Genomic DNA, 56042 nt, shown 5'->3' on the forward strand with positions numbered 1-56042 from the left:
ATTTTGATGTTCCGAAAGCTGATTTTAATTTAGAAATGCTGAAAGTGGTTATACATACACGTTATTTCTAAATCCATATGACCCTCTTATGGATGCACGTAGCTCCATCCTTGTCATATGACCGCATCACAATTTAGCAAACCACAATTTTGGTCTTGGTAGATGCAGCCTGTACAGCAGGGGGCAGGATTACCTCCTTCTGGAAGCCAAAGCTCAGGAATCCCCTTCCAACGTTAAGCAGAGAGAATGGTTTTCAAGTTGAACACAAGGATAACTAAATGAAAAAGTTTCCTCTCAATCCAGAGATAAAGTAAATTCCCAGAGGATGTGGTGCTGAGGAAACATCTTAAATAAGAAATACTGTAGATATTCTGATTGCAAGAGCAATCACACTTGGTTTAAAAGCGGGGGGGGGGGGGGGGGGGGGGGGCTTCCTGGGGGGGGGGGGGGGGGGGGGGTGCCTGCCAATGCGGGGGAGGGGGGTTCGTGCCCCGGTCCGGAAGGATCCCGTATGCCGCGGAGCGGCTGGGCCCGTGAGCCATGGCCGCTGGGCCTGCGAAGCCACAACAGTGAGAGGCCCGCGTACCAGGGAAAAAAAAAACAGCGGGGCAGGAGTATTAAGAGTGCTTAGGAGAGAGGGTGGGTGGCCTGAGGGAGGAGTGCTTAGAGTCGGATAAAGAGCTGTGAGCTGCCAGAGAAGGGTGGAATCCTGTTCAGCAGGTCATTTCATGAAAGAAACCGAAACGCAGGAGGAAAGCCTCCATGGCGAGCGGAGTCCAGCGAGGAACGAGAGCAAATCTCAGACACTAACTCAGGAAGTTTGGGAGGCGGTGCTGGAGCCGGTTTTTCCATATACTGGAACAACGCTAAACATGGGCACGAACTCGGAAACCAAGCCTCCTCCGCCAGCCTCCCTGCAGCCGGGGAAACACCAGCGAAATACAACGAACGCCCCAGCAGGTGACTCTGGAGACGTCACGTGTATCGCCTGCCGTCCGTGCCTCCGCCGCTGGAAGTAGTCCCCGGCTGCGCCAGCTCCGAAGGGAGCTAGGCGGTGGAGCCCGGACGCCCTCGGGGCGTGAGTCCCGAGCGGAGGGTGCGCAGCCAATCCCTGGAAAGAGGGCGTGGCTAGCTCGGCCCCGAGGATCCCTCCGCCCGTGCTCACTGTGCTGAGGGCTTGTTAGTCGCCATTTTGGATGCTAAGCCTTCTTCCCCAAGTCTGTGTCTTCCGTTTTCAGGTCCGGATTCGGTCAGGTGAGTGTGGCTTCTTCAGCGTCAAGCATCTTTGTTTTCCTCCTCACACTGCGCTCCGGATTTAGAAGTCCCTAGCCCAGGATTCAGAGGACCTTGAGGTGGCAGGTGAGGAGAAAGAGAAGGATCCTGGATGTGAGGGTCGGGCTGGAGGTCGGGCCGGAAAGGCTGTGGCACGGAAGGCCGCCCAAGGCCGGGCCCGGGGGCGTGGCAGGGCCGCAGGCAACTTGGACACCGTTGGTCCCGAATACTTGACGCCGCCAAACTTTGTTGTCCTCCCTGCTCCGAGGCGTCACTTCCCCGGGGCGGAAACGCCGCGGCCTGGGCTTCGGCACCCGACAGGGACAGGGCCGGGCCGGCGCTCTCGGGGACTCCCTTACCCGGTCCCTTTTGGCCCAGGGAGACTTCGGTAAGGTTGTGTCCCCGGTGCCTGCGGGAGTCTGTTCGCTTCCGAGCCCGGCAGCCTCCCCCCGGGCGGGGCGGCCTCCAGGGAAGGTACCTGGGGGCCCCGGAAGAAACTGCGTTTTTCTTTAGCGGAAGCAAAAAGCGACCTTTGGCCCCCTTTCGCAGACCCCTGCCTGTCTGATGAGCAATCTAGTGAGGAGCCTGTAGCCCTGTCCTTGCCCCCCTTCCTCTTTCTGTTCTCATCGCTCCTCTTCCGCGGTGCTGGAGGTGAGAGGACTTGAAACTCGACCTGCATAGTTTTACCGGGATCGGGACCGAAGAGTGTCCGGTTTAATGATTAGGTAATAGGAGAGGCAGCGACTTCCACTCTCTGACGTAGTAAGATTGAAATTAAGAGCTGGTCATAGTTTTTCTATTATGCTTGCGTATTCATTATTTTTTATTACGAACATTGCAAACAGACAAAGGTAAAGACTGTAATGAATTCCCTCCTAATCCATCTTCAACAACGATCAGTTCATGTCCAATCTTGTTTCGTTTATACCCCCGTTGTGTATTTATTTAATAAAGTAATAGTTGATATATATATATGTTTCCTCCCCCTCCCCCTCCCCCCCTTTGACTCCTTTACCTACGGAGAAATTTCCACGGGAAATTTTGTTTTTACAGCTTCTTCAGAACCTCATCTTCTGGGATAGGAGGACTTAGTAATATCCTTTTATTAGAGGATAAAAGATTGTTTTGAAACCTCAATGTTAGTGTTACATTTTAAAGCCACCCAGTTTCTCAAGTTTTCTCATTTTTAAAGTAGTGTTATTCTGTCCAAATTGTTTTCTTTCTTCCTCTACTCCTGTGCCTCTGGCTTCTCAATGATAGGAGCTCCAGAATCCCCAACTCTAGTCTACTTAGTTTAAGCTCTCATTCCTTTAAAATCAGAATCAATTCCCAATGATGTGTAGTCTCTTTTGATTTAAAAATAAAACTAGAAAAGAGTGTAGTCTAATGAAGTAATTTAAAATACGGGAAAAGTAGTATGCACATGAATACTAACTTCAGCATTATTTTATATAGCAAATATAAAAAGGTTGAGGAATTAAGTAAAAATGATTACTCAGTGTGGTATTAGGCAGCCGTTTAAAATAAGGTTCTATAGGCTGTAGCAGATATGCTGTTAAGTGATATAAGGATTCACTAGTGATCAGAGTCCATCATTAACAACTTTGTAAAAATATGCCTTAAGAGAAACTCTTGGTAAAAGTATACCCAAAGAATTTTTTTTTTTTTTTTGCGGTACGCGGGCCTCTCACTGCTGTGGCCTCTCCCGTTGCGGAGCACAGGCTCCGGACGCGCAGGCTCAGCGCCCATGGCTCACGGGCCCAGCCGCTCCGTGGCATGTGGGATCTTCCCGGACTGGGGCACGAACCCGTGTCCCCTGCATCGGCAGGCGGACTCTCAACCACTGCTCCACCAGGGAAGCCGTACCCAAAGAATTTTTTGTAATTTTTTTAATGTTACTTTTATTGAGAAACAAGATAAAGATCCTTTTATAATGCCTACACATTTCAGTATTTATAGCTCCTTCCAGAAAATCTTGATGGTCTCTGAATTCTGAAGCCTGTACTTTTGTTGTGAGTTATACATGATGCTACTGGTTTTGTGGTCCTTTATTTTATTAAATTTTCAATCTTGATTAGTTTGGTCACTGGAGATTTGATTATAGTGTGAAAATACAGTAAACATGGCATTCTGTAAATGAAATGGTTTTAATAATTGGGCTGTATTATCTTGGAAATGCTTTCTAGCTTGCTTGTACTTTTATGTCACATCTTCATGTCTGCAATACCTAAATCATACCTAAATCTGTTTACATCACTTATTTTATAAGAAAGAAGTATTCAGGATAAATAAAATAATACATTTCAAATACAGAAGTTTTCCTGTGTACTACAAAATTATCATTCTATCCACTATTGACTCTGTTGCCTCCCTTCCCAGCTTGGTTCTTTTGGAGCTACAAGACTCTAAAGTTGGTTTCTTAGGACATGAGGGTCTGTTTTGCTATTTCTAGCTAAGTTTTCAGGATTACTGCCTCTAGGCAGCTTCACTAATTTGGGTAGCTGTTCTGAGCTGCAGCAGTCTTTCCCTTCTCCCCCCAGGTAAAATGAGGAATGAGCCAGTCCATGGTTTTACATTTTCCCTTATTCAGGATGGAGAGATTATCCAGTTTTAAAAGGCTCCTGGAGCTGAGTGATAAAAGAGGGACTAGATCAGTTTGTTGCTCCAATGTTAAGGTCTGGGGTAAAGTGAGGGATCGGAAAGAGCCAAGAAGGGAACATGAGGTTGCTGCCCAGTGTGTGACATAATGGTGTTACACTAATAAAAATAGTAGTTAGAATACTGAGAAGTAGATTTGCAGTCACTAGTTCATAATCCTTTTATAAGGTTTATGTTATAGTTGTTTATGTATCTTATAGTTGTTTTTGTGTCACTTGTCCCCATTAGATTGTGAACTCCTTGAAACACCAGGGTCACATCTTACTTAAATGTCTCTTGTCTCTGTTGGCTTAGCACAGTACTTGATAGAATAGCACTCAACAGATGTTTGGTGAGTGGATGAATGACAGTAAAAATGTTGAGGCACAAAATGATCTCAGAATAACCTCTAAATCAGAAGAGAATTTTAAATTAGGTATTGGACAATATTAGTATGTGGTAATGTATATATGTTTGTTTTATGTGTATAAATGTTTGTATATGTATAAAACAGTAACTGTTTACCAGAACAGTTTATTAACTTTTAGGTTATTCCTAAAATTAATATTCCTAATCATGTAAGATACAAAGTTTATGGTAGTTAGCTTTGGAAACACAGGTTCAAATCCTGAAATGTGGGAATTCCCTGGAGGTCCAGTGGTTAGGACTTGGCACTTTCACTGCTGGGGCCCGGGTTCAATCCCTGGTCGGGGAACTAAGATCCCTGCAAGCTGTGCTGCATGCCGCCCCCCCCAAAAAAAATCCTGAAATGGTAATTAAATTGATCTTTTGTATTAGATAAGTTTTGAGTCTGATGATTTTTAAAATATATTGGTTATTATTTAGGACCTGTGCCCCCTGCATTGGAAGCACGGAGTCTTAACCACTGGGCAACCAGGGAAGTCCAGGAATCTAATTTCTGAAAGTTGAAAATCCTCAGAACTCAAGTTGACAAAGTGTTTTGGCAAATTATTTTCCTTTCCTTAAATCTAAAACAAAACTAGATTCTGTAAGTTTGTGAAATTCAAAAATCAATGTTATTATTATTTCATTAATTTTTATTATTTATTTTTGGCTGCATTGGGTCTCCGCTGAGGCACACGGGCTTCTCACTGCGATGGCGTCCCCCGCTGTGGAGCACGGGCTTCAGGCGCGCAGGCCCTGTTGCTCCACGGCATGCAGGATCCTCCCAGACCAGGGGTCGAACCCGTGTCCCCCGCATTGGCAGGCGAGCTCCCAACCACTGCGCCACCAGAGAAGCCCCTAAAAATCAATGTTATTTTTAGTTAAATTTCCACTAATTAACATGATGAATGAGTGACAGCTTTGTACTAAGTACTGTAAGGCAGTGTGAGAATAACAGTGGAACCTCAGAAATAGTGTTTGCCTTCAAGAAGAGCTATACTGATTATATACAGTTGAAATCCTCCAATGAGGTCAAAACAGTTAATCAAAAAAGTTAAAGCAGGGGAGAAAAGATACAAAGCATACCTTTAACATTTTATTTTAACCTAAGACACATACAAAATTCCATTTAATAATGGAGTGTAACCTTTAAAAATTGTGAATCACTGTATTGTATATCTGTAACATATAATACTGTACATCAACTATTCAGTTTTAAAATTTTATTTATCAGCTGATCTTTAGATTATTAGACGTTTTCTTTGAGTATCGGTCTTTTTTTTTTTTTTTTAATTTCTGGCTGCATTGGGTCTTTGTTGCTGCGTTCGGGCCTTCTCTAGTTGGCAGTGAGTGGGGGCCACTCCTCGTTGCGGTGTGCGGGCTTCTCATTGCGGTGGCTTCTCTTGTTGCGGAGCACCGGCTCTAGGCATGCAGGCTTCAGTAGTTGTAGCATGCAAGCTCAGTAGTGGTGGTTCGCAGGCTCTAGAGCGCAGGCTCAGTAGTTGTGGTGCACAGGCCCAGTTGCTCCGCAGCATGTGGGATCTTCCCGGACCAGGGCTCGAACCCGTGTCTCCTGCATTGGCAGGCGGATTCTTAACCTCTGTGTCACCAGAGAAGCCCAGAGTATGGGTCTGTTGACTAGAGTTTGTTTTATTTTACTTTATTTTATTTGTTTATTTTTTGGCCGCGCTTCTTGGCTTGCGGGATCTCAGTTCCCCAACCAGGCATCGAACCTGGGCCACAGCAGTGAAAGTCTGGAATCCTAACCTCTGGGCCACCAGGGAACTCCCTAGAGTTTATTTTAACAAACGTTTATATGGTGCTTATTGTGTACGTATGTTCTAGGCACTGTTCTAAATGCCACAATTTTTTTTTTTTTTTTTTGGTGGCCGTACCGCAAGGCTTGCGGGATATTAGTTCCCCAACCAGGGATTGATCCCAGGCCCTCGCCAGTGAAAACACAGAGTCCTAACCACTGGACAACCAGAGAATTCCGTAAACTCCACAGATTTTCATTTAATCCTCATACCAGCCTTTTGAGTTGTGAGAGTTCATGTAAATATTTGTGCTAATTTTCCTTAAATGTTTAACAGAGAAGCTATCTGGGCCTGGATTTTCTTCTGGAATGGTTCCTAATTTTATATTCAATTTTTGTAATGTTTAGGGGCAATTACCTTTTTGACTTCTTTGTGTCAGTTTTTGTTTTGTTTTTTTTAAATTGAAGTATAGTTGATTTACAGTGTTGTGTTAGCTTTGGGTGTACAGCAAAGTGATTAAGTTATACATGTATATCTTTTTTTTTTCAGATTCTTTTCCGTTATAGGTTATTATTACAAGATGTTGAATATAGTTTCACTTTGTGTCAATTTTGGTAAATTGCGTTTCTAACAGATTTGTTCATTTTGTCTCATGGTTGAATTTATAGGTGTAGATTAGTAATAATGTCCCCTTCTAATGTTTGTAGGATCTGTAATGATATCTGTCTCTTTCCATCCTGATACTGGTAATTTGTGTCTCCTCTCTCTCTCTCTCTCTTCCTCCCCCTCCTTCCTCTTTTCAAAAGAACCTGCATTTGGTTTCATTGATTTTCCTCTTTTCTGTTTCATTGGTTTTTGCCTTGTTTTTATTGTTTCCTTCTGCTTGCTTTGAGTTAATTTCGCTCTTTTTATCGTTACTTGTGGTGGAAGCTTAGATTACTAATTTGAGACCTACCTTCTTTTTTTAAATATAAATTTATTTATTTATTTATTTTTGGCTGCGTTGGGTCTTCGTCGCTGCGCTCGGACTTGCTCTAGTTGCGGTGAGCAGGGGCTACTCTTCGTTGCCATGCGCGGGCTTCTCATTGTGGTGGCTTCTCTTGTTGTGGAGCACGGGCTCTAGGTGTGCAGGCTTCAGTAGTCGTGGCATGCGGGCTCTAGAGTGCAGGTTCAGTAGTTGCTCCGCAGCATGTGGGATCTTCCTGGACCAGGGCTCGAACCCATGTCCCTTGCATTGGCAGGCGAATTCTTAATCACTGCACCTCCAGGGAAGTCCCGAGACTTTTCTTCTTTCCTAATGTAAGCATTTAGAGTTGTAAATTTTGCCCTAAGCACTGTTTTAGCTTCATCCACAAATTTTGGTGTTATATTTTAATTTTCATTTTCTTACAGTTTAAACCTTTAAAAATAATTTCCACTTGAAACTTCCTCTTTAACATGGATTATTTAGAAGTAATAGTGTTTAATTTCCAAGTGTTTGGAGATTTTCTGTTATCTTTCTTGTTACTGATTTCTGGTTAATTTCCATTGCAGTTGAAGAACATACTTTGAGTGACTTAAGTTCTGTTTAATTAGTTAAGGTTTGTTTTGTACTTCAGGATATGGTCTGTATTCATGAATGTTCCCTGTGCTTTGCTGTGTTGAGTGGAGTGTTCTATGTAAACGTCAGTAAGATACAGTTGGTGTTCAGTTCTTGTATATCCTGATATTCTGTCTACTAGTTGATGAATTACAGAGGGAAGTACAGTTGAAGTCTCCAACTACAATTAGGGATTTGTTTCTTTGTCCTGTCCTGTCTTTTCTTCTTGTATTTTGAAGCTCTGTTGTTCCCTGAATTCACTATTAGTATTGCTACATTTTCTTGGTGAATTCACCCTTTAATGATTATATAATGTTCCTTTGTATCCCTGGTTTTCCTTGCTGAAGTCTACTTTAACACTTCAGCCCCTTCAGCTTTTTTTTTTTAAGTTGAGATATAATTGATCTATAACATTTTATTAATTTCAGGTGTACAACATGATTTGATATTTGTATGTATTGGGAAATGATCACAACAGTAAGTCTAGTTAACATCTGTCACCATACAGAGTTACAATTCTTTCTCTTTTGATGAGAACTTTCAAGATTTATTCTCTTGGGAGTTCCCTTGCAGTCCAGTGATTAAGACTCCAAGCTTCCACTGCAGGAAGCGTGGGTTCAATCCCTGGTCAGGGAACTAAGATCCCACATCCCACATGCCATGCAGCACAGCCAGAAAATTAAAAAATAAAAAAGATTTTAAAAGATTTTAAAAAGTTCTTTTAGCAACTTTCGAATACACAGTACAGTATTAACCACAGTCACTACACCACATTGTACATTACATCCCAAGACTCATTTATTTTATAACTGGAAGTTTGTAACGAAATGGGTAGAGGGGGTCGAAAGGTACAACTTCCAGCTTTCTTTTGATTAGTGTTTGCGTGATCTAGTTTTTTTCATCCTTTACTTTTAACCTACCTACATTATTGTATTGACGTGAGTTTTTTCTTGGCAGTATATAGTTGGATCATTTTTTGAACCATTCTAGAAAGTCTAGTTAACATCTATCACCATACATAGTTACAATTCTCTGTGTTTTGTGTTTAGATCATTTCTATTTAATTATGTAATTATTAGTATATTTGACTTTAGTTCTACCATTTTATTATTTGTTTTGTTTTTCATTTCTGTTTCTGCTTTCCTGCTTTCTCTTGGGTTATTTGAACACTTCAGTATCAAATTTAAAATCTGTCGAGTTTTTTAGTCTATTTTTTTTTTTTTTTTTTTTGCGGTACGTGGGCTTCTCACTGTTGTGGCCTCTCCCGTTGCGGAGCACAGGCTCCGGATGCGAAGGCTCAGCGGCCATGGCTCACGGGCCCAGCCGCTCCGCGGCATGTGGGACCTTCCCGGACCGGGGCACAAACCCGTATCCCCTGCATGGGCAGGCGGACTCTCAACCACTGCGCCACCAGGGAAGCCCTAGTCTGTTTTTTGATATAGTATGTTTTATTGGTCACTCTAGGGATTACAGTGGATGTACTTAACTTTTCACAATTTACTTAGAATCAGTATTTTATCACTTATTGTGGAATACAGAAACATATAGGTCCCTTTGCCCTGCTCCCCTTAATACTATCATCTTGTGGTTATCTTATGTATTACATCTACATACTTTGAAAAAAAAACCCCATCAGACAATGTTATTAGTTTTGCTTTTAACTGTCAAATACAAATTTTTTTATTTTGGCCATGCCACTTGGCATGCAGGATCCCCAACCAGGGATCGAACCAACGCCCCCTGCAGTGGAAGCACGGAATCCCAGCCACTGGACCGCCAGGGAAGTGTCCCTCAAATACGTTTTAAGAGACTCAAGAGAAGAACCATCTATTATATTTACCCAGATATTTGCCATTTCTGTAATATAAGATATAAATACTTGCCATTTCTTCCTTTTTTTAGTTTTCCAAGTTTTCTTATTAATTTTCCCTCATCTGAGAATGACTTATTTCACCTTTATTTCTGAAGGATATCGTCTCTGGATATAGAATTCTGGTTGACAGTTCTTTTCTTTTGGCACTTCTTTTTGGCCTCCATTGTTTCTGATGTGAAATCTATTATTTGAATAGGTCATCTATTGGTAACATGTTTTTCTCTGACTGCTTTCAGTATTTAAAAAATTTGTCTTTAGTTTTCAATTTGATTAAGATGAGTCCAGGCATAAATTTCTTTGGAGCTCTCTGAGCTCTTTCAGTCTGTAGATTTATGTTTTTTGCTAAATTTGGGGAGTTTTCAAAAGTTTTTTGGTACCAAACTGGTTCTCCATCCTTCTGGGATTCTGACAGTGCAAACATTAGGTCCTTTGCTGTTTGTTCTACAGATATCTGAGGCTTTGATCACTTTTTTCCATGTTTTTTATCTCTGTTTTTCAGATTGGATACGTAGTATTGACCTATCTTGAAGTGCATTGGCTTTTTCTGCTGTCATTTGCTTTCTGCTATCCAGCTCACACAGTGAGTTTCTTACTTTTAATGTATTTTTCAGTTCTAAAGTTTGTTTCCTCTGGAATTTCCTGGTGGTCCAGTGGTTAGGACTCGGTGCTTTCACTGCCGGGGCTGGGTTCCATGCAGCCAAAAAAAAAAAGTTTGTTTCCTCTTTATGTCTTTTGTTTCTTTACTGAGACTTTCTGTTATTCATTTCAAGAGTATTTGGCCTTACCTGTTGCAACGTTTTTTTTTGTTTTTGTTTTTTTAATAAATTTATTTATTTATTTATTTTGGCTGCGTTGGGTCTGTGTTGCTGCGCCCGGGCTTTCTCTGGTTGTGGCGAGAGGGGGCTACTCTTTGTTGCGGTGCGTGGGCTTGTTGTGGTGGCTTCTCTTGTTGCAGAGCATGGGCTCTAGGCGCACGGGCTTCAGTAGTTGCGGCACGTGGGCTCAGTAGTTGTGGCTCGTGGGCTCTAGAGCGCAGGCTCAGTAGTTGTGGCGCACGGGCTTCATTGCTCCACGGCATGTGGGATCTTCCTGGACCAGGGCTCGAACCCGTGCTGGCTGCATTGGCAGGCAGATTCTTAACCACTGCACCACCAGGGAAGTCCCCTGTTGCAACGTTTTTTTAAATTTTTTTTTTTATTGAAATATAGTTGAATTGTTGCAACCTTTTTATAGTAGCTGCTTTTTTTTGCGGTACGTGGGCCTCTCACTGTTGAGGCCTCTCCCGTTGCAGAGCACAGGCTCCGGACGCGCAGGCTCAGCAGCCATGGCTCACGGGCCTAGCCGCTCCGCGGCATGTGGGATCTTCCCGGACCAGGGCACGAACCCGTGTCTCCTGCATCGGCAGGCGGACTCTCAACCACTGCACCACCAGGGAAGCCCTATAGTAGCTGCTTTAAAGTCTTTGTCAATTAATTCCAACATCTGTATAATCTCAGCATTGATGTATGTTGATTGTCTTTTCCATGAGTTGACTTTCCTGGTTTGGTGTATTTCACCCACTCTGTCCACACCAGGGGTCCCCTTTCTGGTTTCTCAAGGCAGGACTAGAGAGCTTCTCTTGATATTCTTCCTTTCTCTATCAGTGTTCACTTCTGGGTTTCAGGCTGCCTTGCATCTAGGCCAGGGAATATAAGAGGAAAAAAAGTGATAAACTCACTACCACGTTATTGGCATATCAAATTCTGGTCTCCATCCAGCTTCTATTATTTACTTTTCAGAATTCTCAAAGAGCTGCTCCATACGTGCTCTTCAGGATTTATAGCTTCATTCAGTGAAAGGAATGCTGAACCTAGAACCCTGTTCTTTCCTTCTGTTTTTTAAGGACTATTCATGTTTTTCTAAGAATAGCTAATTCATTAATTCTGATTTCTGGATAGTATTCTGTCATGTTTCTGTTACATTTTATCTGTCTTCTTGTAATGGACACTTAGCATTCCTCCACCTCCTTACTACCACAGAATCTGTATACATGTGTCTTCATGGTCTTCTGTACAGATTTCTTTCAGGGTAAATGTCCAGGAATGGGATTGCTGGATCCTAAGGTATATGCATACATTTACCATTAAGATATATATATTATTAAATACAGATAGACTAATACTCCTAGAATACTGATAGATGAATAGAGTATTATTTAACCTTCAATGGAAGGAAACTCATGTGCTACAACATAGACTATTGGAGTATACTAATATTAGTACTCTGTTGTGTGTGTATATATACACACATGTATATACATTTTGTTTATCCATTCATCTGTCAATGGACAGATTGTTTCCACCACTTGGCTATAGTGAATAATGCTGCTATGAACATGAGTGTGCAGATTACATTACTGTTTTGTTTTTTTTTTTGCGGTACGCGGGCCTCTCACTGCTGTGGCCTCTCCCGTTGCGGAGCACAGGCTCTGGACGCGCAAGCTCAGCGGCCATGGCTCACGGGCCTAGCCGCTCCGCGGCATGTGGGATCTTCCCAGACCGGGGCACGAACCCATGTTCCCTGCATCGGCAGGCGGACTCTCAACCACTGTGCCACCAGGAAAGCCCTACGTTACTTTTAAGAAATAAGATTTGCAAGAGATGTCTTGAGGATTAATCTCAATTGTCTATGCCTTTTTGCCTATTTCATATAATTCAGTACAATGGGATATTTAGTGTCCTGCAGAATCATAGGGTTGAAACAGACTTTAGAGATTATGTTGTAAGAACTTAAATTATATTCACTATACCGTACTTATTATTGTAGAAAGACCATTTAGCTTCAATTTTCTAGCTTGGTTAACTGAAGTCTTAGTACAGTGTAAATTTGAGGTTGCTTTGGTAGATGTAGGTTCTGGCTTCTTTGGTCTTGTGGAAAAATAATAGTCTTTGGGCTGGATGCCTTCTGTTTCCTCCTCCAGAGCCACATACCATCCTTTTCCCTCTGATCTACATCCCTGGAGGCTCATTCACGTGTACCGTGTCTGTGGGCCCCTTTGCTTTCTGGCTTCCAGTTGAAGGGTAGATGGATTGGCAGGAGGAATGAGGGCTAGGTATTTATTCCCCTGCTGCTTCCCTTCCAGGTTGCTGCAAGTGGTCTGCCTACCTCTACCAGTAATTCCTGTCTGGTGGCCCTTTCCATATAGCTACCCTCTCCAGGTTCTACTTCCTCATCTTGCCCCTTCAGGCCTAGATGTGTTAATGGTTCTGGGGCAATTCACTGTCCTTTGTTGGTTTCTCTAAGTCTTACCCACACCTTTGTAAGTAGTCTCTCTCTTTTTTTTTTTTATTCTTCTAAATGTCTTTATTGTACATCACAAATATTTCACATTATTTAATTGAGAGGCTTACAGAAATAGAGTATATTTCTATCATTGATCAGTAAAGTTCCTTCAAACCCGCATTGTCTTTATTTGTGCACAATATACTCGATATATCGATATATATACTCGATATATATAAAATATATCATTTTGTGGGTTTTTTTGACTCATTTAGAAGGGTTAAAAGCAGCAAGAACTTATGTTTCTTTTCATTACATGCAAAAATCAATTTTGACAGTGATAAACTGACTACCTTATGGATTCTAAATACCACTTTTAGATTCTGATCTCCCATATAGCTATCTATTCCCCTAACCAAATGAATAATCTGCATTTTATTTCATTTTTTTCCCTCACTAACATTACTTATATTATTTTAAAGATGGAATTTTGATAGGATTAGGGGCTAATAATGAGTATGTGGTACCTCACTTTTATTGTTTTTTTTTTAAATAACAAAGTGAATCAGTTATACATACACATATGTTCCCATATCTCTTCCCTCTTGCGTTTCCCTCCCTCCCACCCCTCCAGGCGGTCACAAAGCACCGAGCTGATCTCCCTGTGCTATGCGGCTGCTTCCCACTAGCTATCTACCTTACGTTTGGTAGTGTATATATGTCCATGCCTCTCTTTCGCTTTATCACAGCTTACCCTTCCCGCTCCCTATGTCCTCAAGTTTATTCTCCAGTAGTCTGTGTCTTTATTCCTGTCTTACCCCTAGGTTCTTCATGACATTTTTTCCCTTAAATTCCATATATATGTGTTAGCATACGGTATTTGTCTCTTTCTTTCTGACTTACTTCACTCTGTATGACAGACTCTAGGTCTATCCACCTCATTACAAATAGCCCAATTTCGTTTCTTTTTATGGCTGAGTAATATTCCATTGTATATATATATGTGCCACATCTTCTTTATCCATTCATCCGATGATGGACACTTAGGTTGTTTCCGGGCTATTGTAAATAGAGCTGCAATGAACATTTTGGTATATGACTCTTTGAATTATGGTTTTCTCAGGGTATATGCCCAGTAGTGGGATTGCTGGGTCATATGGTAGTTCTATTTGTAGTTTTTTAAGGAACCTCCATACTGTTCTCCATAGTGGCTGAACCAATTCACATTCCCACCAGCAGTGCAAGAGTGTTCCCTTTTCTCCACACCCTCTCCAGCATTTATTGTTTCTAGATTTTTTGGTGATGGCCATTCTGACTGGTGTGAGATGATATCTCATTGTAGTTTTGATTTGCATTTCTCTAATGATTAATGATGTTGAGCATTCTTTCATGTATTTGTTGGCAGTCTGTATATCTTCTTTGGAGAAATGTCTGTTTAGGTCTTCTGCCCATTTTTGGATTGGGTTGTTTGTTTTTTTGTTATTGAGCTGCATGAGTAGTCTCTCTTTTTAAAAATATTTATTTATTTATTTGGCTGCTCTGGGTCTTAGTTGTGGCATGTGGGATCTTTGTTGCGGTGCGTGGGATCTTTACTTGGGGCATGTGGACTCTTAGTTGCAGTATGCATGCGTGATCTAGTTCCCCAACCAGGGATTGAACCTGGGCCCCCTGCATTGGGAGCTTGGAGTCTTAACCCCTGGACTACCAGGGAGGTCCTGTAAGTAGTCTCTTTATTAAAGTTTCACATTACCCAGGTGTGGATACTATGTGTTTCCAGCTAGGACCCTGATTGTTAGACTCCTTTAAAGGGGCACTGTGATTTTACTTATTTTTGTAAATTTGAACAAATACTATTACTGAATCGTAAGATTAGTAATTTAGGTTTATTTTTATCTGCTTTCTACAGTAGGTTTACAGTAGTGTTTTTGGGGGAGAGAAACTCCCCCACACATTCCAAGCCAAAAGATTAACAGTGAAATACAGACCTCACTTCAGTGTTTTCAACTGCCTTCACAGAGTTCGATTTATATTTGCAGCATAAAATATTTTTAAGCTCCTCTTTCAGAGAATTTTAGCACTTTCTTCTTCAGAGTCCCTATTCTTATGATTGTTTGGGTTCCTTTCTTTTCCAAGCTGTTTCATTATGGTCCCAAACTAGCATTTGTGGATGCTGACCCATTTTAGGCAAATATGTGAAATAGAGATGTCTTTACACCCTCCAGAGTTTCTTCATGTTGCTAAAGCTACCCCCTAATTACCTGTCTCTTCCATTAACACTTTTGTGTCTTTCAGTGTCTAGACACTTTAGATACCTATTCTGATAAGTTGATCTTAATGTTTACTGATGAGTTAACATTTTGCTTTTCTAAGGAGGCAAATGAATTTATTTATATTATTCTTTGTCTTTTGATAGAAATTCCGAATTATATACTTTCTGAGGTAGATTTCGTTTTTAGTGTTAGCTTTAATGTTAGTTCAAATTCCTTGGATTTGAAAAGAGTTTTACATATAGGAAAAACTAAATCTGTTTTTGTTTGTTTTTTTAGTCTAGCCTTTGTCTTTACATATGTGCTTTTTTTAAAACTCAGAATTTGGAGTCATCCTGCATATATAGTCATGCTTTTTAAACTAATATCATTAATAAGTTAATAAATGCTTTTTATTTATTTATTTATTTGGCTGCATTGTGTCTTCGTTGCTGTGTGTGGGCTTTCTCTGTATGCGGTGAGCGGGGGTTCCTCTTCATTGTGGTGCGCAGGCTTCTCATTGCGGTGGCTTCTCTTGTTGCAGAGCATGGGCTCTAGGCTTGCGGGCTTCAGTAGTTGCAGCACGTGGGCTCAGTAGTTGCGGCACACAGGCCCTAGAGCGCGTGGGCTTCAGTAGTTGTGGTGCATGGGCTCAGTAGTTGCCGCGCGTGGGCTCTAGAGCATAGGCTCAGCAGTTGTGGTGCACAGCCTTAGTTGCTCCGTGGCATGTGGAATCTTCCTGGACCAGGGATTGAATCCATGTCCCCTGAATTGGCAGGCGGATTCTTAACCACTGTGCCAGCAGGGAAGTCCCAGTAAATGCTTTTTAAAAAATATTTTAGTGGCTACTTAAAATTCCATCGTAAATATATATAATTTGTTTAACTAGTAGGAACAATATTTCATTATTCATATGGTTCATTATTTCAATTTTTTGGTCTTAAAATGTGCTGATAAATATATATATATATATTTATTTTTTATTTATTTATTTTTTTTGCGTTACGCGGGCCTCTCACTGTTGTGGCCTCTCCCGTTGCGGAGCACAGGCTCCAGACGCACAGGCTCAGCGGCCATGGCTCACAGGCGCAGCCGCTCCGCGGCATGTGGGATCTTCCCGGACCGGGGCAGGAACCCGTGTCCCCTGCATTGGCAGGCGGACTCTCAACCACTGTGCCACCAGGGAAGCCCCATGATAAATATTTTTGTATAAAATTCTGTGCATGAAGCTCTGATTATTTCCTTAGGTTAAGTTTCTAGGAGTAGAATTACTAGGTCAAAATGTATATGTTTTTAAGGCTTCTGAAAATAAAGTACAGATATGACTAATATTTTGTTTGCAAGTATTGACGGCATCTGATGATTATAGACTACTTAAGAACCACCGAGAAATCTTGACGTTTTTCTGTCATAACTGTATCAGACCCCCAGTATTGTTATCTTTTATCTATGAGACGGTATCCACTGAAGAATTCAAATCCCATAATAATAAACTCCAGAGAACCATTATTTCTTTGTGGCCCTTACTGCAGTTGTTATTTTAGTTACTGATGTGATAAGTTTCTCTAACTAGACTATAAACTTCCATAAGGGCAGTAACCGTGTCTGTTTTTCCTTACCAATATTATCTCCAGGGCCTGTCACAGTATAGTAGGCATTCAATAAATATTTGTTGAAGGGGGTTAAAAATATATATTGTATCACAATTGTTAGTACCAAAAATGATGTAGCACTGTATGATTAGGATTGTTTAATTGGATTTTGAATTCAGATGCACTTAGGTTTTATCCTTAGCTCTACCACTTAGTTGCTGGCTGATCTTGGGCAAGTGCCTGGTAGAGTAAATGTTAGTGCTAGTTACTGTTTCCCAGGCTGTTTTTCTAATTCCCATCTATCTCTGGTTATGAATGCCTTCAGAACAGGAATACTGTATGGATCTAGTCAGCACCAGAACCTACTATAGCACCTGACATCATCTAAATAATTTTTGAATTGAAGTTTGTTTCTTTTTTTTTTTGCGGTACGCGGGCCTCTCACTGTTGTGGCCTCTCACGTTATGGAACACAGGCTCCAGACGCGCAGGCTCAGCGGCCATGGCTCACGGGCCCAGCCGCTCCGCGGCATGTGGGATCTTCCCGGACCGGGGCACGAACCCGTGTCCCCTGCATCGGCAGGCAGACTCTCAACCACTGCGCCACCAGGGAAGCCCTGAATTGAAGTTTTGAATTTAGGATTATGAGACATGTGGCATAAGCTGTAATTAATACCATGCTTCAGCTGTACTGAACTTGTGTTTCTCACAAAACTTCTTGTTCTTTCTAGTACCTGGATTTTACACACATCACTCCCTCTGCCCAGGATAGTCACACCCTCTTTTTACCTTACAAATATCTTGCTTGTCCTTCAGGACTTGGCTTAGGCTTTTCCTTCTCCTAGAAAGAATTCTGTAACATCCCTGAGCAGGTTGCATGTCTTTTCTCTAGAATAGGTTTTTTAATCTTGACACTATTGACATTTTGGGCTGGATTTTTTTTTGTTTGGGGCGGGGGTGTTGTCCTGTTCATTGTAGGATGTAGGCAGCATCCTTGTATGCCTACTATATATGCTAGTACCATCTCCTGAAATCACGACAAACCAAAATGTCTCCAGTCATTCCCAAATGTCCCCTCTAGGCAAAATCACTTCCAGTTGAGTACTACTCTAGAATTCTAGTTCTTAGCAAATAGTAATGTAGTTGCCAGGTATTCTTAGCTGTTTTTTTCCCAATAGAATTTAAGTTCTTTTGATCACAAGGACTGTGCCTTCTAAATTTTTTTATCTCCAGCATCTAGCCATTGTCTGTCATAGAGATAATCAGCAAATATTTGTTAAGTGGATTGAACATAATTTAGTATTATCATGGATCCCAGATATTTACCATTGTAAACTGGGACTTGGGTTAATTATTAAATGAAGTATAAAGGATTCTGCAGGCAGTTTTACAAAAGGAAAATACATCTGATGTTTTCTGTTAGTGGTTTATGCACAGGCAGACATACTATTCCTAGTGTTTGTCCTTACATTGGGTATGTTTTTTGGTTTGTCTGTCCTTCGGTTACTTTGTTAGGCCTAGCTTTTGTTTGGATATTACATGTTTTGAAGTTCAGGTCCATAATTAATAGAGAGAAATAGTGCTGTCTTGATACAGAGTGCACAGTGGTCAATGCACAGTGTTATACCCTTAAGTCTTATGGGTGGAGGGAGTGGTTTTGTTGACTTTAACTCTGCTGTTCAGTAAAAGTCTTAGTAAATAATAGCCTTCTGTTGTCGAATTTTATTTTATTTTGCTTTTTGTTCTTAAATTTTTTTTACTGAAGTATGGTTGTTTACAGTGTTGTGTTCATTCCTCCTGTAGAGCAATGTGATTCGGTTGTATATATGTATACATTCTTTTTTTTTTAATATTTTTTCCATTATGGTTTATCATAGTATATTGAATTTAGTTCTTTGGGCTATACAGTAGGACCTTGTTGTTTATCCCTGTTGTCGAATTTTATAGAGCAGTTTTTTTTTTTAACTTTTTTACCTCTTTGTATATTTCTTTGTAGGTGGGTAGATGTTAATGATATTTCTGTGATCTTGGGCAGTAGCTTGTTCCAAAGGCTAAGACTTAGTAGGAGGATTTGAGGAATTAAGGTGATAATATTTTTGAATTTAGTTCTAAATTTGATAATCTTTTCTTATTACTACCTCTTATCTTTTTGGGGGGAGAAGTAGGAGGACTTCCAGCTTCTTTGTTTTTATCACCCCACTCCTACACCAGTACAGAGATAGATAATCATTTTATCCATCACCAGGTTCTTGCATCTCTGTGCCCAAAACAGATCTCAAATCCAATCACTTCTACCATCACCACTGCTAACTATCCCAGTCTAAGCTATTTTCATTTTTTGTTTGGACTGTTGTAATAGCCTTGTTCTTGGTTCTCTTGCTTCCATTATTATCCTCCCCCAATCAGTTGTCCACCCAGCAGCCAAATGACCTTTAAAAACTGTGAGTCAGATCATGTTATTTACCTGTATTAGAAAACTACTCTGGTTTATAATGTCAAATAATCCACCCTCTAACTTGGTCTTAGTTCCTGAACTAATTTTAACTTGAAAGTAGTCACTGTGCTTCTTATCTTTTTCCAGGAGGAATAGCACAGCATGCTGGGCTCTGGATTTAAAGCTGAGCGTTTACGAGTCAATTTGAGATTAGTCATAAACCGTCTTAAACTATTGGAGAAAAAAAAAAGTGAGTTATGCATGATTGCATTATATTTTCTTTCCCAAAATACACCACTGAGTCCTAGCACCTCAATATTGGCTCTTTCAGGCTAGCACTATGAAGTCTTAAGGATCCCATATCCTTTAGGTTTTGGATACATTTCTGCTGTCCTTTGTGACTAGTTAGACTGAATCACTTTGTTGAAGGGAAAGGAACATACTCTTGCTGTGGAATAGGTAACGTGACTCCATAGGTGGAAATTTCTGGCTACACAAACAATATTCTCATCTAGACGAGGTAGCAAATTTTAGACTAGATGAGATGAGACTAAATTTGCTAAGGGAGGGTGAGCTAGGATATAGTAGAAACACCCACTTTTCTGTTTTGGGGTGGATGTCTGCCTGCAGGCCAGGGCCCAGTATACTACTACTTTGTGACTGGAGTGGGATTTGTGCTTTAGCGGAACTGGCCCAGAAAGCAAGGAAGGAGATTGCTGACTATCTGGCTGCTGGGAAAGATGAACGAGCTCGAATCCGAGTGGAGCACATTATTCGGGAAGACTACCTTGTGGAGGCCATGGAGATCCTGGAGCTGTACTGTGACCTGCTGCTGGCTCGGTTTGGCCTCATCCAGTCTATGAAGTAAGCTGGTTTGTCTTTTTTTTTTTTTTTAAGCTTCATTGAGGTATAGTTATTTAGGAGAAAACTTCACATATTTAATGTGTACAATTTGACGAGTTTGGACATAGGCATACACCTGTACACCATCATCACAATCAAGTTAGAAAACAGTTATCACCTCCAGAAATTTCCTTGTATCCCCCTTTTTTTGATAAGAACATTTAACATGAGATCTGCCTTAAGCATTTTAAAGCACTCAATACAGTATTGTTTAACTGTAGGCACAGTGTTGTTCAGCACACCTCTAGAACTTTTTCATCTTGTATAACTGTAATGAAGTAAGGTATTTTAATTTGAAGACCTAAGTCAAATCACCTCTGGAATTTGAGAAAGGAGTAGTAATACTGGTCTCTTCCTACACGTAGGGCGATAGCACTAAGGGACTACCACTTCACATACCCAACAACATTCTTCCTGCTATTCACTTGAAGGCTTGATCTCAATGTAAACAACTGGTGAAAAGAAAATTTGGAATCTGAAATCAAGAGGCCTAAGTTTGAGTCTTGGCTCAACCATTTTCTGACTTTGTGACCTTGGGCTTGTTACTTGTTTGTGTTTCCCCCTCCAAAATAGGATGACAGTGATGGCTTGAAGCCTAGAGTTATTGTGAGAATCCAGTGAGATTTGTGAAATTGCCTTAGAGGCTATCAAGTATGAGATACAGATGATGGGGTTTTGTTTGTTTGAAAGAATGTTAAATTTTATTTATTTTTTTTTACCTTAATTAGGGAGTTAGATTCTGGTCTGGCTGAATCTGTGTCTACACTGATTTGGGCTGCTCCTCGACTCCAGTCAGAAGTGGCTGAGTTGAAAATTGTGAGTACAACCAGTTTCAGTGATGCATGAAGTTTATCCTATTAGAAAGGTTGGTAAATAAGTCACTTCTGCTTTTTTGACCACATATTTTTGTACCCTTCTCATGCTGCCTTTGAAAAAGTCTTTGTAAACTTGTTTCTTCCTCCTTTTCAGGCCTTATATCATGGAACAGAACAGTGTTTTCCAAACTTGAGTAATTTTTCTAAGGGGCAAAGTTACAAATATCCCCCAGTTTTTTCTTAAATTATTTTTATTGTAACGTTATTTAAGTATGTAAAAATAGAAGAGTTTTTATACAACTGTAAACCAGTAAAGTTAAAATAACATTAATTTAAGGGAATGGATGTTTTGCTTCATTGATTCATTCCACAAATATTTATTGAGCAGATGTTGTGAGTTGGGTGGGTACTGAGAGCACAGTGGTGAGCAAAGTATGACACCAGCCCTACTCTTGTAGCTTAGAGTCTGGTAGAAGAGACAGAAAAATTCACTGAGAAATTGCCTGCCACATCGTGGATATGGTACTGACTGCTCAGGTACAAATTCAGTCGAGTTGTTTTCTCTCCTATTTTCTACATCTTTGCCAGTTATTCACTAGGAGATTGTCTCAGTCTTATCTCCCAACCTATCTTATGAGATTTCCTTGTCTTCTGTATGTTTTTATTTTATTTTTTATTTTTTTATTTTTTTGCGGTACACGGGCCTCTCACTGTTGTGGCCTCTCCCGTTGCGGAGCACAGGCTCCTAACGTGCAGGCTCAGCGGCCATTGCTTACTGGCCCAGCCGCTCCGCGGTATGTGGGATCCTCCCGGACCGGGGCACAAACCCATGTCCCCTGCATCGGCAGTCGGACTCTCAACCACTGCGTCACCAGGGAAGCCCTGTTTTAGTTTTTTAAGAGCTCTTTTTAAGTCTCTGAATATGTATTTTTTTAATAGTCTATTATTTTTGTTTCATGGCTACAATGTCTTCTAACTCTCTGAGAATATTATAGTCCCTTTTTAACTTTTCTTGTTTCTGTATTGTTTCCTTCTATCTATTTCTTAGATTTAAACTATTTTTATAATAGAGGCTTTTCTGAAAGGTTTCATGGCCCTTGGCTGTTCATATTTAAGAGTGAGGTACTAAAAAGTGGATTGGAACCTCTTGTGTGCTTGGGTGGGCTTATTGCCAGATGCCAATTCATTGTTTGTTTGTTTGTTTCTGTTTTTTCCTTCCAGTTTCATTGAGGTGTAATTGACATACAGCACTGTATAAGATGTACAGCATAATGACTTGACTTACATACATCATGAAATGATTATCACAGTAATTTTAGTGAACATCCATCACCTCATATAGATACAAAATTAAATAGAAAAATTTATTTTTGTAATGAGAACTCTTACTATTTACTCTCGGCAGTTTTCATATATAACATACAGCAGTGTTAATTATATTTATCATGTTGTGCATTACATCTCTAGTACTTACTTACCTTACAACTGGAAATTTGTAGTACCTTTTGAGTGCCTTCATCCAATTCCCCCTTCCCTCCCACTCCCTGCCTCTGGTAACCACAAATCTGATCTCTTTTTCTATGAGTTTGTTGCATGTTTGTTTTATTTTTGAAGTGTAATTGACCTACAACATTATGTTGTTCCTGTTACACAACATAGTGATTTTTTTTATACATTTCAAAATGATCACGATAAGTCTAGTTATGATATGTCACCATACAAACATATTACTTAGTTATTGAGTATATTCCCCACACTGTACATTTCATACTTGTGACTCATTTATTTTGCAGCTGGAACTTTGTACCTCTTAATCTCCCTCACCTATTTCCTCCTCCCACCCACCTCTTGCAACCACCTGATTGTTCTCTGTATCTATGATTCTGTTTCTGTTTTTGTTTGTTCATATGTTTTATTTTCTAGATTCCACATATAAGTGAGATCATATGATATTTTTCTTTCTCTGTCTGACTTATTTCACTTAGCATAATGCCCTCTAGGTCTGTCCATGTTGTTGCAAATGGCAAGATTTCATTCTTTTTTATGGGTAATATTCCATTGTGTATATGTACTGCATTTTCATTCATCTATTGATAGGCACTTGGGTTGCTTCCATATCTTGGTGGTTGTAAATAATGCTTCAGTGAGAATAGGTGTGCATATATATGTTTTTTCTAATTAGTGTTTTTGTTTTCTTTGGATAAATACCCAGGAGTGGAATTGCTGGATCAGATGTTAGTTCTGTTTTTAATCTTTTGAGGAATCTCCATACTGTTTTCCATAGTGGCTACGCCAATTTACATTGCCACTAACAGTACACTAGTGTTCCTTTTTCTCCACATCATCACCAACACTTGTTATTTGTGGTCTTTTTTTTTATGATAGCCATTCTGACAGGTGTGAGGGGATATCTCATTGTGGTTTTGATTTGCAGTTCCTTAATTAGTGATATTGAGCATCTTTTCATGTGCCTGTTGGCCATGTGTTTGTTGTCTTTGGAAAAATGTCTGTTCAGATCTTCTGCCAGTTTTCTAATTGGATTGTATTTTGGTGTTGAGTTGTATGAGTTTTTTGTATATTTTGGATATTGACCCCTTATCAGATATATTGTTTGCAAATATCTTCTCCCATTCAGTAGGTGGCCTTTTCATTTTGTTGATAGTTTCCTTCACTGTACAAAAGCTTTTTAGTTGGATGTAGTCTCATTTGTTTATTGTTGCTTTTGTTTCCCGTGCCTGAGACACACCCAAAAGAGTATTATATTACTAAGACCAGTGTCAAAGAGTGTACTGCCTGTATTTTTTCCTAGAAGTTTTATGATTTCAGATCTTACGTTTAAGTCTTTAATCTGTTTTGAATTTATTTTTGTGTATGTGTTGAGAGAGTAGTCCAATTTTCCCAGCGCCATTTATTGAAGAGACTATCTTTTACCCATTGTATATTCTTGCCTCCTTTGTTGTAGAATAATTGCCCATATAACTATGGGTTCATTTTTGGGCTCTCTGTTCTGTTTCATTGATTTGTCTGTTTTTATGCCAGTACCATACTGTTTTGATGACTGCAGCTTTTTTAGTATAGCTTGAAATCAGGGAGCATGATACCTCCAGCACCAGCTTATTGTTAAATGATCTGACTAAGCCCTTTCTTGAGGGAACTCTAGACTGTCAGGAACTAGTTTTCTTTCCTTGGAATGGTCATTTTCCTCAGAGAGAAGTTCTGTCTTCTACCTGGAAGGTATAAGCTGGCTGCATTTTTGAGAGCACAGGGAGAAGGAAGCCAAAGGTATCATTCCTCTCTTAGAGAAGATTTGCACATAATTCTCTTGTTGCCAGTATCTCTGCTCTCTGCTGTGCATGGAGCCCACAGTTCCTTTAGTTTAACCTCCCCAGAGAGTAAGCCTCCTGTATTCTGATAGGGTAGGGAGGGTGGTTATACAGTTTTGTGGGTAGGGGAATGGGAGAGTAGAGGCAACTACTTCTACTTTTAATGTAAATCTTGTTTATAGCCTCTCTTGTACTCCTCCTTTATATCAAGATTAATTCCAGATGAAACAAAGATTTACATGTTTTTTTAAAAAAATGAAACCTTAAAGAAACAAAGTTAGGCATTAAAAAAAATAATCTCATAGTGGAAAAGGCATAAACATGCCACAAAACCTAAAAGCCATAAACAAAGAGTGATAATATAAGTAAAAAAGATTTCTGCATAGTATAAAGCAGAACAAAAACCATCGTTAAAAGACAAATAACAAACTTATAAGTACCCAGTACCACTGAAAGTCTACCTAAAACTGAGTGCCCCCTCACTGAACTTCCAGGTATTGGGACCACTCTGGTCTAATAGCACTGTCATCTCCTGCCTGTACTAACTTCTTTTTTTTTTTTTGCGGTACGCGGGCCTCTCACTGTTATGGCCTCTCCCGTTGTGGAGCACAGGCTCCAGACGCGCAGGCTCAGCGGCCATGGCTCACGGGCCCAGCCGCTCCGCAGCATGTGAGATCTTCCCAGACTGGGGCATGAACCGGTGTCCCCTGCATCGGCAGGCGGACTCTCAACCACTGTGCCACCAGGGAAGCCCTGTAGTAACTTCTTGAACGTTTTTTCTACATCTACTTTGGCTTCCTTTAGTCTGTTCACCATTCCATCAGAACGACTAAGGGTTCTGTTCAAAACACTCATCTGATCCTGTCACTACCCCCTTGCTTTAAAGTCCTTTAGTAGTTTCCTGTTGTTCTTGTGATAGAAACAAAACTAATAAAGCCTACACGGCCCTGCACTGTCTGGCCCCCATCTGCCTTTCTTCATTTCCTACCACACTCTTCCTTTGGGCCTTGCACAAGAGGCTCACTGATTTTATTTTGGCTTGAGGATTGGCCCTGTTTTTCCAGCAGAGGCCTTTGCACATGCTGTTTTCTTTTCCTGGAATGTTCTTCCTTCCCTCCATGTTTAGTTAACTCCTGATCATCCTTTACATCTCAGTGAAGCATCACTTTATCTGACTTTTCTGATCAGGTCTGATTCTACTGTTGTAAGCAGATAGTTTAGTGTACTTTTCCTTTCCCTATCACAGCTGCATTTGTACCTTTATCTTTGTGATTATTTGAGTAATGATTGTTTTTACCCAGAGACTGTAAGATTTTATAAGAGTAGGTACAATGTCTGTTTTTCTTCATCATTTGTAGTGTATAACATAATGCTTATAATAGAGTTTGGCACATAGTTGCAGCTCAGTGGATGGCTGGATAAACAAATAACTAAATGAATTAATATGTACCCCTTAAGGCTTTACAGACCTAGTCTTTTGGAAATCCTGTTTACTGTTAATAGGAGGAAGCTTGAAGCCCTCTGTAGGAGTGGTTTCCATTTTTATTTACTGTTCTTTTTCTCTGTAGGTTGCTGATCAACTCTGTGCCAAGTATAGCAAGGAATATGGCAAGTTATGTAGGACCAACCAGATTGGAACTGTGAATGACCGGGTAATGAACATAATTGTTAAACATGAAGCAATGGGTGGGGTGGGGGCAGGTTATTTTTATTGCCTGCAGTGAGTCCAGTGGGTACCACTGTAATGTAGGGTTAATCTGGGATTGCACCTTTCATAGTAAGAGAGAGAAGACTGCTGTCTGGCAGTGCAGTCAGCTCCTTACCCCTGTCCTACACCTCTGATTGTGAAGCTTTCCATCATCCTGTGTCATTCCTGATTTTGTACCTTATCCTTTGTGCCACTTGTGATTTATGGAGGTAGAAGTGAGGTGGGGAGAAGGGTAGATGATCTCAAATGTGGAAGGCAGCAATATCAGTCTTTGAGGCATATGTAACCAGAGAATGTGAGAGATACACGGGTCTTGTGCTTTGTGATTGAAAAAAATAATTTAACTGGATGGAGCTTCTTTTTTTCCTCTCAATTTGAAATGTGAGGAACAAAGTTTAAAATTGATACAGGTTAGGCTTAAGCTGGTTGATGCAGGTGCATCTTAACCCTGGATCTTTTACTTACAGCTAATGCACAAACTGAGTGTGGAGGCCCCACCCAAAATCCTGGTGGAGAGATACCTGATTGAAATTGCCAAGAACTACAATGTGCCCTATGAGCCTGACTCTGTGGTCATGGTACGTTTAGAGTCTTTTAGAATACAAAGGAAAATGAGTCTCTCGATATCACTGTCTTTGAAAAATAACCATTTTCTTTGCACTCAAGTTTGCATATGGGAGTTTAAGCCTTTGTCCAGTTAATGCCTCTGGGGTAACAATAAATACGCCTGCATCTCTCAGAGTATTTAGGGATCAGATGAGATGAATGACTGAAAACACTTTGAAAAGGTACAAACTTTGATACAAATATAAAGTGGCATTATTGCTACTTTTCAGTGAAGTTCAAGGAATTGAGAGGCCCCTATGGGTAGCAAGAAAAGCCTCAAGACCCAGAACAGATCCTGAAAACATCTTTCGTGTGCCTGCCATGTGCTCCAGAAAGCTGAGAATACAGAAAATATATAAACAAGGTCCCTGTCCTAAAGAGGCTTACAGTGAAAGAAGGGCAGATATGCAAATAGTAAATCAGCAGTTCATGTTGACTGGGTATAGTATATGTTTTGGTGTGCTGCTCAGACAACCCTCCCCCTGCCTGAAGTACACATTTCAGGACAGAAACATTTATTCCGCCAGCTCTTTTTTTATTTTAAGTAAATTTATTTTTGGCTGCATTGGGTCTTCGTTGCGGTATGTGGGCTTCTCATTGTAGTGGCTTTTCTTGTTGCAGAGCATGGGCTCTAGGTGCACGGGCTTCAGTAGTTGTGGCGCGCGGGCTTAGTTGCTCCGCGGCATGTGGGATCTTCCTGGACCAGGGCTTGAACCCGTGTCCCCTGCGCTGGCAGGCAGATTCTTAACCGCTGCGCCACCAGGGAAGCCCCTCTCCCAGCTCTTGAGAGTATTGATGACTGGTGGCTCACGCAGCTGAGTGTCCCTCCAGGAATGGCCCTCAGAAGACAGCTTCCTTACCCAGGGTCTTTCCTGGGGGCAGCCTGTATTTGGTAACTGGTCATTGCAGGGGATTAAAGACTCTGCCCCTTTGTCCCCAGTTGGGAGCACCTGCTGTAGTCCCAGCCTAGCTCCAGAACTCCCTGGGGGAATTAGCTGACCCCTTTGTTGTGAATGCATGGCAGCCCACCTTCTTCCTTTGCCCAGCCCTGCTTCCTTCATGTCTCCACAGGTGTCTGTCCCAAGAGACCTCTCCAGTAAACTTCTGTCAACGCTAATCACCATCTCAGAGTCAGCTTCCTGGGGAACCTAGCTGGTGACAGGCCTAATGATACGGGTTTCTCTCTTTTTCTTAGGCAGAAGCTCCTCCTGGAGTAGATACAGATCTTATTGATGTTGGATTCACAGATGATGTGAAGAAAGGGGGCCCTGGAAGAGGAGGTGGGGGTGGATTCACAGCACCAGCTGGTGGACTTGATGGAACAGTGCCAATGCCCATGCCCATGCCTATGCCATCTCCAAACACTCCTTTCTCATACCCTCTTCCAAAGGGACCAGTAAGTACACATACAAATAAATATGGATATAAACTCTAGAAAATGTTACAGAAGATGACAAGTTGGCTCTGTGAATACACTCAGGAATTGTAGGTTATCAAGAGGATTTAGCAGTAAGAATATTTGGTATTAGTTTATTGATCATACTGTGGAAAAAATAGCACTGGGATTTGGAGAAAGTCTTTTGGTTCATCTGTAGGTAATGAAGTGGGAAAATCTAGAGAGATGGTACTAGAAAAACTCCTTTTCATGTAGGTTTCTTGAACCTTTGGGACTTGTAGGTATACTAGTAGCATTTTCCAAAAATGAATAACCAATACTTATTACCAGGTCTACCTCCTTTGTAGATAAGAAGATGAAAGTCATTGGTAGTAAGAAAGTCTGGGGACTTCCCTGGCAGTCCAGTGGTTAAGACTCCATGCTTCCACTGCATGGGGCGTGAGTTCGATCCCTGGTCAGGGGACTAAGATCCCACGTGTTGTGCAGTGCGGTCGTCTCCTCTCCCCCAAAAAAGAAAGTCTGGTAAGAAGCTTCCCTTGTAGACATGGAGGCAATTTAGTAATTTGAAGAATAGCCTTTGGGTACAGATCTTTAAAAATCTGGATTCTTCCTAATCACATGTGGTCCTTTTAGGCACTTTTTCTTTTATGGCTCTTGAATACATGTATTAAATATATATCTTGATTATATATATATGTATTCAATGTGAATATATACACATTGAGAAAATAGTTGTATACACACACATATTTATTTCTCCTTTCCTATTTACACACTTCAGAAATTGCAGATCGGGGCAATGTCTCTGATGTTGCCTTTCTCCTCTTGCAGTCGGATTTCAATGGATTGCCAATGGGAACTTATCAGACCTTTCCCAATATTCATCCACCTCAGATACCAGCAACTCCCCCATCATATGAATCTGTAAGTGCCTGAGCCTCTTTTATAAGCAGCAGGAGAGTGAATCCATGAAGAGAGAGCAAAATAATGGCCACAGGGAAGGCAAAGTTTTGATCAACTAGTACTGGCATTGCTCTATGCTTTGGATTCTTGTGTTGCTTTAATATTACCCTGGAAATGGGGAGTGGTGGTGGTGGCAGCATCGTTGGTGGCAATGCTTTGTCTGCAGTTAAGCCAGGAATCAGGAAGGAGCTGCAGATCCTGGAAAGTTGGGGTAGGGCACTTGATCAGACTTTTTTTTAGACTAGGCAGAGAATCATATTGAGCTGGTACAGTCTTGGTACTAGAAGATAATAATTGAAATACCAGTTTTATAAATTCTCAACACTGTGTAAAGGAATAAGAACCAGATTTTTGTCTTAAACAGATAAGTGTCTAGTAAACTTCAGCCTATAGCATTAATTTTATATTTTAGTCTTATAGTTAGAGCTTGCTGTTATTGCTAATATGGTAATGATGCCTTGAACTGTAGGTGGTTGTAACGGTTTTGGTTGAGAATTAGATGACTTTTCTGCCAGCCTTGTTTGCTCATCTAGGGAGATCGCCCTGTTCCTGAGCTTGCTTAGTGTTCTTTCCTTTGGTTTTTACATTGGGCCTGAATTTTTATGTTTTGGTTTTGCACGCATTGAAGCATTGCCCACAGCTGTTTCTAGGAACGAGGTAGAAGATCTTTGTTATTATTTGAGGACTTGGTTCTTGGAGATGAATGCGGTGGTTTAGAATGCTTTCTCTCTGCCTGGAAGGTGAAGGTAACAGATTAAAGAGAGATGTTATGGTGTGGTAAGAATTTTCTTTTCCTCTGCTTGGCAGTTATGAGTTCAACATGGTATCTGTCTGGTTGGAAGAAGATCAGGAAAGGAGTATAGGGGGCGGAGGGGCAGTTTCTTTGGAGCAGTTTCTGTTGCTTTTGCTGAGCAGCTTAGCTTTTGCAACACACATGGGCTTATACCATTACTTTCACCAGTGATGCCATTGCTTTCTCCTTTGGTCATGATCTTTGTGTTTCAGGTTGATGACATTAATGCTGATAAGAATGTCTCTTCTGCACAGATCATTGGTGAGTCAGAAACCCTCTTGAGAGTTTCTCAGTACTGAACCCTTTGCTGTTTTCTCATCTCTGTTCCTCCCTCAGATTGTTTTTATGCTCGTGGCATTCTACCTACATGCCACGTTCTCTCCCCAAATGCAGTATGGTGGAAATAGAACTCAGGATTTCCCACTTCCAAAAAGAAAAGATCTTTCGTGGCTCCAAAGAATCTCCCAAGTTTCTGTTTCTGGTAGTGGTATCATTATTCTTTTTCACCTTGCAGTTTTCAGTCATCCTCAAGTTCGGTATGTTCTTGCTGCTTCCATTTCCACTGTGCCTGGAAATACCAAAATTGTTTTTAAATTTGGGCATTAAAGAGGGGGAAACAGACATAACTCATAAGTGTATAGCTCAGTGACTTTTCACAAAGCAAGCATGCTCATGTAGCCATTCACTGAAAAATTAAAACACTACCAGCACTTCAGAAACCCAGAGGGGAATATTTTTTTAAATTGGGACAGTTTCATTGAGGTATAATTTACATACAAAAAATACACAGAAGTGTATATTGTGATGAGTTTTGATGTGTCTCCACACACATGCATTATGTAACCACCACCTCAGTAAAGATACAAAACATTTCTATCACCCCAGAAAGTTACCTTGTGTTCCTTTCTAGTCAGTTCCATCCCAGAGGCAAGCACTGTTCTTATTTCCTAAAACTATGGTTTAGGTTCCCTGTTCTAGAACTTAGATACAAATGGAAACATACAGTAGGTAGAGAGGGCGATGATTTTAACTTGTAAGATACAAAACGGAAGACTAGAAATACAGATCACATTCTGTTACATCAAACGGTATGGATGTTAACATTCCATATAAAATTTTTTTCCCATAAGCCTTAAAGAGTAGCTCATCCCAATAGAATTCTAGTACCATTTCTTGGACTTTCTTATGGGAGTAGACCTTTGTGAAAGGGGACAGTCCGTTGAAATGAATGCTGTGTACCTAAGCCCCATGCACCACACTTTGACTTTCCCTTAAACTTTTTTCTCACTGTAGGAAAGTAAAACATATTCAACCATAATTAGAAAACGTAGCTGTTAATTGTCTGAAAATTTTTATTGACCTTTAGAATTATTTTTTAAAAAACAATGTTTTCTCCAGTATTTTGATTATTTTATTGTTTCTGCCAGGGGGGATTGTGGGGTTTGAGGATCTGAGCCACTGGCATTTTTAACACTGTGCTCCTTACTGTAATTTAATTAGGTCCTGGACCCAAGCCAGAAGCTTCTGCAAAGCCCCCTTCCAGACCCGTGGATACCTATGACAACTTTGTACTGCCAGAATTGCCATCTGTGCCAGACACACTACCAACTGCATCTGCTGGTGCCAACACCTCAGCCTCTGAAGACATTGACTTTGATGATCTTTCCCGGAGATTTGAAGAGCTGAAAAAGAAAACATAGGCTTCCTAAACCAGGCAAGGTCCAAGTTCTGGGAAATGAGACTGAGCAATTTCTCCTCGTAACAAAGAATCTCCATGAAATTCTGCTTCATCTGTTAACCATCACTGAGTACACTCTTCCTCTGGGCTCTCTTCCTGCTCTGACACACTCTGCTGCTTTCCGGTTCTCCATTGCTCCTGAGAGACTAACAACTGGAGATTGTGAGGTTGGAGCAGCTGGCTCCTGGCAGCCTTGCTTGTCCATTTCCTGTCAGTGTGATCCCATTTCTCTCCTTCCTGTCCCACCATCTCTCCACAGGGGAGTGAGAAGGGGAGAGCTGTCAAAGATGGCCGGATGGTGGAGGAGAGTACTTCATGAAGTGTCTCAGCTCTGTGCTGAGGTTCTAGACTTAGAAACAAAGCCCTCCGTACAGAGGGATTGGTGGTGAGTGAGATTCAAGGCCAAGTTGTCTATTTTCTCGCTATAATTTGAATGGGAGAGAGAAAATGGCTCAGGAAGCCATTGTAACAGTTCTTAGAAGCTGGGTCTTCTCATTGACATACACACTACTCCTTGCTGCAGGGCACTGTTCCACCTGGATCCAGTTGCAAACTTTGGAAAGTTGAAGGCCTCTCTTAGTTCTACTGGATTCTCAGGGAGCCCTCTGTGGCCTTTTGCTTTATTTTGAGTGCTGTGTTTCCCTTTTAATAGAGGGCAGCACTGTATATAAATTCCTGTTTTTCCCCATGGCATGTTCTGTTGGATTGCATTGCTGGCCACATACTGGGCAAAAGTCACCATTCAAGGCTAAGGTGGGCTTCCAGTAGCCTTAATAGAAATATTCAAGTCTCTTGAGTAGTGAGCTGGAAAGCCTACAGGTGAAGAGGGGTTCCTGTTTTCATTTGAAAACGTTATGATCAAGAGAACCTTTAAAAACTGATCTCAGATAAATTTTTGGTGCCCATGTGGCTGTAGGTGTTTTGCTCCTTCCCTTGACGGATGAGACTCTTACTGTTTTGCCCCCTAGCTAAGGCCATCCTTCCCCACAAGGATGGATTTGGGACTGGAAGATACGACTTCGGCTTCTGTGTGGTGTATCTGTACACACTTGTTTCAAGCAACTTTAATGTTTTTGATTGATTTGTATGTCATGGCTCAGTAGCTGCTAATAAAATTAAAAATTCTGTGCCCCGCTTTCTCCATTGTTTTGGTCAAATGACGAGGGTCAGGATTTTAGTGGAGAGTATTTAAGCAAGTGACCCATACTGGGCACAAGCCAGACTTTATTGGCTCCCTGGGTAGGATGCCTGGGGAGTAAGGGGCCCATTTCGATCTCAGTATTTAAGCCCAGATTGTTACCTGTGAGTTGGCTTGGTTACTTCTCTGTACAGGGCTCCCCCTTAGCCAGATCTCATGCTTGTATCTTTAATTAAAGTTGCAGTGAGCTTACTTCTGACTCATGTTTCCCATAGTCATCCTGGAACATGAATGATGTTACTTGGTGTTTGTTTGGCAGCAGAGCTGGTTTATCCTGCACCACTCTTGCAGTGTTAACCCTCTGATAGTGCCAAGTTCCATAAACATAAGAATCTGCAGCTAAGGGGATTTTGATTCTTCACTAACAAAATTAACTAAGTATATTATAAACATCTATAATCTTCTAAAGTACACCATGCAAATAGCAGTATTAATATACTAATAAGTAATAAGCCAAGCGAAGAGGTAACAGGATTAATCTTTTGAAACTTCATTTGTCAGTGGCCATTGCTGTTACAGCTGTTTGCTTACTTACATGTGTTCTGGTGTTGCTGTATTCCTAACAAACTTGAGAGCTTCAGTAGCAGCATATCCATCAGTGCAGCTTCTTTCTGAGTCTGTTGGAAGACAGAAAGAGAAAAGCAAGGAAATCGAAATTGCTGCTAATGGTGGAGGAAAAAAGTACCAAAGATACATTTTTTAAAAAGTAGATATAAAGTGTAAAGATACTGTTTCCTTTAATGGTTTACTGTCAGGCCTTGGAGTGTTTCTGCTACTTAACAGTGGAGGGTCAGCTATTTATAGGACAGTGGATGTAGAACATAATGTACTTTTGGTAAATTGGATTTCCTAGGAAAATGGTTGGCAGAGCTGTGGAGACTAATAAAGGGAGTATGCTGATACTGTGCGTTATGTCAGTCTGTAATCTTAAGAGCAGCTAAAATTGAGCTTTTCCAGTGATAAAATCATGATACGGTTTATATTTCAATTACTGAGTCAGAGTTACTTACCTTAAAGGACTTTCTTTCTTTACCAAAGGTCATTAAAATGGCAGAAACAAAAAGGTTAATGATCACAAATACCATCAAAATGACACTGGTTAGGAGAATAAGAAAGGAGCCCAGGACTGGGTTTAAAGCAATAACCTGAAAAGACAATAGGACATTTCGAGTTTAAACACTGAGAGTTTAATATCTACTTTAAAAATGTAAGATATATGCTAACATTTGGGATATATTCACGTAAGGAAACACTTATGTCTGGTGGAAACTAGAAAAGCAAAAATATTAAAAAGGAAAATACTTTTGAGTGGACAGAAAAGCAAGAGTGACTGACTGTAAGAGTGTAAATAATTGTGCCTTCAGGGCTTTCACAAGAAGAAAACAGGTGAGTTGTAATGGAATTATAAGTGACTCAAAGCCCTTGTGAGTTGTTGGCAATTCTGGAAAATATTTCTAAACATGGAAGCTTCAAGGAATAGCAAAAGTGTGTTGGAAAAAATACATAGATACCAGCAGTGATAATGAAAACTGTCTCTGCCATTCCAAGCACTTTCTACTCTGAACATAGGAGCATTTCAATACAGTTTAAAAGGTTAGCCATAGAAAACTGGCTTTTACTGCTTTTTCTAGATTTTTTTTAATCGTTATCTTTAAAAGTATAATTACTGAGTTTTGCCATTCTTGCCTTTTCAGTACAAAGAGATCTTTCTCTTACTAGAATGGTTTCCAGTAAAATTTGGTTTCCAAATTCTTTAATTTAGGTGTTCCTTTTAAAAATGATTATTTTCCTTTGGTATTGGCTCATTCATTATTGCCACTGGGCACTGTTTAAAAAAAAAAAACACCCAACAACTTAGAGGATGAATACTTGCAATAAATACTATTGTGATGGAAATCTCTGTGACAGAGATATTATAATGGCTGCCAGCTTATATCTACCTATTTTAAAAGAGCTTAATCATAACTCCAGGTAAACCAAACAGTTTGGGCAAACGCTGAGTTTGTGATGCAAGACTATTCCCAGTAAGTATACTCCATTTTCCCTTTTAAGTCAAAAAGTAGGTGTCAGCAAAAGTTTATTATGATTGTTACTTCTTTAAGAGCTTTAGTATATAAAGTGTTCCAGGGGTGAGGACTTCATTCCCTAGTGATTGGGGCTGGAACCACAACAAAACAGTCCACCCAAAATAGCAATTATGTTAATCTTTCTTAGATTTTAGGAAGGTGGTGGTAACTTTCCACGTTAGAAACTATGTTAATTTACCCATTTTAATTAGTAACCTTTGATTTCTAGAGTATCAGAATGATGAGCTTTGATGAAAATCTTGCCAGTTTCACTAATTTGAATTGCAGTTTTTTTCTTATCAAATCTATATGTGCTAGTGTTTGGAACCCAAAACCTCACCTGGGTTTCCTACTTTATTTTTTATGTTGAGTAGAAAGGGATTTGTGTAGGTAGTTCCTGGGAGAAAATAACAGCCTCTCTGAAATTAGTATTTATAAACAGAAATAACTGCAGTTCTTTCTGGACTTGTACCTCCCTAATTTTTCTTTTTTAAGTCACTTCCAATTGTACCCTTCAAAGGGCCCTTGAGAAAGCAGTAGCAATCATGTTAATCTGGCCAGGTGTGAGAACACAAGTTCAGGCCCAGTGTCTTTGGCAGTAAGATTAAGGATAGAAGAAGTGAGAAAGGTGGGACTATGTGCTTAGGAAAGGAAGGATTTCTGAAGGTAACAGCCACTCAAAAGCTATACAGTATCTATAGGTAATACCATAAAATAATGGCAAAGGAACTAAGTTTCTCCCTTTTCCAGTATGCAGTGGTACAGTAGGGGCTGCTTTTATAAGCAATTCTCCCCTTGTTTGATATATTAAACCAAATAGAATTCTGCAGGGAAACCAGGAATAGGGTTTTTACCTCCTTGTGATGAGAGATTCCCATCAGGAGACCAACAACAGTCACTGCTGAACTGAGACAAGTTCGGTAGTCAGAGATGCTCCATCCAAACAGCAGGTTAAACTGAAAAAGAACTGTCAGATGGGGGTGGAGAGCAGTAGAGGGGACTGCACTTCTTTGGGTCCTGAGGTGCTTGATAATGGTGAGGTCAAGGTAGAAACAATGGAATAGAAATTAAGGAAGTTCCTTAGTGGCCATTCAAATTGCTATGCCTAAAAACTACATAGAATTCTTCTGTAATTACAGTGTTTTCATATAAATTTGACTTCCATATAGTTCATCCTGTGAACTAAATGTTATCCCCATTTTAGAGATGAAACAAATGTCTTGAGTTTATCATACTGCTAGTTAACTATGGGCCTGCACAACTAAAACCAGCTCCACTGTCTTCTCCAAAACTCATTGCCAACTTGAACTGATGGTTTTCCATTTAGTGACCTTTTCTAAGGGAAGCAATGTGATTCCAAGACTACAGAACTTAGGAAAAGACAGACGCTAGATGCAGCAAAAGCAGTTCTAAGAGGGAAGTTTATAGCAATAAATGCTTACATTAATAAAAATCTCAAATAAAAAACCTAGCTTTGCTGCACAAGGAACTAGTAACTGAGCCTAAAGTTACAAGAAGAAATGAAGTAATAAAGATTAGAGCAGAAATAGCGACTAGAAAGACAACAGAAAAAAAAGTTAGCTTTTTTGAACAACAAAAGTGACAAGCCTTTAGCTAGACTAACCAAGAAAAGAAAAAGGATTGTAATAAATAAAATTACATAAACGAAAGAGGAGACATTATAACTGATACCACAAAAATACAAAGGATCATAAGAGACTACTAGGAATAATTACACACCAACAAACTGGATAACCTAGAAAAAATGGATAAATTGCTACAAACATACAACTGAATAATGAATAAACAGAAAACCTGAACATATGAAGTATAAGTAAGGAGACTGAAGCAGTAATCAAAAACCTCTCAACAAAGAAAAGCCCAGGACCAGATAGCTTCATGGGTGAATTCTATCAAACATTTAAACTTTTAAATTCTCGGACTTCCCTGGTGGTCCAGTGGTTAGGACTCTGTATTTTCCACTGCAGGGGGTTGTGGGTTCGATCCCTGGTCAGGAAACTAAGATCCCATGTAAGTCAATAAATGTGATACACCATATTAAAAGAATGAAGGATTAAAAACATCTCCATTGTACATATATACAATGGAATATTACTCAGCCATAAAACAAAACGAAATTGAGTTATTTGTAGTGAGGTAGATGGACCTAGAGTCTGTCATACAGAGTGAAGTAAGTCAGAAAGAAAAATACCGTATACTAACACATATATATGGAATCTAAGAAAAAAAAATGGTCATGAAGAACCTAGGGGTAAGATGGGAATAAAGACACAGACCTACTAGAGAATGGACTTGATATGGGGAGGGGGAAGGGTAAGCTGTGACAAAGTGAGAGAGTGGCATGGACATACATACACTACCAAACATAAAATAGCTAGCTAGTGGGAAGCAGCCGCATAGCACAGGGAGATCAGCTTGGTGCTTCGTGACCACCTAGAGGGGTGGGAGGGAGGGAGATGCAAGAGGGAAGAGATATGGGAACATATGTATATGTATAACTGATTCACTTTGTTATAAAGCAGAAACTAACACACCATTTTAAAGCAATTATACTCCAATAAAGATGTTAAAAAAAAAAAGACATGATCTCAACAGATGCAGAAAGAGCATTCAACAAAATTTAACAACCTTTAATGATAAAAACTCTCAACAAATTAGGCAAGAAGGAATGTACTTCAACATAATAAAGGCCATATATGTCAAGCTCACAGCTAACATCATACTCAATTGTGAAAAGCTCTTCCTCTAAGATAAGGAACAAGACAAGGATGCCAACTCTCACCACATCTATTCAACACAGTACTGGAAGTCCTAGCCAGAGATGTTAGGTAAGAAAAATAAATAAAAGGCATCCAAATAAGAAAGGAGGAAGTAAAACTGTCTTTGCAGATGACGTGGTCTTATATATAGAAACCCTAAAGACTCCACCAAAAAACCTGTTAAAAAAAAATGAATTCAGTAACGCTACAGAATAAAAAATCAAAATACAAAAATCAGTTGCATTTTGTTACACTAACAACTAGCTGAAAAAGGAATTAAAGTCTCATTTACAATAACATCAAAAAGAATAATACACTTGGGAATAAATTTAACCGAGGTGAAAAATCTGTTCAATGAAAACTATAAGAGATTGATGAAAGATATGAAAAAGACAAAAGTAAATGGGAAGATTTCCCACATTCATGGATTGGAAGAGTTAATATTGTTTAAATGTCCATACTACACAAAGTGATCTACAGATTCAATGCAATCTCTATCAAAATTCCAGTGGCATTTTCCCCAGAAATAGAGAAAATCCTAAAATTTGTATGGAACCACAAAAATACCATGAATAGCCAAAATAATCTTGAGAAAGATGAACAAAGCTGGAAGCATCACACTTCCTGATTTCAAACTATATTGCAAAACTATAGTAATCAAAATACTATGATATTGGGATAAAAACAGATACATAGAACAATGGAACTGAATAGAAAACCCAGAATTAAACCCACACCCATAGATTCGGCCAACTAATCTATGACAAGGGTGCCAAGAATACACAATGGGGCTAGTCTCTTCAACAAATAATGCTAGGAAAACTGGATTTCCACATGCAAAAGAATGCAGTTGGACACTTTTATTTTGCCATATTCAAAAAATCAAATGGATTAACAACTTAAACCTTAGACCTGAAACTGCAAAATTCCTATGAGAAAATAGAAGCAGCTTCTTGACCCTGGTCTTGGCAGTTTTTTGGATATGACGCTAAATGCACAGGCAACAAAAGCTATAACAAGTGGGACTACCTCAAACTAAAAAGTTTCTGTGCAGCAAAGGAAACAATAAACAAAAGGCAGCCTATGAAGTGGGAGAAAATATTTGCAAACTATATATCTGATAAGGGGTTAAAATCCAAAATCCCTAAAGAACTCATACAACTCAATACCAAAAAAAAATCATCCTGATTAAAAAATGGGCAAAGGACCTGAATACACATTTTTCTAAAGAAATACAAATGACCAACAGGTATATGTAAAAATCACTAATCATCAAGGAAATAACAAACCGAAACTGCAATGTGATATCACCTCATGACTGTTAGGATGGCTATTATCAAGAAGACAAGAAATAACAAATGTTGGTGAGGGTTTGGAGAAAGGAGCCCTGTTGGTGGGAATGTAAGTTGGTACAGCCATTATGGAAAACAGCATGGAGGTTCCTCAAAAAATTAAAAATAGAGCTACTAGATGATCCAGTAATCCTACTACTGGCTATATATTGAAAGGAAATGAAATCATCTTGAAGAGATATCTGCACTCCCATGTTCATAGCAGGATTATTCACGAAAGTGAAGATATGAAATAAGCCAAACAAAGAAACATGTATGATCTCTTATAAGTGCAATTTTTAAAAGTCGAACTTACAGAACCAGAGGGTAGAATGGTGGTTACCAGGGGCTGGGGTGGGGAGGAGGATGGGTGGATGTCAGTCAGAGTATACAAACTTTTAGTTTTAAAATCAATAAGTCCTGGAGATCTAATGTATAGCATGATTATAGTTTATAGATTATAGTTAATATATTGTATACTTGAAATTTGCTTAGAGAATAAGTTCTTATCACACTAAAAACAAAACATGTAACCGTGTGAGGTGATGGATATGTTAATTAGTTTGATTGTGGTAAACATTTCACAATTTATTCATATATCAAAACATCACATTGTACCTTAAATATATACAATTTTAATTTCTCCATTGTACCTCAATAAAGCTGGGGAGAAAAGAGAACCTAAAAACTATTACTTAACAAAAAAATTAAGCAAGCTGGCTGGGTACTAAATATAATAAAATCAATAGCCTTCATATATTCAAACAATATTTACTTAGAAACTATAGTGAAATAAAATCTCATTCACAATAGACCACAAAAGATAAGCCTAACAAGAGATGTGCAAGAATTATATGAAGAGAATTTAATATTACTGAGGGATACAAATGCAGATGAGAATAGAAAAAGCATACCACACTCCCAGATAGAACATCATAAGCTACCAATTCCCTAAATTAATTTTTATAAATCCTTATTTTGTTTCTGTATAAATATCTAAATCTCTACAACTGAACGAGCTCTTAATACATAAAAAGCTCCCATTTATCAAAACAAGCAAACAAAACCAAGCAGCCCAATGAAAAATGGGCAAAAATTATAGAATGACATTGATTCATTCTTTCTCTCAATCAGTATGTATTGAGTGCTTACATACACCAGGTCCTGTTCTAGGTGCTGGGAACACAGCAGTGGACAAGAGTCCCTGTCCACAGAGCATTCACATTTGAAGAGGGAGGGAGACAGGCAATAACCAAACAATATTCAGGTAATAATTGTGCTATGAAGAAAACTGAGCCGCGGAGCAACTAAGCCCGCGTGCTACAACTACTGAAGCCTGCGCGCCTAGAGCCCGTGCTCCGGCAACAAGAGAAGCCACCGCAGTGAGAAGCCCGCGCACCACAACGAAGAAGAGTTGCCCCCACTCACCGCAACTAGGGAAAGCCCACGCACAGCAACGAAGACCCAACGCAGCCAAAAATGAATGAATAAATAAAAAATTAATTAAAAAAAGAATAAACTGAGTAGGAAGAGGGGATAGAGAGTGTTCTGTGAGGAGGGAGCAGTGCTGTTTATTTACAGGATGATTAGAGGTTTCTAAGAGGAGGTGGCTTATGAGAAAGACCCTAATAAAGTTTGGAGCTCCCAATGCAAACGTCAGGGCAACAGCAAGTTCCAAGGCAAGAGCATGTGCATCGTGTTTAAGGAGAGCACAGAAGCTTGTATGGCTGAATTAGAGTGAATGAGGGTCAGAATGAGGGTAGGAGAAGTAACAGATGTAGCTACAGCTCTGGACAGGGAAGGCCCTAGAGTAAACTTTAGAAAGGGTTTGGGCTTTTAAGTATGATGGAATCCATTGGGAGGTTTTGAACAGGGACAAAACACATTTATGTTGTAAAAAAATAATATGGGGAAGATGGAATGAAGAAGGGCAAGAGCAGAGGCAAGTTTTGTCCATATGAGAGGTGAAAAACGGTTCCTTAGTTTAAACTTGCATTTTCTCACGAGTGCAGTCGCAAACCTTTTGTATATTTCAGAGTTACCTGTATTGTATGAAAACACCAATGTTCACTGAACTGTTGGCGATGTGGGCAGATCTAATACATTGCTCATGGGAACATTAATTGGTACAATTGAGGAGAACAATTTGGCAATATCTTTCTAAATGAAAAATGGATATACATTTTTAGCAAGTCTTTTCAAGGTACTTATCTTACAGATATATTTGCACATGAGTGAAATTACATATGTAAAAGGGTATAAATGGTAGTATTATTGTTAACAGTATAAGAGTGGAAACAATCTAAATGTCTATTAATAGGGAACTGGTCATAAAACTTATGGTACATCCACGCAATGGCATACTATATAGTAAATGAATAAAACATAAAAAGGGACAGCTTTATATATGCTGATGGAACAATCTCCAGGCAAATTGAGGGGAAAAGGCAAAAAGGCATGACAATGTGTATAGTATGCTGCTATTTATCATCTAATGTATTTACAAATGTATAGATTACCTCTGAAAGAATTTACAAGTATACCTTGGAGATACTATGGGTTTGGTTCTAGACCACTGCAATAAAGCAAGTCACATGAATTTTTTGGTTTCCCAGTGCATATAAAAGTTACGTTTAGGGAATTCCTTGGCTATCCAGTGGTTCGGTAGGACTTGGCGCTTTCACTGCTGGGGCCCGGGTTCAATCCCTGGTTGGGGAACTAAGATCGTACAGGCCGTGCGGTGTGGCCAAAAAAAAAAAAAAAAAAGTTATGTTTACATTGTATTATAGTCTATTAAGTGTACAATACCATTATGTCTAAACAATGTACATACACCTAAATTAAAAATACTTTATTGCTAAAAAATGCTAATCATCACCTGAGCCTTCTTTTAGCAATAGTAACATCCAAGATCACTGATCACAAGTCACCCTAACAAATACAATAATGAAAAAGTTTGAAATATTTCGAGAGTTACCAAAATGTGACACAGAGACACGAAGTGAGTAAATGCTGTTGGAGAAGTGGCGCCAATGAATTTGCTTGACACAGGGCTGCCACATCTTCAGTTTGTTAAAGAAAACATGCAGTATCTGCGAAGTGCAGTAAGGTGAAATGCAGTAAAGTGAGGTATGTCTGTATAATCAATTGGGAATGTAGTTGCCTCTAGGAAAGAGAGAAGGGGGATCAGGGGATAAAGGAGAGTTGCACAATATACATCATGGTACATATGGATTTTCTACATATTCATGTTTTAATTATGAAAAATGTTTTAACATGAAAGAAAAAGATTATGTTACAAAATTTGGCAGGGAGAGGTTTGCAGTAGGTTATTAAAGGACCTAGGGTCCTGCAGAAGATAAAAGAGAAAGGTAAAGGGTGACTTAACCTTCAAAGATGGCCTTACTTTATATTTCTTAAATAAAAACTGTGCAATTCTAGAATTGTGATTAGTGTTTTTTCACCTCAGAAGAAAGTCAAAAGAGATAAAGTTTAAATTGCTGCAAGAGGAATTTTAATTAAATCCTACAAAAAAAATTCTTCCCTAAATGTGTTTCAACATTGGACTAGGCTATTTAGGAAAGTTCTGTTTTTATAGGATACAGATTTATTTACAGGATACAGATTATCTGCCATGAATGGCTTGGGCTTCAATATTCCTGAAAACAAGTGGACTAATGGGACTGGGCTACATCAATTCTGAAAGCGAAAATTTTTTAGCAGTTGAAGAGTTAAAAAATGTTAGTTACAATTTTTACTGCTGTTTACCCCATATCTACCTAATTCTATTTCATTATCTACATCTACAGATTGCTGCTGCTCTTCCTTAGTATGTCCAGGTAACTCATGTAAACTCTGTGGTTCTAGTACAACCAGAGCTCCAACTGCCCCAGTTAATAACAATAGCTAACACCCATCGACCGAACAGTATGTGCCCGACACTGTTCTAAGCACTTAGATCTACTAAGGTTTTAATCTTCACATCTATCTTACAGTGTAGGTCCTAAGATTATACCCATTGTACAGATGGGGAAACTGAGGCACAGGAGGTTGAGTAATTTACCCAAGAACACACTGCTGGTAAGTGGAGAGCAAGGATGTGAACCTGGGCAGTCTGGGCAGCCTTCTGAGTCTGCGCCTTTGGACCACAACACTATACTGTAAAGCAAAGGAGTCTAAGAGGAGAACATGTCTATTGTGATGGCACTAGCCTTAGCCACCCACGGTCTGATTCACTTTTTATTTAAGTCAGTATAGACAGTTACTGACTGCAAACAGAATATGCCCTCAACCTAGAACTGTCACCATTTAAAACTCAACTAGAAAGAATCAACACGCAAGGTACAGAAGTTGCCATCTGTTAAAACTCTTAAATGCAACAAGTACACGTTTAAGAAAAGATTATACAGATGTAGAAAACAAACTTATGCTTACCAAGGGGGAAAGTGGGGGAAGGATAAATTGGAAGATTGGGATTGTATATACACACTATTATATATAAAATAGATAACTAATAAGAACCTGCTATATAGCACGGGGAACTCAGTACTCTGTAATGACCTATATGGGAATAGATTCTAAAAAAGAGTGGATATATGTATAACTGATTCACTTTGCTGTACAGCAGAAACACAACATTGTAAATCAACTATACTCCAATAAAAATTAATTTTAAAAAAACGACTATACATGTTTGCTGAGATGAACATATCATTCAGATTTTTTTCAGGAACCTAGGAGATGTTCCAGATCCCAACAGAAAGCCACCAATCCTGAGATTAATGAATGTAACAATTTCTAGAATACAGCTTAATAAGATATAAAGTTATAATATGGCAAGGTGTTGGTAACTGGTGAAAGATACTGAACAAGAAGCATTCATACTGGGACTTCCCTGGTGGGTGAGTGGTTAAGAATCCATCTTCCAATGCAAGGGACGTGGGTTCGATCCCTGGTCAGAGAACGAAAATCCCACATGCCGTGGGGCAACTAAGCCCGAGCGTGGCAACTACTGAGCCCGCGCGCCACAACTAGAGAGAAGCCTGCGCTTCGCAATGAAGAGCCCATGCACTGCAATGAAAAGATCCTGCGTGCTGCAACTAAGACCCGATGCAGCCAAATGAAAAAAATAAAAAATTATCTAAAAAAAACCAAGCATTCATACTAACTCCTCTTTTTTTTTCTTTGTTTTTTGACTGCGTTTGGGTCTTCGTTGCTGCGCGTGGGCTTTCTTTAGCTGTGGTGAGCGGAGGCTACTCTTGGTAGCGGTGCACGGGCTTCTCATTGCAGTGGCTTCTCTTGTTGTGAAGCACAGGCTCTAGGCGCACAGGCTTCAGTAGTTGTGGCACGTGGGCTCAGTAGTTGTGGCTCGCAGGCTCTAGAGCACAAGCTCAGTAGTTGTGGCGCATGGGCTTAGTTAACTCCGCGGCATGTGGGATCTTCCCGGACCAGGGCTTGAACCTGTGTCCCCCTGCATTGGCAGCTGGATTCTCAACCACTGTGCCACCAGGGAAGTCCCCATACTAACTCCTCTTGATGGTGAGGTTCTTTGAGGGTACAAACCATGTAATGTCCATCATTTTATTAGCTCCTAGGACAGTTCCCAGCATACTAGGTGTTCACTACATATTCGTGGAACTGAACTGGATAACCAAGAAAAGTTACACAGACACATCACAGACTTGGGAATGACTGCACATCAGGCAATATATCAAAATATCATCTGGTGTGGAGATCTTTCTGGTTACACTGTTTTCGTGGTTTTGTGCTTATAGAACAAACTTCTCAGCTACATGTGGTTCCCTCCTTCACAAGGAGGCAACCAGTCCCAGGGATCACTCCAATTACTTTTCATGTTGTTAGTGAATAAAGTCTCAATTTTGTTTATCAGCCTCTTGTGAAACTCATCAGTGGGAATCAGCCTTCATGGGCCTGATCACCCTTGGGTGAACAGACATACACCTGAACCTGCTTAGATGGGGCCCTGGGAGTGGACCTTTGGGTGCCCACAGAGGTGCAGTCATTTTGAAAAAGCCAGCAGACCTTTCTCCAGTGTTCTAATGGGTTACTGCAGGGGTGTTTGGAAAACAAACTGCACCCCACATTTGCAGGGCTGGGCCCCAGGACTGTGTTCTTACCTCTGTAATCCCTGTACAGGTTAGGAAGGACGGTGCTCCTGGCCCAGGGGTAGAAATGCTTAAGAAGTTTGATCTCTGAGAAGCGGTAAGGAAAGCTCTTGTGGATAGCTTGACGGAGGTAAAATCTGTTGGAGTTGTGTGCTGAGTAGACTGCAGTCATCAACAGGATAAGGAAGAGTATTTGTACTAGTTTTAGAAGAGAAAATCACAGGTGAGTAGTTAGCTTAGAAATCCTCTATGTTTTTCTTCATTTTTTCCTAAGCTGACCGACTTTTATAGGTCAAAAACAGTCAAAAGTTGGCAATTTGATATGGTTCAACCTAATAATTGCAAACAGAAAAGCAAAAGCATTTGGCTCTTAGCAATATCTATCTATATATCTATAGATATCTACATATATCCTTCCCAGAATTATTCTGCCACTGATCAGAAATTTTACTTAAAAATAAGATACATAAAATCTCACACAAGTGTTGTATTTTAGTTCTTAGGTCTAAATGTCCCCCCAGACCACTCCTTTCATCTCCTCCCCTTCCCCTCCCCAGTTATCTATAGATTGTCTGTGTTCACAAGAAGGGAAGGCATGATAAAAACAGAATTTGTCTTCTTTGGTCCAGAGAATCCAATAACCCAAACACTAGACATGTTGAACCAGTTACCTTGCACTTATAGGACAGCAGTTTTTTTTTTTTGGCCATGCTGCGTGACATGTGGGATCTTAGTTCCCCCATCAGGGATCGAACCCGTGCCCCCTGCCGTGGAAGCGCGGAGTCCTAACCACTGGACCACCAGGGAATTCCCAGGACATCTATTTTTCAAAGCATATTCATTTTCCCTCCACCATGCGATGTAGATCAAGTTTCATTATTACATTCTGCAGGTAGAGAAAGTGACTTACTGAAACACACAATTAGATCTCAAGATTCCAAGTTCAGGAGTCCTTCCATTCACCTTACAGCCTTGCTTAAGGGAATCCAGAATTTTTCGAGGTGAATATTTTAAAATAGTTTTCCACCCTTCTTCTTTATTTTCCATTTAATTCTCATTCCCCCTTTCCTTGATGGGAAATGTGCTGCTGTATCAACAGGTTACCATTTTTTCTCCATACCCAAAATATCTCCTGTCAACTTGAAGAATTTCTTCTCTTTCAAGGTTCTTTCTGGGTGCTTAACTGGACCATTCATAGCTGGGGCTACGCAGATGGGGTTGTTTTCATCTCTCGAACCGGGTAATGATGAAGGACATCTTGCTGTCAAAAATTCAAATATAGGCCAAAAAAGGGTATATTTCATTAAGTAGTTATTCATCAACATTTGTTGAGCATCTTCTATGAGTATCTCCTGTTAAATGTTGAAATAGAGAATAAAGCTATCTAAGCAGCCCTTCCCAAACTATCATGAAAGACTTAAAATTTCCAATCCATCAGGGACTGATACTTTTGTAAAAATACAGTAAAAACGAATTACTAGGAAAATGACATAGAACAGAGGCCTACAAAATACAAGAACCATTTTGAAAATTAGATTCAATAGGCCTAAAATTAGTCTGCCCAACTGCTCTAAAAGTTTCTAAATGCTTATTCTCAATTTCTGTACTTATCTTGGACTAGAAACAGTTTTAGTCAGCGGACCACCCGATGGGAGCACTGTTCCAGAGTGGTGGTTCTCAAAGTTTAATGTGCCAGGGGATGACCTGGAATTTTGTTAAAATGCAGTTTCTGGGGTGAGGCCTAAGATTCTGCATATCTGACAGTTCCAGGAGATGCCAGCGCTGCTGGTCTCCAGACCACACTGTAAGCAGAAGAATATAGAAACATGTAAATCAAGACGGAGAGAGAGGGGGAGTTAGACTATGACCTAAAACTTGTCAGCCTGTAAGAACCAAATGCTGAGGGATCACTGAAAGGAAAAACCTCCCTGAGGAATTCAGAGAAGGTGGCCCAGAGGCAGTGACATGTGACATCTGTTTTGAATGTTGAGTCAGAAAGAATTCTCTAGATGGACAAGGATAAGGACAAGAAAAAAGTCATTTTAGTAGAGGGAACAGCAATTCAAGAGACGGAGAGATGAAATGAGGGCTAGGAAGGCAGTTATAGTCAGATTACTAACTTTTCAATCTCATAAGGAATAAGATACCAACCCCTTAGCAGCGTGCCCACCACTCAGTTTAAGAAATAAGTGATTGCCAAGATAAAATCCGCTGTGTACCTCTGTGATGGTATCCCTTCTTTCCTTCAGAGAGCTAATCCTCTCCTAAATTTTGGAGTGTATCATCCTATGCATTTCTTCATTAAAAAATATGTCTCTAAGCAAGACATGCATTGTTTTGCATGATTAAAATGGTGTGTTAAAAAAAACAAATGGTCGGGCTTCCCTGGTGGCGCAGTGGTTGAGAGTCCGCCTGCCGATGCAGGGAACGCGGGTTCGTGCCCCGGTCCGGGAAGATCCCACGTGCCGCGGAGCGGCTGGGCCCGTGAGCCATGGCCGCTGAGCCTGCGCGTCCGGAGACTGTGCTCCGCAACGGGAGAGGCCACAGCAGTGGGAAGCCCGCATACCACAAAAAGAAAAAACAACAACAACAACAAAACAAATGGTCATGAAGAACCTAGAGGCAGGATGGGAATGAAGACGCAGACGTAGAGAATGGACTTGAGGACACGGGGAGGGGGAAGGGTAAGCTGAGACGAAGTGAGAGAGTAGCACTGACATATATACACTACCAAATGTAAAACAGATAGCTAGTGGGAAGCAGCCGCATAGCACAGGGAGATCAGCTCGGTGCTTTGTGACCACCTAGAGGGGTGGTATAGGGAGGGTGGGAGGGAGGGAGATGCAAGAGGGATGAGATATGGGGATATATGTATAACTGATTCACTTTGTTATAAAGCAGAAACCAACACACCATTGTAAAGCAATTATACTCCAATAAAGATGTTAAAAAATGTGTTAATTTTTCTGCAGTTTGCTTTTCAGCCATCTTTGTGTTTGTGAGTTTCATCCATGTAATATGAGTGGCTCTAGTCAGTTATTTAGAGGGTAGACTCCCTCAGGTTTGGTGACTGAATGGTGGGTGGGATTTAGGATTATTATGTTTTTAGAGAATGGTGATGCTATTAACTGAAATGAGAAAACAGTAAAGAAGTGAATTTGTGGGGCAGGCAAATAATTCTGCTTGGGGCATGTTTAATTTGAGATACCTGCAGGCATTCAGATACAGAGGGTGAGCAGTTGGAATCAGCACTTGGGGCTCAAAGGTAGAAACACTAGGAAGGAATCTAGAATACAGGGAAGAGTAGAAGCATTGAGAGATCTAAGGAGGGATGGATCACAAAGAGTGTTGGTGACGCACTGGTTAGTCTTGGGCTGGGAAGAAGGTGCAACAGCTGGTCAGAGACAAGATCCTGAATGGATAGATTCCTCTGAGCCAGTGAGGTGGCTAGGAGCCCACTGTTCTGATACAATTTGCTATTTGCAAAATTAGATATTAGTTAGAACTACTTGAATTACCCAAGACTGCCAAGATCCTGTTGATGTTCCTTCTCTTTGTGAAGCACAGCATCCTGTTCAGCAGCAGTGAGTGAAACAATGTGAGGAAGATCACCTAGACAGGAAAGTCAGAGAAGAAACTTAATGAGCAGATATTACAGGAACCAAGAAGGTGGCGCTGTTAGGTAAAGGTGGGTATGATTAATACATTTCAGTGACTTGGCCCTTTATTTTTATGGAAAACTGAGAATTAAGTAAATTCATAATTATTTTTGCATAACCATGAGGATGTGGTTGATATAATGTTAATCTTTGTATTTTTGCTTGTAGTCCTTAATCTGCTTGGCTAGGAAAGTTTAAACTATTAAATGATTTGTGATGATCTGTATAAGGTGTTCACTGACACCTGTTTTTGGAACAACTTTGATGTGCTAGACTGAAGAAGCAATATTTTTGAAAGTGCCAGTTTTGCTGAAGCAGGCATGGAATCTTAGAATTGAGTAAGACCTTAAGCCTCTGTTAGGGGAAACAAGTATCCCCCGCTCCTTAAATTTCCTGGGAGGGGAGGAAAGTGCTCCAGTCCTCAGAGAACAAAGGACAACAGTAGTATTTCCGGCCCGTTGCCACACACCCCTATTGTGATGTGGCAATTCCAGGTGTGTCTGCTCTGCAGACCTAAAGTCGCCCTCTAGTGGATTGTCTCAAGCATTACATTTGAGGGGAAATTACTAAAAAGTACACTTGGCCATGAGTTCAACCAAACTGCACTTTAGCAATACCGATAGCTAAGCTAACACATTGGTTTCCATCTCCTGTTCCTCTTTTTATACTTTCCAACTTTTAAAAACTTATATACATTTATTATAAAAATTTTCAAAAACAGAGATTTTTAAGAAACTTAAAAAATTTGTAATACATCCATTAATCATTTTTGTCTTAATATATCTGGACCAGTTTTCCACATCCTTACATTTTCTATAACATTTTAAATGGCTGCTCGGTATCCCATTACACAGATATGGCTGTCTTATATTAAGCAATATCCTATTTTTGAACATTTAAATTGTTGCCATTTTATTATTATAAACCACTCTGAATTTTCTCAGAATAGATCCTTAGAAATGAAACTTACTCAGCAAAGGGATGCAGAATTTGAAGGCTTTTACTGTATACTGCCAGATTTTCCTCAACCAGCATTAAATGCCCATTTTCCCTGGTATCACTGTGTATTATCATTTGTTTTCCTTTGCCATTTTTAAAAGCAAAATTGAATCTTACTGTTCTAAGTTATTTGACCAGTGAAGAGGAACTTTTTACAGTTTTTAGCCATTGTAATAACAAAGGTTTTTAGCTTTAAAAAATGTATTTACACACATTAAAAAAACACTCTTTTTGGTGTATAATTCTACGTGTTGACAAATACACAGAGTATCCACCACTATAATCAAGATACGTTACAGTTTCATCACCCCCAAAAATCCCCTGATGCTGCCCCTTTGTGATCAGCCCTTTTTACTACCTCCATCTCTGGGAACCACTGAAAGATTCTTCATCCATGTAGGTTTTGCTTTTTGCAGAATGTCATATAAATGGAATCATAAAGTATGCTTTTGGAACTGGCTTCTTTCACTTACAATAATACATCTGAGATTCATCCATGTCACTACATGTACCAGTAGTTTGTTCTTTTTCATTGCTGAGTAGTCTACTGTATGGATGTACCACAGCTTATCCATTCACCAGCTGATGGGCATTTGGGTTGGTTCCATCCTTGGCAATTATTATAATTATAATTATTATTATTGGCCACACCATGTGGCATGTGGGATCTTAGTTCCCTGACCAGGGATCAAACCCGTACCCCCTGCAGTGGAAGCGCAGAGTCTTAACCACTGGACTGCCAGGGAAGTCCCATCCTTGGCAATTATGAATAAAGGTGCTACAAATATTCACACAATTCTGTGTGAACATAAGTTTTTATTTCTACTTAATTATTTACTTATTTATTTTTGGCTGTGTTGGGTCTTTGTTGAGGCACGTGGGCTTCTCTCTAGTTGTGGCGTGAGGGTTTTCTCTTCTCTAGTTGTGGTGCGCAGGCTACAGGGCACATGAACTCTGTAATTTGCAGCATGCAGGCTCTCTCATTGAGGCGCACGAGCTCAGTAGTTGTGGCACATGGGCTTAGCTGCCCTGCGGCATGTGGGAATCTTAGTTCCCTGACCAAGGACTGAACCCGCGTCCCCTGCATTAGAAGGCAGATTCTTTACCACTGGACCACCAAGGAAGTCCCGGTTTTTATTTCTTTTGGGTAAACACCTGGGAGTGCAATTACTAAGTTATATGGTAACTGTATAACTCTGTATGAAACTGGTAAACTGCTTTCCAAAGTGGCTATGCCATTTTTTCATTTCTACCACCAATGAATGAGAGTTTCCAGTTACTCTGCGTCCTCACCAGCATTTAGTATTATCGATATTTTAGTCATTCTACTTCAGACAATACTGCAAAGCTACAGTAATCAAAACAGCATGGTATTGGCACAAAAACAGACATATGGCTTAATAGAACAGAATAGAGAGCACAGAAATAAACCCACACACCTATGGTCGATTAATCTCTCACAAAGGTGGCAAGAATATCCAATGGAGAAAAGACAGTCTCTTCAGCAAGTGGTGCTGGGAAAGTTGGATTGTAGCATGTAAATCAGTGAGTTAGAACACACCCTCACACAAAAATAAGCTCAAAATGGCTTAAAGACTTAAAAATAAAACATGACACCATACAACTCCTAGAAGAGAACATAGACAAAACATTCTCTGACATCAATCATACCAATGTTTTCTTAGGTCACTCTCCCAAGGAAACAGAAATAAAAGCAAAAAAACCCAAAAAACAAATGGGACTTAATCAAACTTATACGCTTTTGCACAGCAAAGGAAACCATAAATCAAATGAAAAGACAATCTACGGATTGGGAGAAAATATTTGCAAATGATACAACTGACAAGGGCTTAATTTCCAAAATACACAAGCAGCTCATACAACTCAATAACAAAAAAACAAACAATGCAATCAAAAACTGGGCAGAAGACCTTAATAGACATTTCTCCAAAAAGACATACAGATGGCCAACAGGCACATGAAAAGATGCTCATCACTGTTAATTATTAGAGAAATACAAATCAAAACTACAATGAGGTATCACCTCACACTGCTCAGAATGGCCATCATTAAAAAGTTTACAAATAACAAATGCTCTAGAGGGTGTGGAGAAAAGGGAACCCTCCTACCCTTGGTGGGAATGTAAATTGGTGCAGCCACTATGGAAAACAGTATGGAGGTTCCTCAAAAAGCTAAAAATAGAGTTGCCATATGATCCAGCAATCCCACTCCTAAGCATATATCCGGACAAAACTGTAATTTGAAAAGATACATGCACCCCTATGTCATAGGGGTGTCACTATTTACAACAGCCAAGAAATGGAAACAACCTAAATGTCCATCAACAGATGAATGGATAAAGAAGATGTGGTACATATATACCACGGAATGCTACTTAGCCATAAAAAAGAATGAAACAATGCCATTTGCAGCAACATGGAAGGACCTACAGATTATGATACTAAGTGAAGTAAATAAGAAAGAGAAAGACAAATACCATTATATCACTTATATGTGGAATCTAAAAAATAATACAAATGAACTTATCTGCAAAATGTAAACAGACTCAGACAGAAAACAAACTTATGGTTACCAAAGGGGAAAGGAGGTGGGGAAGGGATAAATTAGGACTTTGGGATTAGTAGATACAAACTACTATATAAAAAATAAACAATAAGGTCCTACTGTATAGCACAGGGATATTCAGTATTCCCTAATAAACCATAATGGAAAAGAATACGAATACTTATAACTCAATCGTTTGCTGTACACCAGAAACTAACACAACATTGTAAATCAACTACATTTCAATAAAAAAGGTATCTTTCATACAGCAAAATGTTTAATTTTGATGAAGTCCAATTTACCTATTTTTTTCTTTCCTGGATTGTGCTTTTGGTAATGCATGTATATAAGAACTCTTTGCCTAGCCTAAGGTTTCGAAGATTTTCACCTATGTTTCCTTCTAAAAGATTTGTAATTTTACCTTTGAGTATATGATCCACTGAGTTACTATTTTTTTAAATATTTATTTTGTTTATTCATTTGTTTGGCTGCACCAGGTCTTAGTTGTGGCACACGGGATATTTAATTGCAGCATGTGGGCTTCGTAGCTGCGGCATGTGAACTCTTAGTTGCAGCATGTGGGATCTAGTTCCCCGACCAGGGATCGAACCCAGGCCCCCTGCATTGGGAGTGTGGAATCTTAACCACTGGACCACCAGGGAAGTCCCCATTGAGTTATTTTTATCTGACATTTTATTATTAAATTTAAAAAACATACATAAAAATTGGAAAATACAAAAGTTAACTTTTCACCGTATTTGTTTTGCTTCTTTTTCTGAAGCACTTGAAAATAACAGACATGACATTTCACACCTAATTAAAGGTAATTCTCACTTTACATGGTAGTGTGGGATCATACAAATGACCTAGCAAGCTGAAACTGTGCAAAGTGATCTTAATCATCAGTGGGGAAAAATTATGATCATTCTGTGACATTTAAAGATTTGTGTCAAAACATTAAAATCTCTTATTGTTCGTTATAAAGGTACAAGGAAAAATTTAGAAGTAGTAAAACTAATATGTAATTTAAAATATTAGAAACGTTGAGAATTAAAGTTACTTCTTTGTAGAAAGTTTATCAAGAATAATTTGAACAGTGCTGGCCTTCCTCTTGTATAACTTAGGATACGGGGAGAGCATTTTGTCTGTGCCTTTGGTGAACTGTCATACTGTTCTAAGTTGGCATTGGCTTCCAGCATCTTATCCTTTATGCTTTCAATGCTGTGATATATCTCCGAGAGTCACTTTAATGTTAGTTTTTTGCCAGTGTTACTTCCTTTGGGACACCATCATCCTTTTCTTCATAACCAATTTCTACATTTATGTTGGTAAGTTTGACTTTACTAAGTTCACCTGGCTGCGTATCTACAGTTTCTTGAACACAGGCCACCTTCCCATGGTCAGCGGCTTCTTGTATAACTCCATTTACATTCTATTCAAATTTCACTTTCAGTGTTATTTTGTTAATTTGCTGCATTTTCATCTCTGTTGGCCAAGGTCCTCTTTCAATTATCCATTTCATGGTAAATGTCACAGAGTTTATGACTGGGAGACAAAGAAATAACACAACTACACAATTTGCTGTCTGTACATAAACAGGATCACAGGTGACCAATCACCCAGACTTTGAGAAGTGACACGATTGATCACTGATCATGATGTGCACCTGTTAATTTATGTAGTGAATTATGGCCATTAGAGATGGGCTGCTTCCCGTCTGGGCTCAGGATGGGGAAGGCTCTGGCTGCATCCCTTAGGAACAGAAGTTGAAGGAATAATCTCATGGCCAACAGCTGAGAGACAGGTTTAGGAAGATTACAGGTGATAAAGAAAGCCTGGTGCTATGCATTACCTGGATGGCCCTTGCTCTGTGGGAGGAATATGCATTTCCAGCAGTTCCTGGAGTTCTTGCAGTTGGCTGACTGCATCTAGGAAGTCACAAGGCTGATGGGCCTGGGCGGGACCCAGTGTGCCTAAGTGAGATTGAAGCCTCCGCAGAACTCTGAGCAGGTAACTGTGGAAATGATGGTGGTTTTCAGGAACCACTGAAAGTACATTCCAGGTTGACACTTGGACAAGTAGAAGATTTCAATAAATAGTAATATGGGCTAAAGGGCTAGAAGCAGTTGGTACTTTATGCAATCACTCACAGTTTATATACCATGATAACTGAGATTTTTTTTTTTTTGCTATACAGTAGGTTCTTGTTGGTTATCCATTTAATTAATTATTTTTATTTTTATTTTTGGCCACATTGGGTCTTCATCGCTGCATGCAGGTTTCTCTAGTTGTCGCGATCAGGGGCTACTCTTCGTTGCGGTGTGCGGTCTTCTCATTGCGGTGGCTTCTCTTGTTGCAGAGCTCGGGCTCTAGGTCGCGGGCTCAGTAGTTGTGGCTTGTTGGCCCTAGAGTGCAGGCTCAGTAGTTGTGGCACGAGAGCTTAGTTGCTCGGTGGCATGTGGGATCTTCCCGAACTGGGATCGAACCCGTGTCCCCTGCACTGGCAGGCGGATTCTTAACCACTGTACCACCAGGGAAGTCCTGGTAACTGAGATTTGAACTGTGTTGCTGGGAAACTGGTGTTATTCAACTGAACCAGAGTAAATGAAATTCATGTACAAACAAACAGTGGAAGGCAAGGGCTTCCTGTTTTCAAGCATGTGTCTCCTAAAAATCAGGCTATTTTCATATCATTATCACACTTAAGGAAATGATCAATAATTTCCTAGTATACTATCTGACCCATATTAAAAATGGCTCATTTATTCAAAGGATCTAGAACAGCGCTCACCCATTAATTTTCCTCTCGTGATATTGACTTTTCAGAGGAACTAGGTTTGCATTCATAGTGATACTACTTGAAGTGTGACCCACAGATCAGCAGCAGCATCACCTAGGAAATTGTTAGGAATGCAGAATCTTGGGCCCTGTTCCAGAACTACTGTCCTCCATTTCAGTGTGTCTTTTTTTTTTTTTTTGCGGTACGCGGGCCTCTCACTGTTGTGGCCTCTCCCGTTGCGGAGCACAGGCTCTGGACGCGCAGGCTCAGCGGCCATGGCTCACGGGCCCAGCTGCTCCGCGGTATGTGGGATCTTCCTGGCCCGGGGCACGAACCCGTGTCCCCTGCATCGGCAGGCGGACTCTCAACCACTGCGCCACCATGGAAGCCCTCAATGTGTCTTTTTAAATTAACTATGCCTGGAACTAGTTGAGGCCTGTCAACAAATTCAGTATTTCTTTGCAACAGTGGAATTTTTTCATCTGTTTTATTATTACCACTCATCTTAACTGCATGTTAAGTCCCCTGGATCTACTGTTTAAGTCTCTTTTTCTTTATACTTTCAATATTTTTATATCCATGTCTTATGTTTTGCATTTTAGTTTGAGCTTCCTGATCCATTAATTTGAGCCTCAATAATGACATCTTTTTTTATACATATATATATTTTTCTTATTATTTTGGCTGCATCAGGTCTTAATGTGTGATCTTCGTTGAGGCGTGTGGGATCTTTCATTGCAGCGCAGGCTCTTTGTTGTGGCCCTTGGGCTTCTCTCTAGCTGTGGAGTGCAGATTTTCTCTCTCTAGTTGTGGCCAATGGGATCCAGAGTGCATGGGCTCTGTAGTTTGCAGCACGCAGGCTCTCTAGTTGATGTGCGCAGCCTCAGTAGTTGTGGCATGCGGGCTTAGTTGCCCCATGCGTGGCATGTGGGATCTTAGTTCCCCAGTAAGGGATTGAACCCATGTTCCCTGCATTGGAAGGCAGATTCTTTACCACTGGACCATCAGGGAAGTCCCCAATAATGACATCTTCAATTCAACTTCTGAATTTTTAAAATCTGTAAATGTTTTTCATTTCCTAAAAGCCTTTGTCTGTGTGTCTGATGTAATGGAATCTTAAGAGCTCTTGCTATTTTTTGGTTTGTCTCTTCCAGCAGTTTTTATTTAAGGTTTACCTACTCCTTGTACTCTGTTCCTCTTCCAGGATCAGTGGGTCTCAAATGGGGCTGCACAATGGAAT

The 56042-nt window shown here is 40.1% G+C and overlaps 2 protein-coding genes across 16 annotated transcripts; one reads left to right on the top strand and one right to left on the bottom strand.

Annotated features, from left to right (window-relative positions):
• The first annotated feature begins 1143 nt into the window (after positions 1 to 1143).
• IST1 (IST1 factor associated with ESCRT-III) lies at positions 1144 to 32431 on the top strand. 15 transcript variants are annotated; one of them, XM_027119398.1, is made up of 11 exons: positions 1169 to 1359; positions 19203 to 19305; positions 19739 to 19919; positions 20687 to 20774; positions 25665 to 25748; positions 26272 to 26382; positions 27606 to 27806; positions 28588 to 28730; positions 29775 to 29823; positions 31063 to 31276; positions 31560 to 32431. In XM_027119398.1, exons 2-10 carry the CDS (start codon positions 19218 to 19220, stop codon positions 31246 to 31248), a joined length of 1131 nt encoding a protein of 376 aa, XP_026975199.1. In that variant the 5' UTR covers positions 1169 to 1359; positions 19203 to 19217; the 3' UTR covers positions 31249 to 31276; positions 31560 to 32431. The 15 variants fall into 15 exon arrangements, with proteins under 15 accessions (XP_026975198.1, XP_026975203.1, XP_026975208.1 ...); XM_027119403.1 differs by having other exon boundaries at positions 28638 to 28730; XM_027119401.1 differs by adding an exon at positions 10023 to 10103 and having other exon boundaries at positions 1192 to 1254; positions 28638 to 28730; positions 31063 to 32430.
• On the bottom strand, positions 29145 to 45525 carry PKD1L3 (polycystin 1 like 3, transient receptor potential channel interacting). The gene is made up of 6 exons (XM_027119414.1): positions 45472 to 45525; positions 44813 to 44998; positions 35419 to 35520; positions 33509 to 33643; positions 33034 to 33115; positions 29145 to 30130 (listed from the first exon to the last, which is right to left on the bottom strand). Exons 3-6 carry the CDS (start codon positions 35440 to 35442, stop codon positions 30090 to 30092), a joined length of 282 nt encoding a protein of 93 aa, XP_026975215.1. The 5' UTR covers positions 35443 to 35520; positions 44813 to 44998; positions 45472 to 45525; the 3' UTR covers positions 29145 to 30089.
• Positions 45526 to 56042: the final 10517 nt, after the last annotated feature.

This window comes from Aethalodelphis obliquidens, unplaced genomic scaffold (assembly GCF_003676395.1).
Source record: "Aethalodelphis obliquidens isolate GAN/ISIS:26980383/991018 unplaced genomic scaffold, ASM367639v1 scaffold20, whole genome shotgun sequence".
In the NCBI taxonomy this organism is placed as follows: Eukaryota; Metazoa; Chordata; class Mammalia; order Artiodactyla; family Delphinidae; genus Aethalodelphis; species Aethalodelphis obliquidens.

What these genes read in the sequence shown, in the direction of transcription:
- PKD1L3 (XM_027119414.1), bottom strand. Translation starts at nt 35,442, where the DNA reads ATGGGAATCTCTCATCACAAGGAG. An exon ending in GAATCTCTCATCACAAGGAG is followed by an intron (nt 33,644 to 35,418) that starts GTAAAAACCCTA and finishes TTGTCTTTTCAG; the next exon opens with GTTATTGCTTTAAACCCAGT. An exon ending in ACAGCAACACCAGAACACAT is followed by an intron (nt 30,131 to 33,033) that starts GTAAGTAAGCAA and finishes TGGTATTTCCAG; the next exon opens with GCACAGTGGAAATGGAAGCA.
- IST1 (XM_027119397.1), top strand. Translation starts at nt 19,218, where the DNA reads ATGCTGGGCTCTGGATTTAAAGCTGAGCGTTTACGAGTCAATTTGAGA. An exon ending in TTGGAACTGTGAATGACCGG is followed by an intron (nt 25,749 to 26,271) that starts GTAATGAACATA and finishes TTTTACTTACAG; the next exon opens with CTAATGCACAAACTGAGTGT. An exon ending in CTCCCCCATCATATGAATCT is followed by an intron (nt 28,731 to 29,774) that starts GTAAGTGCCTGA and finishes TTTGTGTTTCAG; the next exon opens with GTTGATGACATTAATGCTGA.